This window comes from Neoarius graeffei, chromosome 25 (genome assembly GCF_027579695.1).
Source record: "Neoarius graeffei isolate fNeoGra1 chromosome 25, fNeoGra1.pri, whole genome shotgun sequence".
Taxonomy (NCBI): domain Eukaryota; kingdom Metazoa; phylum Chordata; class Actinopteri; order Siluriformes; family Ariidae; genus Neoarius; species Neoarius graeffei.
The window spans coordinates 22,381,035-22,453,123 of record NC_083593.1 but is presented as its reverse complement, the minus strand read 5'-3'; the positions used below and the strand labels follow the sequence as shown (position 1 = coordinate 22,453,123).

The 72,089-nt window shown below is 43.7% G+C and overlaps 1 protein-coding gene across 1 annotated transcript; it reads left to right on the top strand.

Annotated features, from left to right (window-relative positions):
- The first annotated feature begins 38,854 nt into the window (after nt 1-38,854).
- On the top strand, nt 38,855-70,385 carry pom121 (POM121 transmembrane nucleoporin). The gene is made up of 13 exons (XM_060909436.1): nt 38,855-39,447; nt 40,143-40,352; nt 45,369-45,548; nt 45,853-45,933; nt 47,420-47,594; nt 48,005-48,096; nt 57,326-57,405; nt 57,873-57,994; nt 58,158-58,257; nt 58,458-58,844; nt 64,048-65,619; nt 65,965-66,057; nt 67,744-70,385. The coding sequence occupies exons 1-13, from the start codon at nt 38,897-38,899 to the stop codon at nt 67,839-67,841; spliced, it is 3,741 nt and encodes a 1,246-aa protein (XP_060765419.1). The 5' UTR covers nt 38,855-38,896; the 3' UTR covers nt 67,842-70,385.
- Nucleotides 70,386-72,089: the final 1,704 nt, after the last annotated feature.

The window sequence follows — 72,089 nt, the reverse complement described above, 5'->3', positions numbered from 1 at the left end:
AGAGGGGTGGATTACAAGTCACACAAGAGATCTATTCCTGAAATTACGGGGTTTTTTAAAGATATTTTTGGGGGCTTTTTTCACCTTTATTGGATAGGACAGTGTGCAGACAGGAAATGAGCGGGAGAGAGAGAGATGGGGAAGGATTGGGAAATGACTTTGGGTTGGAATCAAACCCAGGTCCCCGGATTTATGGTATGGCACCTTATCCACCTGAGCCATGATGCCCCCTGAAATTACTTTTTTTTTAAAGATATTTTGGGGGGCTTTTTTCACCTTTATTGGCTAGGACAGTGTAGAGACAGGAAATTAGTGGGAGAAAGAGAGATGGGGAGGGATCGGGAAATGACCTCAGGCCAGAATCGAACCCGGGTCCCCGGATTTATGGTATGGCGCCTTATCCACCTGAGGGTAGATCTACTTTTAGGACTTGTGTGAAAATCTGATGATGTTTTAGGTCATATTTATGCAGAAACATAGAAAATTCTAAAGGGTTTACAAACTTTCCAGCACCACTGTACAACAAATGAATTTCTATCTTACCTGCATCAGCTGGATTGTTTCTGCATGGTCTTCCAAATTCCTTCTGTTGATGTATTGGTAATATCTTGCTCATGATGTTGGTTTAAAGATTGCAATCATCTTTAAAAGTTTATTTTGTAATTCACTAGAAAAGAAATTCTACTTATATAACACTAACTATGATAAACAGATCAAAATAATCACAAATTAACCATGAAAAAAAATATTATATATATATTTGTTTTTATTTACTTAACAAATAGGCGTTGAGGTGAAATTCCATATCGCGTACCACCCTCAATCCTCTGGTCAGGTTGAACGAGCCAATCAAACCATTGTGAGCATGCTGCGGAAGTATGTCACCCACCATGGTAAAGATTGGGATGTGAAACTTCCCTTGGTGCTAATGGCCATTAGGTCCACCCCTCATCGCACCACTGGAGTCACACCCTTTGAGATGATGACTGGGCGGGAGATGGTTCTCCCACTGCATCTCCTGTACAGACCAGAGGACATGAGCGTCACAGCTGCATACACCGCACATCAATATGTCGCCGACCTACAACGCCACCTACAGTCAACCTTTGCATGGGCCCAAAAGAATCTCGAAACGAACGTAAAAGGACAAAAGGCCTACTACGACCGAAAAGCCTCCCATCACGAATATCAAATAGGCGACAAAGTCCTATACTTCAACTTTACCGAGCCGGTAGGAGTCTCAAAGAAGTTCCTACCACACTGGTCGGGACCTTTTGAGATCGTGGGAAAACTGTCCCCCGTCGCGTATCGCATTAGGACATCCAGTCCTAATCAAACGCCCTCATATCGATGGGTCCATAGCAATCAAATCAAGCCTTTTGAACAGTCCTCACTCCAAAAGGAGGTGGACGATAGTTAGGCCCATCCTGTCCACCTAGCTTGTACGCCTCACTCACCCATAAGCATACACTAACATTCCCAGTCACATTTACCAACCCAATAAAGTAATAACCCTTCTGTATGTTACAGAATGGACTCCCTCAGGATCCTGTGCATCCTCCTCACCCTACAACTTAGTCAGTCTGAGTGCGGTGAAAAGAGAAGTTAGCATTCTGAAAGAGGAAATGCCAGAGATCTGAGAGAAACTGCTTTCTCAACAGGAGGAGCTGCAGGGCTTAGGCAAAACCCTGCAGGGAACTATACTAACCGTCAACATGCATTCTGCTCTAGTCAATAACACTGTGCATGCCATAGACAAGTTGGCCGAAATAATCAAGAGCGAGATCAAATACGTCCGGGTAGTAAGGGATTTGATGCAAGACCTGCTTAGGAACATTGGCAGCTCAATCAGTACCCTGAGTAGTGGTAAAATCCCACCGTATCTGATACCCCTTAGCATGGTAGATAAAATACTAAAATCCGCTACTACTACTAATGTGTATTCATCACAAATACACCTGGCCTATAGTCTTGGCAGTGCTATCCCCATTTTTGTGAATCCACAAGACTTAGAGATAGGATTCATGCTGAGCCTACCCATCATTGAGAAAAACAACATATATAGACTCAAGTCTGTCCTCAACATGGGTTTCTGGAAAAACAATGTCTGTATACGCATACAGACACCACCCATGGTAGCATTCCATGATGACAGCACCTCTGTCTACTTTATTCCCAACCTAGAGATGTGCACCTCCACTAAAGACATCCACTGGGTCTGCCCAAGCAACCCATTCATTAGAGACACTACAGATCGCCTGTGTGGTTTGAGGGCAAAAGCGCCCGAACAAAAGTGTGTAGGTCAAATGTCCGCAAAGGACGAGGATATGGAAACTAGAGTAGAGAGAGCTGGTAATCAGTGGGTTGTTAACACTCCAAAAACTGAAGTCTTTATGTCATACGATCAGCACGACACAGCCACCAGAATGAAAATCCCAAACCAAACGGTGTTCCTTAGTGTACCACAGAAGCCACCATTCACGTAGGTGATATCACCCTACACCAGGGGTCGGCAACCTTTTTGCCACGTAGTGCCAATTAGAAATTTTCTTGTTAGTTATTGTGCCATTCAAATAGGTGTTGTTAACTATGTGTAATTAGACACCACACATTTTAGATGGATATGGATATTTAATGCATTGAGCAAATGTAAAACACCATTGCACTTGTTTTATGCCATTAACCTCACACACAAGGTTTAAGAACCCCCCCCCCCCCCCCCCCCCCACACACACACACACACACACACACATTGGATAACAACATTGCAAGCAGCTTATACAAATTCACAAAATAACATCCAAAATCTTTCAGTAGGTAACAGGCCCAAGTTATTCATAATAAAGACGTAGCAGCCTAATGGAAATGGAACTGATGAATAATAAAACTACAGAAAAAAAATTAAATAATGAGTGTCAGAGAACATGGACAAGTAGCCTACATAAAGTGGCTTAACAATAAACTGCAAATTTGAAGTAGCCTTGTTACAAAATAAATGTTTTGCCTATCAGTCAGTGTGATCCCTGGCCCTGCTTCCCCTTACTTAGCTCCGAGATGTGGGGATGGTAATTGGTCACTTTGAGTTAGACGCATGCTTCCGAATGGCCCGTTGTCAGACGACTTCGGGAGGGGCAAAGTACATTCTTCATGTGCGAAAATATCTGTTCACACAGATATGTTGATCCGAACACTGACAATAAAGCCAGTGCGATATTGCGAAGACAGTTGAACTTTTCGGGTAAAGATGCCCAGCAGGGTTCATTGGCTTTAAACAGCAGAGCTCCTCTCTCACAGTCACATCACAATATCTTGCCATCACTGCCAAATGTGCCACATCATTCACATCTACGCTTTCGTCAAGCACAATGCTAAATACCGCTACATCTTTTATGCCAGTTGTTTGCTGCACCCTTACATTTTCTGCCATTTCACCAATTCGTCGCTCAACAGTTCTGACTGATACAGGCATGTCTTTTATTCTTGATTTTATTGTCTCTTTATTTGGCAGCCCCTCAAAAAGACTATCCGAGCCGGAGAGAAAAGCCTCCTTAATGTATTCACCGTCTGTGAATGGCTTTCCATGTTTAGCTATGCAGTGAGAAATTATATAGCTAGCTTCAGTGGCATTGTTTTTAGCTGAGGTAAAGACTTTTAAAGTGTGGGCTTGCTTCCCATATCCGCACACTGCGCGTGAGATTGATTCGTCCCTATCTGCCTGATCTTTGAAAGTCTTTTTGTGCTTTGCCTCGAAATGACGTTTAACACTGGATGTTCAACACACAACACTTTCAAAACACAACGTGCACACAGCACGGTCCCTCTGAGAAACGAACCCATAGTCTTTGGTCCACGAGGAGAGGAAAGCCCGAACTGTCAGCTTCTTTGCCATCTTAGCGCAACTGCTGCATCAAGTGGGCCCATCTCGTGAGAAATATGGGGAGGGGGCAGTGTTGCCAGATTGGGTGGTTTTAAGTGCATTTTAGCAGGTTTTGAACATACTTTGGGCTGGAAAACGTCAGCAGTATCTGGCAACACTGGGAGGGGGGCGCTATATTGTTGTGTAGTCATGCTAAAAGAGCAGGCTCACCATGCAACAGCCAGTGACAGTTCAAGATGACGTTTGAACATTTTTAATGTGTTGAATAATTAGGTTTGTGCATCATCGTCAGTGTGCCACTGGAAATTCCTCGGCGTGCCAGTTGTGGCACGCGTGCCTAGGGTTGCCGACCCCTGCCCTACACCATCTTAGTACTGACAGGTACAATTCTGAGATTGAAATGATAGACGCATTTCAAGGTTATGATCTTGAGATCAATGACACCCTCCAACAGCAACTACTGGTTGAAGGGACCAAAACAGTGAAATTTAATTTAGGCCAGACTGGAATTTCGACTATGGTCTCCCGCTACCAGGTCAGAGAGTCATCTGATCTAGGATCTACTATAAGTCTGATTGCTTTGGGACTTCTCCTCAGTGGCTGGGTCTTAACCGCTGGCATCGCATACATGCTACACAAATACATAAGAACACTACACGCCAAGCTGGATAAGATAGTCTGCGTCCCTGACAGCTTTAGCCGCAGTAGCGCACGCTTTCTGGCCAGACCACCCGCTGCTATTACCTTTCCAGAAGATTAGGCTTACTAACCCAAGCACTAATACTTCTTTTCTTTCCTTCATTCCTTCTCTTCTCTTGTTTTTATGCATAGGAAATGAAGTAACTATGTAGTGTTTAATGTTTTTTTTAATAGATGTGATTTTGACCTAGTTAGATAGACAGTGATTATATGCCCAAATGCTTACAGCCTGATCTTGGCCCAAATGCCTATGCCTCCAACTGTCTTACTAGGCCTCATGAGTTTACACAGGTTTCACAGGACACCATGGACTGTACAGAGGATGCTACCTCAAGGACTATGGACATGTGGACTGTACTGTACTGTGCTCTCAGTGCTACGACTCAGTCATACCCCTGAGACCAAAAGGGGGAATGTAGGGACAGCCACAGTCCCCGTCTAGAACTACAAATCCCATCAACTAACTCCCGCGATGACCTACGTCACGGCATCCATGATCACCTACGTCATGTCACCCCGACTCTATAAGTGACCCGGTCACCCTCAACTCTCTCTCTCACTCTGTTGATCTTCACGTCATACAGACATATAGAGATACCCCCGTTCATCGGACCATCCGAAATCACGACGTCTGCCTTGCAAGAAAGAAGACTCAATGCGCTTTCATATATACCACTGGCCACGGTAAAGAGTACCTAAGTTGCGTCGTCTCACTCAATTGATTTACAACCGGTTTATTTATTTATTATAAGTAATGTTACGACTGCAGCCCAAGCAGTTAATTAAAAGTTAGAAGCGACCGGATTCCTTCTGACTTAATCGCTGTGCACATTATCAGTCAGAGACTTTTCCTCACGAACGACGAAGCTTCAGATCAAGGACTTCTCTGCGCCTTCATAGAAGCAACCCACGAGCCTTCTGTGAACCTCCGCGAGCACCCGAAACTCCGCGAAACTTCGGGACATCTCTGAATTCCTGCATAGGAGTAAGATACTGGAAGTAAGGCTGGCATTTGGGCAAACTAGTCTTAGGAATTAGCTTTATGAAGTAGTGTGAATTTAAACTCAGAAACTGTTTAATTGTGCATACTGTAGACACTTAGAGTGTCGAGTTGATCATTGTTGTTCTACATTGTTCTCTCCGTTGTTTTAATAGATAGGTTGTTGCATGCCCTTCTCTATCCTCTCTAACACCCCTTAATTTCATTATTACACACACTTTGACCTCATCAAGATTTCAGTGGATTTGGTAATGTTATAAGGTAGTGGAATTAGCAACCACGACGAATTCCTTTGTCTCAAGAAAACCACGAGGTGATTTTCCCTTCCCCCCAACACCTTAGATAACATTCCAATCTCTGATTTATTTACCTTGCGCATCCTCACGCATACACACATTCTGTCCACGCACCTCCCGCGCGCATACTCAAACTCTCTCTCTCCTCCTCTCTGCCTTGCACTCCTCCCTTCTCACACTGCACAGCCGCGCACAGGACACGCCCTAAGAGCTCAGTCACTCGCTTGGCAGCAAGGAGACATCTCTCTCTCTCTCTCTATCTCTCCTCTCGCTCTCCCTCTCATACACACACACAGACACACACTCACACACACATACACACACGCTCATCGAGTACTACCTTACTGTTTGTGCCTTGTCTATATATTGCTGCTGACCATATTGAATGTATTCAACTGCTATTACCCATTTAGTATTGTTGTTATAATAAATTCAATTATTCTGCTAAACTGTGCTTGTCTATTTTTGCTGCTGTATCCTTGAAGTCACACAATCTCAAAGAACTCCAAATTGCCTTCACCCAAGTGTATATGAATGCTATTGGCTGTAGTGTCTATGTAATACTGTAAGTAATACATTATTGCTGCATCAGTAGTGATCATAATAATTTGGAATATACCATAATTTAGCTGTTTGGTAATTTATTATTAAACACCAAAATTAATGGTATTATTAATGAGACTGATTTAATGAGACTGATTTAATGAGACTGATCACTTAAGACCAATTGCACCCACATATTTATTGGTGCCCCGTGTGAGGAGATTGGTTTGTTGACTTCTTGAATATTGTTGCAACAACAGATAAATTATCAGTTTGATTAAGCAACTGCCAAGGTATATCCCCAGGTGTGTTAAACGGTTAACAGTAGCGTGATAACCATATCACAAAATACTAATAACCTATTGTAAACTTTATGGGTTCATCTACAGGTTGTTAGGTACACACAAGGAGCTGAGAACGAGACGGGTGCTCTTGAACAACTCAACTGTTTAATCAATACTTTCCCGCTTCCGTTTTCGTCATACATACATTCATCGGTCAGGTGAAACCCACATCCAATCATCAATCCCCGACATCAATAAAATCCTAACACACCCAAATATCTATGAACTGTTAATTTATAAAATCTAAGTAATATGTTTAGAATCTCCAAATATTAAATGCTGCAGTTTACATTTACTCCCCCTCCCCAAAAAGAAACGTCCACGTTTCAAAAGATGTTTTAACAAATGCAGCATATAAGTATGACTATCCAAACTGGAGATATGAACTGAACACTCCTGAGTGGTACAATAAAACAGAACAAGAAAACCAGAGGAAAAAAAAGAGAGAACTGTCCTACTCCTGTACATAGTCCGACAAATAGCTGGGGGGCCTCACCTGCCGTTGCGGCCGGTTCACAGTCGGGTTAGAGGTGAGGATGGGAAGAGGAGGAGGAGAAGCAGGGGGCTGAAGGGCCAGTTGTGGGCCAGTGGAAGCTTGGGACTGCAAGCAAGGAGGACGACCAGAGATCCCAGAGTGCTGTGCTACAGGTGACTGAAGCTGGGACACTGAAGCTGGAGTAGTAGTAGACCTGGAACACAAATCTTGACATTCTGATGCAGGAGCAGGCCTTGTGACTTGTGTCCATGTCTGCTGACGAAAAGGCAAGGCTCCTGAGAGTGCAGTGGAACAAGGGACTGGAGTCTGCAAAGACACATTATGCTCATGCTCAGGGGGTTTGTATGGCTGATTGGGTGGTGGTGAAGTATAAGGCCTAAGATGATTGTGATGGACAATTTGAGCTTCATCATCTCGGTCAAGTAAATAGTGTATTTTGTAAGTTACTCCCATATTTTCTTCATCAAGTCCTAAACACTCAACAATTTCAAAGGGGCCTTTCCAATGTGGTGCTAGCTTCTGTCTAGATGAGGTGGGGTCATTTAACCACACAAGGTCACCTGGGTTATACGGGATGTATCTGACATGCCTGTCATAATGAAGTTTCTGTGTTAAATGGGCTTGATCTCTATTTTGATTCGCTAGTGTAAAGGCCGACTGAAGTTTACTAGTTATCTGCATTGCATAAGCATCATATGAACCCTGAGTGGAATCTGATGGTGTGTTGTTTGGCAACAGCAAGTTAACTGGCATTTTGGCTTCTCTTCCATGTATGAGAAAGAATGGGGTGTAACCTGTTGCTGAATGAGGGCTGGTATTATAAGCTAATGCAACTTGGTTAAGGGACTCATCCCATTCTCCCGGCTGCTGAAGAAGGGTCTTGGCTAGCTGGTCAATGAGAGTTCGATTAAATCTCTCCACCATACCATCACTTTGTGGGTGGTATGGACTTGTGCGAGTTTTCTGCACACCAAGTAGCTTGCAAAGGTGGTGAATGAGATCAGACTCAAAATGGCATCCTTGGTCTGTGTGTAAGCTTTCGGGAATGCCATGCTCACAGATGTATTTGTCAAACAGACACTCTGCTACAGTTACAGCACGCTGGTCGGGCATAGCATACAGGTTGACATACTTGGAAAAGTAATCCTGCACCACTAATACATATCTGTTGCGTCGTTTAGTCGTGGGTAGTTCCAGTATATCAGCTGCTACTTTTTGCAGTGGCTCTGAAGCAGCAATGGTTCTCATTGGTGCTCTTAGGTGAGGTGTTGGACTGCATCAAGCATCACATGGAATACACCTCTGACACCACTCCCTGATATCACGGGCCATGAAAGGCCAGTAGCATATTTGCTGGGTGCGCTTCAAAACTTTCTCTGCAGACAGGTGACCAGCTAGAGTGTGTCCGTGAAGCATCCTAAGTACACTCTCTTGCAATGATGGGGGCACAATTATCTGGTGTAATACTGACTGGGACGATGGTTGGTAGATTTGACGACAAAGTACCTCATTGTGCAAGTTAAGCCTGTCAAAATCCTGCCAGTATGCTTTCTCTACAGGTGACCGCTTTTTCATACACCAGTATGGTGGCCTACGGCCTGCAGTTTTCCAGCTAATGACCTCGGACAGGACACTGTCTTTCTGTTGTTCATTTTTCAGGTCACGTTCAGACACAGGAAGGACAAATGTGGATAGAGTGAACTCAGCAGGACCCTGCAAATCAAGCTTGGACTGAGGGGCTGTTTCAGAAACAACTGGGGGGTTGACACATGTGCTGTGTGGGTGTCTAGGAGAATTCTCCTGAGAGGAAAGGCAACGTCCTTTCGAAGTTGGTTCAGGGACAATTGGACACCTAGGAGAGGGGCTCTGCTGGGACATGTCATCTGGGCGATGCGACAATGCATCTGCATTACTGTGGCTATGACCCTCCCTGTGCATCACTGTCCATTCAAAGGGGTCCAGCTCAAGCGCCCAGCGTGCACATCTTCCTCTTCTGTCATTGTCAGTGGGGATTTTGCGGAGTCCCACGAGAGGTTTATGGTCAGTAATGATTGTAAAGGGCTGTTTGTATAAGTAGTGCCTAAAATGTCTTACTGACCAGACAATTGCCCAGAGCTCTCTATCGTATGTTGACCACTTCCTCTCTGCTTTCATCAGAACATGACTAGCATATGCAACCACCGTCTCACACTGGCCATGCTTTTGGGCTAGCACAGCTCCGATTGCAGAGTATGAGGCATCAGTATACAGATAAAATGGCAATGCAAAATCCGGGAAGGCTACTACAGGTGAATTGGAGAGAGCCTCTTGCAGGTAAGTGAATGCATCCTGACAGTGAGATGTCCATTGGAAAGGAACATTCTTCTCTGTTAGTGCATGCAGAGGAGCAGTATGATGTGCAAAGCCCCTGATGAATTTCTGATAATAGGAGCAAAGACCCAGGAAAGCTCTGACCTCTGTTGGAGTGCGAGGAGTTGGCCAATTCCTAACACTTTCAACATTCTTAGGGTCTGGTTCAATGCCATGTTTGGAGACAATGTGACCTAAAAATCGAACATGATCTTTGGCAAGGCAGCATTTCGCAGGGTTCAATTTCAGATCACTTGCTTGAAATTGCATAAAGACTTCCTCCAGGTGCCTAAGATGCTCATCAAAGGAGCAACTGTATATAAGGACATCATCCAAATACACCAGACATTTTCTATGGCAACCCATGGAGAACCATCTCCATGAGTCGTTGAAATGTGGCTGGTGCATTGGTAAGTCCCATGGGCATAACCTTAAATTGATACAGCCCAGTGCCCATAGTAAAGGCTGTTTTTTCACGGTCCTGTTCCGCTAGTTCAACTTGCCAATAGCCATGCTGCAGGTCAATGGTAGAGAACCATGCAGCTCCCGCTAGGGCATCCAATGCATCATCAACCCTTGGCAACGGATGTGAATCTTTAACAGTAACAGCATTGAGCTTTCTGTAATCTAAGCAAAAACGCCAGGTGCCATCCTTTTTGCATACTAACACTACTGGGGCTGCCCATGGGCTGTAGCTTTCCTCAATAATGTCTGCTTTCAACAGTGAGTCAACCTGTGTTTGTATTTCAGCTCTTTGTTCTGGTGTTACTCGATATGCTCTTTGTTTGATTGGGGTAGCATCTCCTGTACGAATGCGGTGCTTAATAACTCCCATACGACCTCTATCCTGTGAATTTTTGCTAAACACTGAAGAGTATTTTTGCAATAACCCTTTCAAAGACTGGGCCTGAGAGCTGGACAAATTTGATTCGTCTATCTGTACTGGGGTTGTGTCTGTGTAAGTCATGGGAAAGGTGGCGCAACATGCCTCATCGATAAGTGTGGACTCACAGGGAGACAGAGATAAAAACTCACCCAAATGCTGGCCTGGGTGAAGTTTGATGTCATCATCGGTGGTATTCAGAACCCGGGCCACAATTAAGCCATTCTGGACTTCACTGACAGAGTGTGCCACCACAACATCACCAACAGGGTTTGGCACAAGCACCCCTACATAGTCGGATGGGACAGGCGCAGCAGCTGTCATTCCAGTGACGCATGCCGTGATTATTGATTCACTTGTGGCAGGAAGTTTAGTGGGTGTTAGCACAGTGACATTACAGCACGCTGTGTCATGTGAGTTGGGCAAGAGGGGAAGCTGTGTGGACCATAGCTGCAAGTTGTTTTCATGGAGGTCAAGTAGAGCATGGTGTTGTAAGAAGTCCCATCCAAGAATTACAGGGTGAAAGGCTCCTCGTACTACATTAAAGTCATGTTGCAATGACTCCTTTCCAACTCTCATCCCAAGTGTCAAATTGCCCAAAATATCCAAACATTGTCCATTAACTGAGCGAGCAAGCACAAAAGAGGCCTTCATGGGCCGTCTCTTCAAAGCTGGGTGGGAAACCCTGAATTCTTCACTCACACTGAGACCTGTGAAAAATTTCTTACGTTTTTCACTGATAAAATAGAGAACATCAGATCAGTGTTTACGCCCTCCTTATCAACTGCTCTACCTGTTCACTCTCGTGCACTAGCTATTTCTACTCTTAATCAATTTCAGCCCATCTCTCTCAGTGAATTGCGGGAACTAGTTTTACATATGAAACCCACTGGATCCCCCTATGATGCCATTCCTTCCTGTATCATAAAGGATGTTTTTGATGCTGTTGGGCCATCGATTCAAATAATTCTAAATTCATGTCTCACATCTGGTACTGTCCCTACCTTTTTTAAGCATGCAGTCATCCAACCCCTGCTTAAAAAACCCAACCTCGATGCCCAATGTTTGCAAAATTATCGCCCCATCTCCAAGCTCCCTTTTTTTTCAAAAGTTCTAGAAAAAGCTACAGTGGTGCTTGAAAGTTTGTGAACCCTTTAGAATTTTCTATATTTCTGCATAAATATGACCTAAAACATCATTAGATTTTCACACAAGTCCTAAAAGTAGATGATGAGAACCCAGTTAAACAAATGAGACAAAAATATTATACTTGGTCATTTACTTATTGAGGAAAATTATCCAATATTACATATCTGTGAGTGGCAAAAGTATGTGAACCTTTGCTTTCAGTATCTGGTGTGACCCCCTTGCGCAGCAATAACTGCAACTAAATGTTTGCGGTAACTGTTGATCAGTCCTGCACACCGGCTTGGAGGAATTTTAGCCCATTCCTCCATACAGAACAGCTTCAACTCTGGGATGTTGGTGGGTTTCCTCACATGAACTGCTCGCTTCAGGTCCTTCCACAACATTTTGATTGGATTAAGATCAGGACTTTGACTTGGCCATTCCAAAACATTAACTTTATTCTTCTTTAACCATTCTTTGGTAGAATGACTTGTGTGCTTAGGGTCATTGTCTTGCTGCATGACCCACCTTCTCTTGAGATTCAGTTCATGGACAGATGTCCTGACATTTTCCTTTAGAATTCGCTGGTATAATTCAGAATTCATTGTTCCATCAATGATGGCAAACTGTCCTGGCCCAGATGCAGCAAAACAGGCCCAAACCATGATACTACCACCACCATGTTTCACAGATGGGATAAGGTTCTTATGCTGGAATGCAGTGTTTTCCTTCCTCCAAACATAACGCTTCTCATTTAAACCAAAATTTCCATTTTGGTCTCATCTGTCCACAAAACATTTTTCCAATAGCCTTCTGGCTTGTCCATATGACCTTTAGCAAACTGCAGACGAGCAGCAATGTTCTTTTTGGAGAGCAGTAACGTTCTCCTTGCAACCCTGCCATGCACACCATTGTTGTTCAGTGTTCTCCTGATGGTGGACTCATGAACATTAACATTAGCCAATGTGAGAGAGGCCTTCAGTTGCTTAGAAGTTATCCTGGGGTCCTTTGTGACCTCCCTGACTATTACACGCCTTGCTCTTGGAGTGATCTTTGTTGGTCGACCACTCCTGGGGAGGGTAACAATGGTCTTGAATTTCCTCCATTTGTACACAATCTGTCTGACTGTGGATTGGTGGAGTCCAAACTCTTTAGAGATGGTTTTGTAACCTTTTCCAGCCTGATGAGCATCAACAATAATTTTTCTGAGGTCCTCAGAAATCTCCTTTGTTCGTGCCATGATACACTTCCACAAACATGTGTTGTGAAGATCAGACTTTGATAGATCCCTGTTCTTTAAATAAAACAGGGTGCCCACTCACACCTGATTCTCATCCCATTGATTGAAAACACCTGACTCTAATTTCACCTTCAAATTAACTGCTAATCCTAGAGGTTCACATACTTTTGCCACTCACAGATATGTAATATTGGATCATTTTCCTCAGTAAATAAATGACCAAGTATAATATTTTTGTCTCATTTGTTTAACTGGGTTCTCTTTATCTACTTTTAGGACTTGTATGAAAATCTAATGATGTTTTAGGTCATATTTATGCAGAAAAATAGAAAATTCTAAAGGGTTCACAAACTTTCAAGCACCACTGTATACTGTCACAGTTGATTCCTTTTCTGACCACCCGTAACATACTTGAACCTTTTCAGTCAGGATTCAGATCCCTTCACAGCACTGAAACAGCCCTGCTAAAAGTAACTAATGATCTGCTCCTCACTTTAGATTCTGGTGATAATGCCATTTTGGTTTTACTCGACCTTAGCGCTGCGTTTGACACTGTTGACCACAACATCCTCCTCAGCCGTCTAGACCAGCAGGTGGGCATCAGGGACACTGCTCTTCACTGGTTCAGGTCCTACCTTAAACATAGGACCTTCTCTGTTTCCATTGGCCATTTTTCCTCATCAACTGCCTCTGTCTCCTATGGGGTCCCCTAGGGGTCCATCTTGGGTCTCATGGTTTTCAGTCTCTACATGCTCCCACTTGGTGACATCATTAGAAAGCACAACATTTCCTTTCACCTTTATGCAGATGACTCTCAATTGTATTTGCCCTTAAAATCTAGGGACTCCATCCAATCTCTCCTTGTCTGTCTTGAAGACATCAGAAATTGGATGGCTAACAACTTCCTCCAGCTAAATGGTGACAAGACTGAAGTCATTATTTTTGGTCCCTCCAAGGCAAGATGCACTACAGTGAACGATTTAGGTCACCTCACTCCTCATGTCACACCCTCTGCTAAAAACCTGGGTGTCTTCCTTGACTCCGATCTCTGTTTTGACAAACAGATTAGCACTGTGGTCAAAAATAGTTTTTACCAACTCAGAGTGATTTCCCGCCTCAAATCCTTCCTATCTCATAACTATCTTGAAATAGTCATCCATGCTTTTATCACATCACGATTGGATTACTGCAATTCCCTTTATCTTGGCCTCCCTCAAACCTCACTTAGATGTTTACAGCTGGTCCAAAACGCAGCTGCACGTCTTTTAACTGGCACCAGGAGACGTGAGCACATCACTCCCATTCTGGCCTCCTTGCACTGGCTCCCAGTCTTTTTCAGAATACAATTTAAAGTCTTATTATTTGTTTTTAAAGCACTCAGTGGGCTGGCCCCAGCCTACATCAATGACCTTTTACAGCCTCACTCAGTCCGAAGGTCTCTAAGATCCTCTAACACAGGGCTTCTTCATGTACCTCACTCGCGGCTGAAGCAGAGAGGTGACAGAGCTTTTTCTGTTGCTGCTCCACGTCTCTGGAATCAGCTCCCACTGGACATCAGATCTGCTCCCTCCATCTCTGCCTTTAAATCTAGGCTAAAAACCCATCTCTACTCCTTGGCCTTTCTCTAACCATCAGCTTATTGTTATTGTTGTTATTATTATAGTTTTATTTTATTTATTTCTTTTTTATTTTCTTTTGATAATTTGTCTTTTAATACTGACTCTGTACAGCACTTTGGTCAGTGTATGCTGTGTTTAAATGTGCTATACAAATTAAACTTACTTACTTACTTACTTACTTACTTACTTACTTACTTACTTACAATGGATATGCTAGAGTCCGTGTCAAGCAACACAGGTACTTCGATGCCTTCAATGATTATTAGGACTTGTGCAGATGGGGGAGTGACTACATTGGTGTGGCAGGGTGAAGACGAAAGGGGCTTGGGAGTAGTAGCTGATGTTTGCCCCTCAACAGCAGCTAATTGTAGTTTCCCCGCCGATTCGATCCTGGGTAATGTTCAGGGGACTGGAATTGAACACTGCATCTGTAGTGTGGGCTTGTATCCCTGGCCTGCCGGGAAGAGGGACTGGGGCTGCGTCACCATCTGCCATCTGCTGAGTCTGAGCTTGGGCTATTTCTGACAGCCTGATGAGAGAAACGGTCTGGGGAGAAATGTCGGCCCCTGGTATAGTATGCTTCCTGTGCACCCCTTGCCTCAGGTGACACATATCGCTGTGATGCATAAGGTGAAGCACCACGGGCATATCGATCAGGTGAGCTTTGGTGCACAGAATGGCGCCGTGCATGGTAGGAGTGAGGTGAGGGGCTGCGTGTTCTGCGTGGTGGACCGTCATGGACCGCGGGCCTATCATGCCAGGAATCAAGGCGTTGAGTGAGGTATGTATTCTTCTCCTGTAGTTGTTGCACATCACCTTTCAGACTGGTCACTGTGAGGATGAGCTGTTCCACAGCTTTAAGCAGACGGTCCTTGATGGAGTGGGAACGAACCATGGCCACTTTATCTGTTGTTGTAGGTGGTGGAGGAGAAGTAGCACTCAACTTTAGTGCAGCGCGCGCTCTTTCACAGCAGCTGGCAAACTGAAGTGCTCCAGCCATGGTCTTTGCACCCATTTTGTGAATCTTAGTTTGTAGCTCTTGGTCCAGGCCAGCCACAAACCGGCGAAATTTCTCACCCTCAGTGGCATTGGTATCATAGTCAGGAAAAGCCTCCAGCACCAGCCGTGTGATGTCTGCACAGTACACATCTAAGGACTCGCCATGTCGGCATGGGCGGGCATTGACATATGTTTGAAAAAATGGGAGTGTGTGTTTAGGGCCAAAAACATCCAGAAGTTGTTTCCTCATCTCCGCATAGTTCGTCTGGATTGCGGGTGTTAAACTGTCCCAATACAAAAATGCAGTATCTGCCAGCCGAGTTGGTAAAACTGCTGCCAAAACATCATCAATTCTGGCATCAGCAGGGTTATGCATAGCCCGCACTGCCACTTCAAAACGGCGAGACCAATTTGTGAAAAACTCCGTGCCATCACCTTTAAAAACTGGCGGAAGCTCGATTTTCAAACTGTTTACAGTTCTGTTGGTATTGTCAGTACGTAACGTACGTTGGGCTGGAGCTGGGGCTATGGCTTGGGCTGAAGCCCCATCACGAGGAACATCTTGTTCTTGGGACATATTCAACGAAAGTGCACACAACTCACCAAAAACCGACCTCAGGGTATCACACTGCATACATTCCCTTTTGGCAAGGTGGTGGTGAGATGATTCAAGGGGGGAAGAGAAAAAAAAAACTCGTCCTGTCTCGAGCAATCGATGTGAAAGGTACAGGCGGCAACGCGTGGATCAACTTGCTGAATTCGAGGCAGTCTGATCCATGAAAAAAAAGATCCACCTATAGAGCGCCACCGCTGCCACCAAAATGTAAACTTTATGGGTTCGTCTACAGGTGGTTAGGTACACACAAGGAGCTGAGAACGAGACAGGTGCTCTTGAACAACTCAACTGTTTAATCAATACTTTCCCGCTTCCGTTTTCGTCATACATACATTCATCGGTCAGGTGATACCCACATCCAATCATCAATCCCCGACATCAATAAAATCCTAACACACCCAAATATCTATGAACTGTTAATTTATAAAATCTAAGTAATATATTTAGAATCTCCAAATATTAAATGCTGCAGTTTACACTATTAATAACTTAGGATAAGAGATAGCATTTCCAAACAAAAACAAACTTTATTAATTGATTAATTAATTATGTAGTTAATATTAATTAATAATAATTAATTGATAAATTAACTCATTGATGAATTAATTACCTAATATCCAACCTAAGTAAAATGGCATCCCCTCATGTCTCAGAGGCTGAAGACAACGCTCAAGACGTGTCTCTCTTTGATGTCATCGCAGACCTCATTCACTGCTCTGCCTCCGAAAAAGCAAACATTAGGAACATGAGTAAGGGTGAATGCCAAAATAACATAGATAACTCAATAAAACATATGAGAGACCCAAAAAGAACAACTATTAGTGTCCAAGAGGCACTAGGTAGGCTATTCCTGTTACACTTCCAAGATACTGATTTAGAAATCAGATACCTCCGTGGAGAGGTTGACAGGCTGACCACCAGCAACGCCGAGCTGGCAGCCGATAACAATGATTTATATAGGGAGCGTGAGCTTTTGAAAAACTCCCTTGATGATTGCGCCAAAAGGCTAGAGAAAGCCGAAAAGTCTGCCAAGAGGGCTGCCAAGGAGCAGACCCCCCAAGAAGGGCGCGAGGGGCATGAAAGACCCCCAGCAATGTGCTGAAGCTCAGAGCGGGAAGAGGCGTCTGAGCCGGACACCGTGGATTACCTGGTCGAGGACCAGACATCCCGCCAAACTCCATCAACTTGCTACACGACTCCTTCGTCGTTTAGCCAGGGTGGAGCCATACTGCGCTCATCCCGAGCCCAGGCCCATAGCACACCCAGGTCAGTGCGCTACAGTATCCCTGATCCATCCTCGGATGAATCAGACTACAAATCTAGTGCGAAACGGGAGCAATATCAGAGTAGCTCAGATAGTGAGTACTCAGGAGAGCCAAGGAGGCCACACAAGGACATGCACCAAGCCCTTCACATAAGGCAAATTGACCTACTTGCCAAAGATGTTGAGCGATTCGATCCTGACAATAAAAGAACAAATGTAAATGATTATTTGCGAGAAATTGATCGATGCCTGATGGCCCTGCCGAAAGCCACAACGCGAGAAAAACTTGAACTGATCTGGAAGACCTCCAGTATCAGCGTTCGTGCCTTTTTAGAGACGCTACCGCCAGACGTTCGCGATAGCTATTCGAAACTTCGCAATTACATGAGGGAAGAATATGCACCGTACACGGATGAAACCTCCGCGACATTGTGTGCAATACAAATTAAACAGAAATGGTCTGAGGCACCTCGTGAATATTATAGATGGCTACGTACTGCCTATTTCCAGGGTAGTAGCGCACCAGGCTTGGAAGAAGATAGAGGCTTCAAATCCCTCTTCTTACATAACCTCCACCCAAGCGTGCGGACTCAAGTCACACTGACGTGTCGACAAGGTTTCTACTCGATGAGGGAAATTAGGCAACTAGCCCAAATGACCTGGGAGACCATTGTCAAAACCACAGACAGAAACGATGATGAACCCAGGGTCCTTAGTCTCCAGGGTGCAGACAGGCCCCCGCTAGCCTTAGAAGAGGGGTGTCCAAACTGATCCATAAAGGGCCGTGTGGCTGCAGGTTTTCATTCCAGCCATGCAGCAGCACACCTGACTTGGCTCATTCAATCAACTGAACTGTCTTCACACAGTCAAATACTTGCAGCCACATCCACCCTTGATTAAAGGGTGGGTGTGTCAGTTGATTGAATAAGCCAAATCAGGTGTGTTGCTGCATGGCTGGAATGAAAACCTGCAGCCACACGGCCCTTTATGGATCAGTTTGGACACCCCTGCCTTAGAAGGAGGTGAAGCTCCACCAGGGGGACCCACCTGGAGAAATCCCGGTCCGAACCGCCCCTTGCCGAGCCATCACCAGGGTGAGTGGAAGAATCGGCAAGGTAAGGCCAGGAGAGACCGAGGGCAAGGCCACAGTGACCATGGCAACCGCTCATCATATGAAAAGGGTCATAAGGAACAAGGCGGTTGGCAGCAAGATCGTCATCCCCGCTCTGGCCAGAGACGGCAGGAGCACTCCGACCGTAGCTCTACATGTAGGGGTAGAGGTGACCGACACAGTGATTCAGACCAACCTGGTAAGTTCCGCTCAGAGCTGGATTCTTTGAAAGCCCAGTTGGCTGAGGTTAAAGGACTGTTACAGAAGAGGTCAGACCCCTCAACAGATAAAACAAAAGAGCCCAAGAAAGATGACAAAGGCAACCCGCAGGCATGACTAGGCCAGGAACCACGAGTATATCTCGTGAAATGGGGAGGAGATCCCTGTGAAACAGCAGGTGATGGTCAGGATGTAGGGCCCCCCCTGGTGGCGAAGGCAAACACACAAAACGCACCTCTGATGCAGTTCTTAGGCGATCTAGTTAGAAGGGGCAATGCTAAGTGCATTTACACCCCCGTGGTGGTCGAGGGTACAATCACCCTCCAAGCCCTTCTAGATACTGGATCGGAGATCACGCTCATGTGCGCTAAAGTCTTCGCCACCATCTCTCAGACATGGCTCTCACAAGGTGACCCAATCCCAACCAAGCCCTGCAACATAAACTTGGTCAGCTTCACTCAAAACAAAGCCCCAGTAACACAAATGGCATGGTTGGAACTCACATTCCAAGGCATGTCAATCATACATCCCACTTACATCTGCTCTGTGGGTACGGAAAAACTACTGATTGGCCAAGACCTACTCGACAGGTTGGTGCCACTCATTGATTGTTGTTGCAGTCAATTGTGGGCCCAAATCACGACCCCACAGCCGTTGGATCCCACAAAACATGCACAAGCCTGTTGCGATGAGATTAGTGCAGACACTGACCAACCAAGCGCCACAGGAGACCTAATTTCCAATGAACTTCAGTTCATGTCTTTGTACACCAAGTCTGGTATTGAAACACCCAACATCGCGAGTCCCCCTAGTGGCCACAATTCTTTGGAAAACCACGCCTCTTTCCTTTGTTCCTTGAGTAACTCAACTTCAGCTATGTACTGCCCTATCCTATCAGGTGATGTGCAAGTCAATGGGACCACGGTCCTCAATGCAGCTATGACGCTTTGGTCTGAGAAGTCAGCCATCAGCCAGACTTTGTTTGACACGCTGTGTCAAAGCCATTCCTGCCCTGTATTCATGCAGAAAAGCCACCGACTTGTCTCTGCCGAACAACCCCAAACCCCTGTTAAGGCTGTTGGCGTCTGTGCCGTGACCATGACAATCGGAACAAGAGAGTTCCTCCATTTCTTGAGCATGGTCCCTCAACTCTCCAATTCACTCTTCATTGGGGCAGACATTCTGGTCAGGCTAGGAGCCCAGATAGACATGGTAAACCAGGTAATCTGGACTCAAGCCAACGTCAAAAACCACCCACTCCTCGCTGACCCCGAACGCATGCGCTCTGGACAAACCATCCCTCAGGCATGCCAGGTAGCTAGTGAGTTTGACATTGTTATTCCTGCTAGGACGGCCGGTTTTCCCCTTAAGTTGGTCATTCTGAGAGGTCAAGAGCTTCCAACTTCAGAGGCTTTCTTCCAACCTCTGCCTCTATTTCAGGAACTTAACCTAACAGTTTGTGGCACTCCTCTGCTTGAACTGAACCATCGTTCATCTTACATTCTGGTGCAAAACTTGACCAACACTCCTCTCACCGTGCCTGCTCACCGCCCCCTAGGTCTGCTGATAGACAGATCATTCCATGACTTTGAATTAACAATTCCAGTCATAGGCGAACTGCCTCTTTCTTTGGTCAGACTAGAAGACAGTAGAAACACTTTCTTCACCATCCCCAATAACATGATTCGTATCGAGCCACGCGACATGCTGCGCGATGACCAAGTCTTCATGTCCAAAGCTGACACTGCAGAGGACATGATGGTATATGCCCTTTCCTCTCAGCCAGGTGAAAACACCCCTGCGTCAGATGCTGTAGATTCTCCATTAGGCGAACCATACCCAGGTTTCGAACTGGAGGTCCAACAACAGCTTACTAAGGCTGATAGCCTAACCTTGGACGCTCAGAAACAACAACTCTGCCAATTGTTTTATGATTTCAAAGACATTTGGTCACGGGATTCTAATGACTGCGGAGTCACAGACCTCCACACCGTACAAATCCCCACTGACCCGGATGCACCACCAACGTTTGTGCGCCAGTACAAAATCCCTTTAGCAGCTTATGACTCTATCCAAGAGATCATAGACACTTTGCTGGAGAAGCAGATCATTTGAGAATATAATTCCACATACAATTCTCCCTTGTGGCCCGTGCTGAAGCCTAATGTCAAATGGCGCCTCACCATTGACTACAGGCAGCTGAATAAGCAAGTCCCCTTGTCAAGATGGCCAATGATCCATTTAGACCAGGAACTCGCCAAGGTGAGAGATGCTAAGTTTTTCTCCACCACTGACGTGGCCAGTGGATTCTGGATGATGAAAGTCGATCCTAAAGACCAGTATAAACTAGCGTTCTCCTTTGCAAATCGGCAATTTACCTGGAACCGGTGCCCTTTTGGGTACTCCAACTCACCAACTGAATTCAACATATTCTTACACAAGGCCAAGAATGATGCTGCTGCTCGTGGAAACTTGATTTATGTTGACGGCATCCTGATCAGATCGCAAATGTTCGAAGCTCATTTAATCGAAATTCGGCATGTCCTTACTCAGCTTGCTAATGCTGGAGCCAAGCTCTCCATTACCAAGGGCCAGTGGTGTCACACAAAAGTTGAATACGTTGGCCTGCTCGTGGGGCCTGATGGTATCAAACCCCAGTCAGGGAGAGTCCAAGCCATCCAAGACATTAAAGCCCCCACCAATGTGTCAGAGCTTAGGAGCTTTCTAGGCATCTGCAATTACTCGAGGCAGTTTATTGAGGACTACGCAGAAATTTCGAGACCACTCACAGAGCTTCTCCAAAAGGATAAGGAATTTCAGTGGGACAGTCCTCAAGAACATGCTTTCAGAGAAATGAAGCAGAAATTGTGCTCCGCCCCCTGTCTCGCTTATCCAGACAAGGACAAAGCATTTTACCTTGAGGTCAGCTTCTCCACTCACTGCTTAAGTGCTGCCTTATCACAGCAGTATGACAAAGACAGGCGAGTCATCGCATACGCTAGCCATTCACTTAGTAGTGTGGAGCTTAAATTCTCAAACTGCGAGAAAGCCCTGCTAACTACTGTTTGGGCCGTTGAACATTTCCGCAGCTACCTTGGTGGTCAGAAAGTTGTGATAGAGACATGTCACCAACCTGTCTCTTTCTTAAACAGTCAGAGGCTAAGAGAAGGAAGGGTGTCCAATAGTCGCATCGCGGCATGGATGATGGCATTACAGGGCTACGACATTGAGGTGAAGTACGCCCAGAACCATAAAATGGCATTGGGACAAGGCTTAGCCGACTGCCAGCATTGCGATTGCGAGCAGGAGGCAGGAGAGAATCCTGCCCTCGTAACTACACCTTCCCTTCCGTCAGACCACCACTATTATGATGATAACTCTTGTAAAGACCTTCCCATGGTCTACGTAGATGGTTGTTCCTTCCATCATGAGAATGAACTGCGAGCCGGCATTGGTATTGTTTGGACAACAGGCCCTCTGAAAGGACAATGCCAGTACCAAATCGGAGCCAGGACAAGCCAATACGCAGAGATAGCAGCAGTGCTCATCGCTTTACAACAAGCTAGCAAAGTGAGCATTGAGCAGCTAGTCATCTGCTCTGACTCCAATTATGCCCGTCACAGCTTCATTTCTCACTTCCCCACATGGAAAATGAATGACATGAAAAATGCTAGAGGAAAAGTAGTCAAACACTCTGAACTTTTCCTGGCATGTGACAAACTGGTGGCAGGCCAGGGAATGACCGTGTACTGGAAGAAGGTGAAAGGGCACTCCCAAGTCACTGGACCTGATAAGGTTGGTAACGATGAGGCTGACTGCCTCGCCAAGACAGGAGCTGTGGACGGCCCCCCTGGGAGTTCCAAGAGGGATGGCTCCCTGAGAAACCGTGTCATGTGGTGAATGCCATTACCCGCCGACAGGCTAGAGAAGGGCGCGAAGACCCTGAACCCCAGTCGTTGACCGTCCATTTAGGTAGACAACCAGACGACACAGATCTGGTAACTATGCAGGATAGGGACCCAACTATCAGCCAGATTCGCAACATTGTCACAGACCCAAGGGCATCCCCTATATCAGAAGTGGCACTACAACAATCAAAGGACCTAAAACACCTCCATAACCTCCAGCACTGCCTGAAGCTTGAGAAAGGGCTCCTGGTGTATGTGCCTCGTGGCCAAGGACCACCCCGCTGGGTTGTTCCTATGGACCATAGGGGAGTTATGCTGCAGTATGCTCATGACAGTCCATGTGGAGGCCATAGAAGTGCTAGGGCCACCTATAAGACCCTTCAGCCGATAGTCTATTGGCCTTTCATGATCAAAGACATAACCGAGTATGTCAAGGGATGCCTGGTTTGTTGTCAATTTCGCCCATCCAAACTGCTAAATAGAGCTCCACTGCAAAGTCGAGGAATTACCTTCCCCTGGTCCAACCTCCAAATGGACTGGATCGGTCCGGTCCCAAAATCTTCCCGGGGTAACAAATACCTCCTTACCGTCACATGCGCTTTCACAAAATGGATAGAATGTCTACCAGCTCCCAACGATACCGCAGAGACCACTACTCTCCTTCTCATGAACCATGTGTTTAGCCGCTGAGGCCTCCCTCTATCCATCGACTCAGACAAAGGCACCCATTTCACTGCTGGTGTAATGGCTGCGCTGTGGAACATGTTAGGCGTTGAGGCGAAATTCCATATTGCGTACCACCCTCAATCCTCTGGTCAGGTTGAACGAGCCAATCAAACCATTGTGAGCATGCTGCGGAAGTATGTCACCCACCATGGTAAAGATTGGGATGTGAAACTTCCCTTGGTGCTAATGGCCATTAGGTCCACCCCTCATCGCACCACTGGAGTCACACCCTTTGAGATGATGACTGGGCGGGAGATGGTTCTCCCACTGCATCTCCTGTACAGACCAGAGGACATGAGCATCACAACTGCATACACCGCACATCAATATGTCGCCGACCTACAACGCCACCTACAGTCAACCTTTGCATGGGCCCAAAAGAATCTCGAAACGAACGTAAAAGGACAAAAGGCCTACTACGACCGAAAAGCCTCCCATCACGAATATCAAATAGGCGACAAAGTCCTATACTTCAACTTTACCAAGCCAGTAGGAGTCTCAAAGAAGTTCCTACCACACTGGTCGGGACCTTTTGAGATCGTGGGAAAACTGTCCCCCGTCGCGTATCGCATTAGGACATCCAGGCCTAATCAAACGCCCTCATATCGATGGGTCCATAGCAATCAAATCAAGCCTCTTGAACAGTCCTCACTCCAAAAGGGGGTGGACGATAGTTAGGCCCATCCTGTCCACCTAGCTTGTACGCCTCACTCACCCATAAGCGTACACTAACATTCCCAGTCACATTTACCAACCCATTAAAGTAATAACCCTTCTGTATGTTACAGAATGGACTCCCTCGGGATCCTGTGCATCCTCCTCACCCTACAACTTAGTCAGTCTGAGTGCGGTGAAAAGAGAAGTTAGCATTCTGAAAGAGGAAATGCCAGAGATCCGAGAGAAACTGCTTTCTCAACAGGAGGAGCTGCAGGGCTTAGGCAAAACCCTGCAGGGAACTATACTAACCGTCAACATGCATTCTGCTCTAGTCAATAACACTGTGCATGCCGTAGACAAGTTGGCCGAAATAATCAAGAGCGAGATCAAATATGTCCGGGTAGTAAGGGATTTGATGCAAGACCTGCTTAGGGAAATTGGCAGCTCAATCAGTACCCTGAGTAGTGGTAAAATCCCACCGTATCTGATACCCCTTAGTATGGTAGATAAAATACTAAAATCCGCTACTAATACTAATGTGTATTCATCACAAATACACCTGGCCTATAGTCTTGGCAGTGCTATCCCCATTTTTGTGAATCCACAAGACTTAGAGATAGGATTCATGCTGAACCTACCCATCATTGAGAAAAACAACATATATAGACTCAAGTCTGTCCTCAACATGGGTTTCTGGAAAAACAATGTCCGTATATGCATACAGACACCACCCATGGTAGCATTCCATGATGACAGCACCTCTGTCTACTTTATTCCCAACCTGGAGATGTGCACCTCCACTAAAGACATCCACTGGGTCTGCCCAAGCAACCCATTCATTAGAGACACTACAAATCACCTGTGTGGTTTGAGGACAAAAGCGCCCGAACAAAAGTGTGTAGGTCAAATGTCCGCAAAGGACGAGGATATGGAAACTAGAGTAGAGAGAGCTGGTAATCGGTGGGTTGTTAACACTCCAAAAACTGAAGTCTTGATATCACATGATCAGCATGACATAGCCACCAGAATGAAAATCCCAAACCAAACGGTGTTCCTTAGTGTACCACAGGGAGCCACCATTCACGTAGGTGATATCACCCTACACCATCTTAGTACTGACAGGTACAATTCTGAGATTGAAATGATAGACGCATTTCAAGGTTATGATCTTGAGATCAATGACACCCTCCAACAGCAACTACTGGTTGAAGGGACCAAAACGGTGAAATTTAGTTTAGGCCAGACTGGAATTTCGACGATGGTCTCCCGCTACCAGGTCAGAGAGTCATCTGATCTAGGATCTACTATAAGTCTGATTGCTTTGGGATTTCTCCTCAGTGGCTGGGTCTTAACCGCTGGCATCGCATACATGCTACACAAATACATAAGAACACTACACGCCAAGCTGGATAAGATAGTCTGCGTCCCTGACAGCTTTAGCAGCAGTAGCGCACGCTTTCTGGCCAGACCACCCGCTGCTATTACCTTTCCAGAAGATTAGGCTTACTAACCCAAGCACTAATACTTCTTTTCTTTCCTTCATTCCTTCTCTTCTCTTGTTTTTATGCATAGGAAATGAAGTAACTATGTAGTGTTTAATGTTTTTTTTTATAGATGTGATTTTGACCTAGTTAGATAGACAGTGATTATATGCCCAAATGCTTACAGCCTGATCTTGGCCCAAATGCCTATGCCTCCAACTGTCTTACTAGGACTCATGAGTTTACACAGGTTTCACAGGACACCATGGACTGTACAGAGGATGCTACCTCAAGGACTATGGACATGTGGACTGTACTGTACTGTGCTCTCAGTGCTACGACTCAGTCATACCCCTGAGACCAAAAGGGGGAATGTAGGGACAGCCACAGTCCCCGTCTAGAACTACAAATCCCATCAACTAACTCCCGCGATGACCTATGTCACGGCGTCCATGATCACCTACGTCACGTCACCCCGACTCTATAAGTGACCCGGTCACCCTCAACTTTCTCTCTCACTCTGTTGATCTTCACGTCATACAGACATATAGAGATACCCCCATTCATCAGACCATCCGAAATCACGACGTCTGCCTTGCAAGAAAGAAGACTCAACGCACTTTTGTATATACCACTGGCCATGGTAAAGAGTACCTAAGTTGCGTCGTCTCACTCAATTACTTACAACTTACAACCGGTTTATTTATTTATTATAAGTAACGTTACGACTGCAGCCCAAGCAGTTAATTAAAAGTTAGAAGCGACCAGATTCCTTCTGACTTAATCGCTGTGCACATTATTGGTCAGAGACTTTTCCTCACGAACGATGAAGCTTCAGATCAAGGACTTCTCTGCGCCTTCATAGAAGCAACCCACGAGCCTTCTGTGAACCTCTGCGAGCACCCGAAACTCCGCAAAACTTCAGGACATCTCTGCATTCCTGCATAGGAGCAAGATACTGGAAGTAAGGCTGGCATTTGGGCAAACTAGTCTTAGGAATTAGCTTTATGAAGTAGTGTGAATTTAAACTCAGAAACTGTTTAATTGTGAATACTGTAGACACTTAGAGTGTCGAGTTGATCATTGTTGTTCTACATTGTTCTCTCCGTTGTTTTAATAGATAGGTTGTTGCATGCTCTTCTCTATCCTCTCTAACACCCCTTAATTTCATTATTACACACACTTTGACCTCATCAAGATTTCAGTGGATTTGATGTTCTAAGGTAGTGGAATTAGCAACCACGACGAATTCCTTTGTCTTAAGAAAACCACGAGGTGATTTTCCCTTCCCCCCAACACCTTAGATAACATTCCAATCTCTGATTTATTTACCTTGCGCATCCTCATGCATACACACATTCTGTCCGCGCACCTACCACGCGCATACTCAAACTCTCTCTCTCCTCCTCTCTGCCCCGCACTCTTCCCTTCTCACACTGCGCAGCCGCGCACAGGACACGCCCTAAGAGCTCAGTCGCTCGCTTGGCAGCAAGGAGACAACATCTCTCTCTCTCTCTCTCTCTCTCTCTCTATCTCTCCTCTCGCTCTCCCTCTCATACACACACACACACACACACACACACACAGACACACACTCACACACACATACACACACGCTCATCAAGTACTACCTTACTGTTTGTGCCTTGTCTATATATTGCTGCTGACCATATTGAATGTATTCAACTGCTATTACCCATTTAGTATCATTGTTATAATAAATTCAATTATTCTGCTAAACTGTGCTTGTCTGTTTTTGCTGCTGTATCCTTGAAGTCACACAATCTCAAAGAACTCCAAATTGCCTTCACCCAAGTGTATATGAATGCTATTGGCTGTAGTGTCTATGTAATACGGTAAGTAATACATTACTGCTGCATCAGTAGTGATCATAATAATTTGGAATATACCATAATTTAGCTGTTTGGTAATTTATTATTAAACACCAAAATTAATGGTATTATTAATGAGACTAATTTAATGAGACTGATTTAATGAGACTGATCACTTAAGACCAATTGCACCCACACTGGATCAGGCCATCAAGCTGGTGGAGGACCATTTGGCGGCTGTTCCGATGTCAGGACAGCAGACCTCCTCTTCTCCCCTCTCCTCTCTCTCTCTCCCTCCCTTTCTGTGCCTCGTCCTCGCCCTGTTCCCCCATCGCAGAGGCAGGGGCCGGCTCCACCCCAGCCGGCCCGCCACACCCGCGGTGCCCTCCCATTTCCCACTTTCGTGTCTGTCTCTTCCCCCCCTCAGGTGAGTGAGCCCCAGAGTGCTGGTGCAGAGAGAAAGCCCGGGCCGGTTTGCTGGCGCTGCGGGGAGCCGGGCCACCTCCAGCAGCAGTGCTCGGCAATTGAGGTGGGTGCGGTGGTCCGGATCCCCGACGCACCAGGAACCGCCCTCGATCGGGCTGGAGCATATCGCATACTGGTGAGTGTCCAAGGGGATACGTATCAGGCTCTGGTGGACTCTGGCTGTAATCAGACCTCAATCCATCAAAGCCCGGTGCAAGATGAGGCATTGGGGGGAGCACAATTGGTGAAGGTGTTGTGTGTGCACGGGGATGTTCACAACTATCCTTTAGTGTCAGTCCACATTCTTTTTCGAGGGGAAAAATTTAATGTAAAGGTGGCGGTTAATCCTCGCCTTACCCACTCGCTAATTTTGGGGACTGATTGGCCGGGTTTTCAGGAATTAATGACTCATTTAGTGAAGAGTGGGTCCTGCCGTAGTTCAGCAGGGGGAGGTCCCGGTGTGTCATTGGCGGGAGTAGCTGTCACAGAGCTGTCTATGTCATCACCGCGTCAGAGCGAGGAGCCACAAGCTCCTCCTCCCTCTCTTGGGGAATCCCTCGCGGATTTCCCATTAGAACAGTCGCGGGACGAGACTCTGCGGCATGCGTTTGACCAAGTGAGAGTAATCGATGGTCAAACGCTCCAGCCAAACGCCACCCCGTCCTTCCTCTATTTCTCCATTATGAGGGATAGGTTATACTGAGTGACGCAGGACACTCAGACTAAGGAGCCAATTACACAACTTTTGATTCCAAAGAGCCACCGGGAATTGGTATTCCAGGCAGCTCACTTTAATCCCATGTCTAGACACTTGGGGCAGGATAAGACACTAGTCCGATTAATGGCCCGGTTCTATTGGCCATGGATTCGCGGCGATGTCCGTAGGTGGTGTACGGCATGCCACGAATGCCAGTTAGTAAATCCAGCGGCCATTTCAAAAGCACCTTTGCGCCCTCTACCATTAATCGAGACCCCGTTCGAAAGAATTGGGATGGATCTCATTGGGCCATTAGATCGGTCAACACGAGGGTATCGCTTTATTTTAGTTCTGGTGGACTATGCAACACGATACCCAGAAGCAGTGCCTCTTCACAATATCTCAGCACGCAGTATTGCGGAAGCGCTCTTCCGTGTCATCTCCCGAGTCGGAATCCCCAAAGAGATTCTGACTGATCAAGGCACCTCGTTTATGTCACGCACACTGAGCGAACTGTATGGGTTATTGGGAATTAAGCCGATCCGCACCAGCATTTATCACCCACAAATGGACGGTTAGTCGAACGGTTCAATTGTACACTCAAGAATATAATTAAAAAGTTTGTTCACGAGGACGCACGCAATTGGCATAAATGGCTCAAACCCCTGTTATTTGCAGTGCAAGAGGTCCCACAAGCCTCCACGGGGTTCTCCCTGTTTGAATTATTATATGGGCGTAAGCCGCGCGGCATCCTAGATGTACTGCGGGAAAATTGGGAGGAGGGACCTTCACCGAGCAAAAATGAAATCCAATATGTTATTGACCTGCGCGCAAAACTCCAGACACTCACACACCTAACCCAGGAGAATTTGCGGCAGGCCCAAGAACGGGAAACCCGCCTGTACGACAGGGGTACGCGCCTTCGGGAGTTCGCACCAGGAGATAAAGTACTCGTACTGTTGCCCACGTCGAGCTCCAAATTGGTTGCCAAGTGGCAAGGACACTTTGAGGTCATACAGCGAGTCGGGGACGTTGACTATGAGGTGAGGCGAACAGACAGGGGTGGGGCGCTAAAGATTTACCACCTCAATCTGCTCAAACTCTGGAAGGAGGAGGTCCCCGTGGCGTTGGTGTCGTTGGTTCCGGAGAAGGCAGAGCTGGGGCTGGAGGTTCAAAAAGGGACATTGATATCGCTTACCTCTCCGGTCCCCTGTGGAGACCACCTCTCCCTGACCCAACTCATGGAGGTTGCCCATTTGCAGACCAAATTTTTGGACGTGTTCTCACCCCTGCCTGGCCGCACCCGCCTCATAGAACACCACATTGAGATGCCCCCGGGGGTGGTAGTGCGCAGCCGCCCTTACAGGCTACCTGAACACAAGAAAAAAGTGGTTCGGGAAGAACTTGAGGCCATGCTCGAAACAGGTATCGTCGAGGAGTCCCACAGTGACTGGAGCAGCCCGGTGGTCTTGGTTCCCAAGGCCGACGGGTCGGTCCGGTTCTGTGTGGACTATAGAAAAGTCAACGTGGTGTCTAAATTCGATGCGTACCCAATGCCTCGTATTGACGAGTTGCTGGATCGACTAGGCATGGTTCGCTTTTATTCGACACTGGATTTAACAAAGGGATATTGGCAGATCCCCTTGACTCCACTATCCCGGGAAAAAAACGACCTTTTCCACACTGTTTGGCTTACACCAGTTTGTCACACTTCCTTTTGGGCTGTTTGGGGTGCCCGCTACATTCCAACGGCTTATGGACAGGGTCCTCCGCCCCCACGCCACCTATGCGGCCGCATACTTAGACGATATTATAATCTATAGTAACGACTGGCCGCGGAATCTACATCTGAGGGCCGTCCTTGGGTCGCTGAGGCGAGCGGGTCTCACGGCCAACCCGAAGAAGTGTGCGATTGGGCGGGTGGAAGTATGGTATCTGGGCTTCCACTTGAGCAATGGGCAGGTGCGTCCCCAAATTAATAAGACAGCAGCGATTGCAGCCTGCCCGAGGCCCAAGACCAAAAAGGAGGTGAGACAGTTCCTGGGGCTGGCTGGCTACTATCATAGGTTCATACCTAATTATTCGGACGTCACCAGCCCGCTGACTGATCTCACTAAAAAGGGGGCACCAGATCCGGTCCAGTGGATGGAGCAATGCCAGCTTTCTCTGAGGTGAAGGCTGCACTGTGTGGGGGGCCACTGTTACACTCCCCTGACTTTTCTCTCCCCTTTATGTTGCAGACGGATGCGTCGGACAGAGGGCTGGGGGCTGTTCTGTCCCAGGAGGTGGAGGGGGAGGATCGCCCCGTGCTGTACATCAGCAGAAAGCTGTCGGTACGTGAGGGGCGCTACAGCACAATAGAGAAGGAGTGCTTGACCATCAAGTGGGCGGTCCTCGCCCTCCGCTACTACCTGCTGGGACGCCCTTTCACCCTCTGTTTGGACCACGTGCCCCTCCAGTGGCTCCACCACATGAAGGATGCCAATGCGCGGATCACCCGTTGGTATCTGGCACTCCAGCCCTGTAACTTCAAGGTGATCCACAGTTCTGGGGCGCAGATGGTCGTGGCGGACTTCCTCTCCCGTCGGGGGGGGTCGGCTGCAGGCCGGACGGCTAACCAGCCTGAGTCGGGCGGTGGGGGTATGTGGCAGCGGGGGCGTGGTCAAGCATCGGTCTGTGACCGGAGGGTGGAGTCAGGGAAGGCAAGTGGCAGAATCACTACACCTGATGTCAGTTAACGTGTGTTTGTGTGTCTTCCCCAGTGACCGCGCCCTATATAAGGAGAGAGAGAGCAGAGGAAGAGAGCTCTCTCCCCAACCAAACGACCTGTGTGTGTGCGTGCATGTGTGGCTGGGAGAGTGTAAAAATCACTGAAAAGTGCCAACAAAGAGGTTTTTTTGAACTCAGTTCTGGCCTGCCGTCCTTCTGTGCTCCACCCACCCATCTGAATTTCTACAGAGTCATTCTCCATCATAGATGACAGCTTAGCCATCATCCTCCTCCCACCCACTATCTCCACTGGCTGACCTGAGTCTCCGCAGTAGATACAGCCTGCTCTGACCTTTCCTGTACAGTGCTGTGGTGTTATCAGTCCAGTCCAGTTTGTTGTTCAAGTGAACACCCAGGTACTTATGTCACCAGCTCAGTGTCCCTCCCCTGGATGCTCACTGGTGTTGGGGGGAGTAAGAGCGCCTGCGAAAATCCACCACCAGCTCCTTAGTTTTCCTCGCATTGATCTGGAGGTGGTTTCACTGGCACCAGTCCACAAAGTCCTGCAACAGTCCTCTGTACTCCCTGTCGTCCCCATCTTTGATGAGGCCAATGATAGCAGAGTCGTCAGAGAACTTCTGCGGGTGACAGGTGAGTGAATTATAGGAGAAGTCTGCAGTGTAGAGGGTGAACAGGAATGGGGCCAGAACCGTTCCCTGTGGGGCCCCCATGCTGCAGGCAACCATGTCTGACACACAGTACTGTGTCCTCACATACTGTGGACGGTGAGTAAGGTAGTCCACAATCCATGATGTGAGGTGGTGGTCTACTCCTGCGTGCTCCAGTTTGTCCCCCAAAAGTGCGGGCTGGATGGTGTTGAAAGCACTGGAGAAATCAAAAAATGTTATTCTCGCAGAACTTCCAGGCTTCTCCAGGTGAGACAGAGCTTGGTGAAGGAGGAAGATGATGGCATCATCCACCCCGATCCCTGGGTGGTAGGCAAACTGCAGCGGGTCCATGGACGGGCTCACCACGGGGTGCAGATGGACCAGGACCAGCTGCTCCAGGGTCTTCATCAGATGTGATGTTGGTGCCACTGGCCTGTAGCTGTTGAGGTCCTTGGGGTGCAGAGTCTTGGGCACAGGTGCCACACAGGATGTCTTCCATAGCCATGGTACTCTCCCCAGCTTCAAGCTCAGGTTGAACAGATGTCCAACTATCCCGCACAGCTCGTCTGCGCAGGACCTGAGGAGCCTGGAGCTGATGCCATCTGGACCCGCAGCCTTCCTTGCCTTCATCTTCCTCAGCTGGTTCCTCACCTGGAGTGTTGTGAGGGACAGGTTTGAGTAGGGGGTCTGTGTGTTGTGTGTTGTTCGTGGTTGTCTGAATTTGGGGTGATGTGTAAAACAGTGGGGTGTGTGTTGTGTGATGTATATTGTCTGTGGTGGTTTGAATTTGGGGTGATGTATGAATCCGTGGGTGGTGAGTGGGGGTGGGAGTTAGTTGGTGTGCAAACAACAAAATTTTGAATTACCATAAAGATTTTTGTGGTCGTCCAATAACTCTAGATGAAGTCCTATTTGCCATCAATTGTGTTAAACTCAACAAATCTGCAGGCATTGATGGCCTAACCTCTGAATTTTAAATTGCCTTCATAGAACAGCTAGCCCCTTTCCTACATGGTGTGTACACTAAAGAAATCATCGTCGACTTCAGGAAGAACAGAGCTGACCTCACCCCTCTCTATATCAATGGTGACTATGTAGAGAGGGTCCACACCTTTAGATATCTTGGCACCCTCATCTCTGCTGACCTCTCCTGGTCTGTAAACACCATGGCAGTCATCAAGAAGGCCCAGCAGCGACTATATTTCCTGAGGGTGCTCAGGAAGAACAACCTGGATAGTAAGTTGCTGGAGACCTTCTACAGATCCTGCATCAAGAGCCTGCTGACATTCTGCATCTCTGTGTGGTATGCCAGCTGCACTGAAGCAGACAGAAAGAGGCTGCAGAGAGTGGTTAAGACAGCACAGAAAATCATTGGCCACCCTCTCTCCACCTTGGATGACATCTACAACTTGCACTGCCTCACCAGAGCGAGAAACATTTGTCAAGGACAGTTCTCACCTGAGCCACCATCTGTTTGACTTGTTGCCCTCTGGGAGGTGCTGCAGGTGCATCAAGTCCAGGACTAGCAGACTTAAGAACAGTTTCATTCCTAGAGCCATAACCTTGCTGAATGCAAATATGCACTAACCCCATCTTTGTTGACTGTGCAATATTTAGTATTTTCTATTACTAGTTTATCCACCTCAACAGTGCAATAATACAAATGCAATACGCACTTATATAATTTTTTTAATGTATGGTGTGTGTGTCGTACTTTGTTCTGGTGTCTGTTTTATTTTATGTGGTCCTTACACTTTAAGGCTAAAGCTTTTAATTTAGTTGTACTCCGTACAATGACAATAAATTTGATTCTGATTCTGATTCTGACACTGTCACACCTGTGCACCTTGGCGCGTGCAACAGACTGACTCTTGGGCGCGCTCTGGATAACGCACACTCCAAATGGACTCTATCTTGCGCGCCATTAACGACTCACACCTGCACGAGATTAAGGTGCAATCAGCGCACCTATATAAGGACTGTGAAAGCACACTCAGTTTGCGAAGTATTGCGTTGTTAGACACTTTACCGAGACTTGTTTCCTGATCCATGGTTTCCTGTTCCTCGTATCTGATCCTGCTTTGTCTATGATAATCTGTTTGTGCCTCGCTCGACCTATTGCCTGTTTCACCGTTCTTGATTTATGCTCACCGATTTGGATTGTTTGTCATTTTCTCAATAAAACTCTTCTGCACATACATCCGTCTCCAACCTTCCCTGGTTGAATACTTCGCCCAGCTGACATATACAGAACACATTAAAAAACAAACCCTCCCACTTTATCCCTCGGACTACTATTACCTCTAATTCCAAAGCCTAAGAAAGACCCACTTTACATTGATAATTGGTGGCCAATTTGTCTCCTTAACAATGATTATAAAATTATAGCTCAGATCTTTGCCAAAAGAATAAAAATGGTCTTTGATCAAGTTATTGATGAAACCCAAACTGGTTTCAGGAGGAACAGACACATGTCTAACAATGTCAGACTGGTACTGGACCTCACTGACTATGATGACCTTTGCAATGACGAAGCCTATATTTTATTCTTGGATTTCTGTAAGGCCTTTGACACAGTTGAGCACATGTTTATTTTTCAGGCTTTAGAGAAATTTGGTTTTGGTCCATACTTTTGTCCTTCTGTTAAAGCCACGTATAATAATGTGAATTGCTCAATTAAATTATATATAGGGACCTCTCCTAGATTTGACTTAAACCACGGAGTCAGACAGGGTTGTCCTATCTCCCCATACTTGTTCCTGATCTGTGCTCAATTACTCTCTGATTTCATTAAGCTTAGTCTCTTAAACGGTATTACAATAGCTGGAAAGAAATCATCATCAGTCAACTTGCAGATGATACCACTCTGTTTTTAAAGGATGCCTCACAGGTTCCTGTACCTTTTTTAATACAATTAAATCATTCTCTCATGCCTTGGGACTATATTTAAACATCAATAAATGTGAGCTGCTCCCCCTTAAATCCTGTAATGTTCCCTCTATTTCTGACATTCCTGTGAAAGACTCTGTCACCTACCTTGGATTAACTATTAACAGAAACCAAGACACCAGATGCTCTTTGAATTTCAACCCTATTATAGAAAAAGTACAAAAAAGATTTAACTTAAGGCTTCAAAGAGACCTATCCCTCAAAGGGAGGATCTTGTTAGGGTATATCATGCCTCACATATGCAGCCCTTTCTCTTGCTGTTAACAAACAAACCTCGATGTCCATTGACAGAATTCTTTATAACTTTGTGTGGAGAAACAAAACACATTATATGAGAAAATCAGTTTTGATGAACTCTTACATACACGGTGGCCTAAACTTTCTTGATTTTTCTACCCCCAACAATACTTTTAAAATAAATTGGATTAAACAATTTATTTAAAACCCTAACTCTATATGGAACTTTATTCCAAACTTCTTGTTCTTGAAACTTGGTGGCTTTGATTTTGTCCTACTTTGTAACTATAATGTTGAAAAAAAATACTCTTTAACCTGTCTCATTTTCACAAGCAGATGCTTCTTACCTGGTCTTTGATCTATGAACACAACGTTTCCCCCATAGATATTATATCTGGAACAACAGAGACATTGAACACAGAACACTATTTTTGGAAAACTGGTTTGGTCATGGTATTTACCTGGTTAATCAGCTCCTTAACTCTAGTGGAGATTTAATGTTACCTTTAAATCCTACTGTTACTGAGATTGGCCAGATCTGTTTTTCTTCTTATAAGAAGAATAACAACCCTGATAGGTAGCACGGTGATGTAGTGGTTAGCACTGTCGCCTCACAGCAGGAAGGTTCTGGGTTCAAGCCCAGTGGCCGACAGGGGCCTTTCTGTGTGGAGTTTGCATGTTCTCCCTGTGTCTATGTGGGTTTCCTCCAAAGACATGCAGGTTAGGCTCATGACCCTAACTCATGACTACATCATCACTTGTTTACCACAATACATTATGGGTGATACCCAGGGTCAGCTCTGCCGTATTGTTTACTTTCGCCTTTGTTAAACACTGCATTGTTCTGTCTAACCGATTTTAACCATGCCTAAAGTGAATTGCTGTGTGCCTAACTGTGTCTCCACAATAAAGAGAACACCTAATTTGAGCTTTTATCAGCTGCCAGTCAAGGAGAAGAGAAGAAAGAAATGGATAAGTTTAATCCATAATGAAAACTTCCAAACTGAATTGAAATGGACAATTGTTTGTAGCTTACATTTCTCTGGTGGGAAAAAGACGTACTTAAACTGTGAGCCAGCAATATTTCCATGGTCTGCGGAATGGCCTTCGCTTATAAATGATTATAACAATCGACACTGTTCATTGTCTGAAACTAGCGATATTCCAAAGCCTGTAAAACAAAGAAGAATTCTTCGGCCTTTGCCTCTCAACATCCTGAAGCACTCAACAGCCGAATGAGCCTGTCAGACTGATAAAACTCCCAAACTACGAAGGGTTCTCTTTCAGGTATGTATAATGTTCAGTGTACCTCACTAGCAGCATTTATTGAAGTAAATAAATTTATATCAAGTTTTATTTAACTAATCACTCATGTATAAATGTTTTGATAAGACATTCTGAGAGTTGTTGTTGTTGTACAGTGTGGTAGACTCGGTCAATTTCTAAGTTGTACGAATTCTTGTCACTTATGTTTTACCTTCTCACCAAACTTGATTTGGGTTCAGATTTTCCTGCTGTAAACCCTCGACATGTTATCCACCTCTTTAAATCATCAATTTCATTGTCTTCCACGACAAAGCACAGCAAAATTGCTCCTCTCGCATCACTCTCACGGAGAATTAATCTAACATCCACTATATTGCACAACTACTGACCCCAGCTATCCCCCATAATGCATTGCGATAAACAGTTGATAACGTAGTTATGCTTGGGAGCTATTGGTGGCTCTAAATTGACCATAGGTGTGAATGTGAGTGTGAATGGTTGTTTGTCTCTATGTGTCAGCCCTGCGATGATCTGGTTACTTGTCCAGGGTCCAGTGACTTGTCCCTGCCTCTCGCCCATAGTCAGCTGGGATAGGCTCCAGCTTGTCTGCGACCCTGTACAGGATAAGCAGCTACAGATAATGGATGGATGTTTGGCTTTTTCTCATACTCTGTGTCCAAATCCAACCAATTCTACATTATCAACTTCATCTTAATACTCGCTAAAGCACGCATTCACAAGTAAACATTTTCAAAACTGAAACCCTTTTTTATTGTGTTTGAAAGAGAAGCCAAGTAATACATTAAAAACATTATTTTCTCTAAAAATTGCTAAGCCCTCAAAATCCTGGATTTATGTGTACTCTTTAACATATTTCTTTCCTAATGCAGTGGTGGCGGCGGGGGGGATACCCCCAAAAAAAATTATGTTGGGGGGCTGCCCCCCCAAGTTACGATGGGAGTCCTTTGACTATTTACAAGGAAGAAAAGGAGATAGTAGTGTGAATAAACAGCCCGCTGTGCGCCTTTGTTTTCCCTTATTAAATCCCGCTGCGTCCCTTCATCCCAGCAACATCCCTTTGTTCTGTAGGTTGGTAGCACCCATTTGCACCAAAACCGATGCAAATTAGCCTGGCCCTGACATCACCGATTGCCTCCGCTTTCCGAGATTTTACTTATTTGGCTTACGCAGAACTGCAAAACCCATCACTTTTAGTAGACAAGCTGATTTATGAATATTCTGTGGACTAATTAATCCATTCCTGTGGCAACTGTCTAGACATGTCTGTCTCCTTGGGTACTCATGCCAAAGTGGGGACCCTGTGACAGCAAGGCTATGACAGTGTCGCTACATTTGTATTTGACTGATACCTTGTGTCCTGTCCAGATGGCTAGATAGCATTCACGAGGTGTACAAGCAGTTTTGGACGCCCAAAAACTTGATGTTGCTCTAGATCTACTTGAATTCGCTTGCTGTCCTGACCACTCACTGAAAATCAGTATGAAGAGGAGTTTCAGATAAATATCCATTGCAAACTTTTTGGGCTCGATAAAGGCACCCAAGTTGCTTGATGATAACAAGGTAAGTTTTCAGTATAAATTGTTTTAACATCCCAAGTCAAATTTTGCAAACCAAGAAATAAATGACTGTTTACTCGCACTGAAGACTAAAGGAAAGACAGTTATTCATGCTCTTGCTTTATACCACATAGCTGAGCAGGTATATAAATCTATTAGCTCTTTAATTCAACAAGGACATTGAGGACAAATTTTCTCACTTTGTGTTTGTGTGTGTGGGGGGGGATCCATGAGAAAACTAAGGGAATGTAGTTTTTCTAATTTACCGATACAGCCCCATATGTCATTCATACATGCTTCAATACACCAATATCACACGGTTTTGATTTGAAAAATATGCAACAAACAGAAAAAGAATTCATTCGCACCCGATCTGGGGTCACGACCAGTTGGATTTCCAGGGAGCTGACAGCTGTCCTTGAAGGATTGGGAATATTACTTTCACGGGCTTATTCCTTGGTCAAAACAGGATTGCCGATGGGATCGGTTTTTAGGTATTATTATCACTGATTCTGTTTTATATAGAAAAAAATACATGGACGAAATATACTCTAATAGAGACATTAAACTTGGCTTTCCTTCACCTCTCAAAATGCGGGAAAATGCGTTTTAGAGGGTTAAAAATTCCAAAATTTCCTGGGGGGCATGCCCCCGGACCACCCTAGATTTAGTGCGCCTTCGCCGCACGACACGTTGTGCCCCCCCCCCAAAAAAAAAAAACTTTCTGCCGCTGCCTCTCTAATGTATTTCTGTGATTTCTGCATGTATAGAACCCCTTGGCATTGTCTCTCGTGTTTTCCTGTCGTATTACCTTGCTATTGATTTAAAAACAAAAACAAAAAAAAACCCTCTGTAACCTTGTAAAGGTAAATAAGACCAACAGATGGCAGTAATGCAACTTGTATGGCTACCAGCTGCCGTGAAAACCCAAAGAAGAAGCGGAAGCAGAACTACGTTTCCCACAATCCACCCCAGGCTGTTAACAGCGTCCGCTACAGAAGGGAATTATGGGATATTGTCCCTCGGCGGCGCGGTGCCGCCATGTCTCCTGTAGATAAACGGCGGCTAGCTTTTATCTCTCTCCTCGCTATTGTCTTGTTCTTCCTCGTGTTGACTTGTATACCAACGTATTTGTACATACTTTTCTTTTTTGTCCTAATTTGTGTCGTTTGTTATTATAAAGCAGAGGAGTTTCAGCTTTTCGAGAGGTTTGGCCTGAATCCCCACCGTGGGCTGACGGTTCCTCCCGCGCTGCGGCGCTGGTTACCGGGCAGGACTTTCACAGGTGTCCCGGCGACCCGGCGGAACAAGACTCGTACCGATAAAGGCGATGTTAGAAATTCTTTCGCGTCTCCCAACGACAGGAGTTTTGTCGGTTCCGTTTATAAGCGAGACGCAACGTTCAGCGACTCTGTCTTCAGTCCTCGGAACATCCTCATGGGGAGTTACCTCGGTAAGGCAGAAAGTCCCTCCGGCACAGGGCGGCCCGCGGGAGGCTCGGGCTTCGGCCGCAACCCCAGAGAACAGCTCCGGGAGAGACTGGTCCGACCTAATCATGGAGTCTCCACTCCAAACAGAAGATTGTCTTTTGGGTAACGAAAGCTCCAACTAACTTCCCAGATCGTCTTATTGCTTGGTGTTGTATTTGTGTGTTCATTCAGTGTTCCTGATTCTTAAGTGCATGAGAATGTAACCACCAGGCAAACCGCAGGCTCACTGCATTGATCTGCATGCAGCACTGCTCCATGATTTTTTCCCTCCAAGATTTGAAAATGTGGGAGTTCCTTCTGGCACATGGAGCACTGTGACAGCGTTAGCACAGCTTCCTCCTCAAACACTAACGTTAGCTCGAGCATTATTGCTTTTAGAAAGAATACTGATTGTAGAAAGTATTACTAACAGTAACCATATTCAGCATAATTCCTAATGACACACTGTCAAGATGTTCTAGACACAACACGTTCAGGCTCTAAATCTGTTACCTGAGGACATGTTAACTATTCTAACTATCATGTGAAACTGTTTGCATCAAATGATTACATTTACATAAAAACAGGCTCTATTATTTTAAAAATAAATCAGGGTACAACATCCTGACTCGTGTTCAGTACGTTCACTGAACCAGATATCTTTGCATTACTACTACTACTACCAGGTACAGTTATAACAGACATGAACTGTCTTCAATTTGTGTGATTTAGCATAAGCCTCCTCTTGTATATCCTCCTATGTATATGGTGTGTTATCATATATCTCTCTCTCTCTCTCTCATATTGTATGGCACCAGTGATCCGGTGGGTACTGCAGGGAGGTTCACCATCACCCCTCAGAGACATTACCCCCTGCAGCAGTTAGGATCCTCTCCGGTGGGCGTATTTCCCCCAGCTCAGTGGGACAGCTTCCGCAAGAAGAACATTCTCACGCAGCGAAATACACCCATCCACAGTCCAGTTACAGTGAAGATCGCAAGACCGGACAACACAACACGCTTATCGTTGTGAGTTATATTGTCATAACATTGATTGATTAAATATTTTATTATAATTATGCTCTGTGCTGCAAACACTTATTCCTAAGTAGCGATGGCCAACTGAATCTTCATGAAATACTGAAACTTTCTACTCAATTGTGCTGAAGTGGTTAATTTCTCCAGGATTGATTTGCTCAACAGACATGCCTGCTGGTCAAACAAACAATTGTACAGACAAAATATAGGCGGGTGCACAGCAGTTCATCACACCAGTATTATATAAAGATAATTTTGTAAATATATTCTGAGTAAAACTTCCTCTTTGATGGAAGAACAACTGTAGGAATTGTCACACCACAAGACTTGAGTTTTTGACTTTCCTGCAACTTCGTTGCCTCTTTTGGTTCCTTGCTGATCCTGTATGCTTTTATGCATGTTTCTGCAGAGAGCTGTGTCCACTTTGGCATGTTTTGGATCAGCATGGAAGTGCATCTGCACTGATGTTGTTTTCCTGCTTAACAGTTCGTGCTTAACTGTTTGCACAGTACTGTATGTCTGTTTTCATGCTGGCTGAAGAATCCTCTAGAATGTCCCTTCACCCATGGAAGCATGACAAAAGAGCTTTCACCATCTTTGATAACAAAGGATATCTTCTACACTTCCCAACTTTTGCCCACCAGCGATCCACCTCTTCATCTTGGCATGTTGGTGGTCCTGGAAGATAGCCATCTATGGTGTAAGCTCTCACTTCCAGATCGTAGGCATCAATGTCATCACTGTCGATTACATTCTTGGCCGGAAGTGGCGGTTTGTTGGGGTAGAACTGGGTGGATTCATGTTGCTTCAGTACTGGATCCAGTGTTGACATGCTCTTCAACAAGATGTTGATGGGCATTTTGGATAACAATGCCATGCTGCACTCAATATGTCCTTACTTGCTTTTAGCCAAGAATTCCTTGCCTGTTGTGGTCTCTCTTAGTTTGTCCAACACGCTCTTGGTCTGGCTTCCAATGAAGATACTCCTAGCTGGCAGGTGGTTGTCTGTCTCTGAAACAGGGAAGTTTACCAACTTCTTTGCTGTCAGATCTTTTAATGCTTCTGACTTGAACTTGCTAAGGACGCTTGTTGCAAGATCCTTCTGCTCATCATGCAACTTGTCCACTTTGGTCCCCTTGGTTTAGAACATCACAACGTACTACTTCAAGTGATGGAGGACTGCTGTATAAAGCTGAAAAGGAAACGATGCATCCCTTAAGTTAGTGGAATAAAGGCTTCACTGATTTTTACACTTTTAATCTCATCAGTCAACAGAAAATGCATACATTTTCAAAACATTAAACATTTAATCCTTGAAAGGACAAACTTCTGTACAGATGGAAACTGAAATATCAGGTGGGTACTAACATTAACCTAACTGCTTCTGAACTAGTAAGTAATATCAGTGTTACCTGCATGATCAAGCATGTCTTGATTTTCTTGTGGAAGATCTCCACAATTCTGCTCTTTCTTTCCCTTCCTTAGTAGAGGTTGTCTTGAGAATCGGCTGGAGCATGTTCTTCACAGCTTATTGATTTTTTTTTTTCCTTTTTTTTTTTTTCCTTTGAGACACTGGGCTTAGTATAGATTTCCTCAAGGATGTCCCTAAGTTTCAACACTTGAAGAGTTGAGGAAAGCAGCATAAAAGATTGTTTGATGCATACATGATGTCCGCATATCCACACATGCATCATAAACAGACAGCCATGTATGGGAGACATATCACTGAGGCACAGTGTACTTTACCCCAATGATGGCACAAACTGTTTAATATTTCTCGCTGGTCAACAGACAACTTGTGAACGGAGTGTATGTCCCACATCAGGCCTTCAACATGAAAGTCAAAAGGCTTGCAGAACTTTTGAGCAGCAATTTGGGCAGAAGTATCACAGTCAGTGTCCAGCAAATGCTCAGCCCTCAATTTCCTTATTTTAGTTTCTACACCTGACTTTGAGCATCTCATAACAGCCCAGCTATCCATCAAGATTGACATGAGGTTGCTCCATGGAATATTGTTCTTGCTGAAAAGTTTATTAGTTGCGTTAAAGAGCACTTCACTGTCAACTTTAATGACACTTGTACATCACTCATGCATCACTTATCAAAGGGATGCATGACCACTTTCTGTTGTTCAGGGCAAAAGTAAGAAACAATGATAGCAAGTACTCGCTGATTATTCAAACTTGTTGCTTCGTCAATATTCAAGGAGAATTTGTTCTGCTGCATGACGGTTACTAATCTATCCTTGTAAGTCTTTGCAAGTCCGTGTGTCATTTTGTATGATGCTGCTGTTCTGTCCATGGAGAGCTGATCAAGTGCACGCTTGTTATGAGCCAAAGCTTTTGCAAGTTCATTTAACTTGGGTACTTGTGAAAATGATACCGAGTGTTCAGCAGCATACGACAAGACCATGGCCTCTGCATTATGAACTCTATCCGAAAGTGGTGTAAATGACTCAGCTGGACTTTTTTTTTTTCTCCTCTGTAGACTGGATGTTTGAAGACTGCTTGAATAAACTGAATAGTTTTTGATGGCCGGGGGGGATCACTATTCTAACTTATCCAAAAATTTAATTTTGTGAATCTTAATAAATAGTCTAAAAATAGTAATGTTATAAAATGTATATTTTATTCAAGTGTACCAAAACTTGAAAGAAAGCAAAATAATAATTTTGTCAAGATCTAAGGAATTTTTTAAATATTGGTATTATTGAGTAAGATGTCAGTAGGTAATACCCTCATCCCATTAAAATGAAGATGATATAAAGCAGATCTACCATAGTATAAAATGTAAGACCATCACCAAAATAAATGTAAAAGTCTGAAGCAGATCTAATAGTAAAAGCAGTACTAGTTCATCTCATTATCTCTAGCCACTTTATCCTGTTCTACAGGGTCGCAGGCAAGCTGGAGCCTATCCCAGCTGACTACGGGCGAAAGGCGGGGTACACCCTGGACAAGTCGCCAGATCATCACAGGGCTGACACATAGACACAGACAACCATTCACACTTACGGTCAATTTAGAGTCACCAGTTAACCTAACCTGCATGTCCTTGGATTGTGGGGGAAACCGGAGCACCTGGAGGAAACCCACGCGGACATGGGGAGAACATGCAAACTCCGCACAGAAAGGCCGTCGTCAGCCACGGGGCTCGAACCCGGACCTTCTTGCTGTGAGGCGACCGCGCTAACCACTACGCCACCGTGCCGCCTGCAGTACTAGTTGATAGAATTAAATGTATACATACCTGGCAATGCATAGTTAGTCTTTTGAATACAAACAAGTTCTTTGTATTTTGCAGCCTTCGCGTGATCTCCCAAAGCAACATGCCCTTGATTTGCGTAGTTTATTTCCTTGTTGCAAGATCTTGTGATATCCAAAACCAGATTGAGATCTTCTCAACTGCGATACCTAATTGAATCCCATCAACTTCTTTTTCTAGCCATGACCAATTCCACTGATTTTTAAATTCCTACGTCAATTTTTTTCACATTGGTTTTCCGCTCAACAACATCCTTCCTGTTGTAGCCCGCCATTGTTCTGTTGTGATCATGTGACGTGGGCCAGCCAGAAGTGTTTATTGGTCTTAAAAGCTGGATAGTTCCACAGCAAACCACGACTGCATTCGTGTCGTGGTATTTTGCTTAGTTTTTCCACTTAATTTTTTTTTTAAATAATTCAATATTTTATGCGGAATTAATTTTTTTTTAACGCGAAATAGTGTTTAAAACCACAATTTTTTTTCTGCATTTCCGAGGAAATTTCTCACCCCTAAAAAAATTAAAGATACATTCTTACCATCATATACTTTCTATATTTTGTTGCTTTTTTTGTGTGTGTGTTTTTTTTTGGGGGGGGGGGGGGTATTTCGTCCTTGGTTGGTTCAGCAAAACGTGCCACCATTTTGTTTTTCTCTGCTTACAGTATATGAACTGATATCCTAGTAGAGTAGCCAGTCATAGCGCGTGATTGCTCATATCCAGTGAATGTGGATATAATAAACTTTGAAAAATATGAAATGTACCAATTCCATATATTAAAATGTTTTATATTAAGGAATTGAGCAATGTAATAGATCAATAATAATGGTATTACTACAACTACAGTTGTACTTGGTGAGTAGTAGGAAGCAGTGTGTTTGTGGGACTGACGTGTTTGAGGCTTGTGGGATTGGACTGAAAAATTATATTGATGTTTGTTTATTAAGGAATAAAAGTTGTTCTACACTGTTGGGGCCAAGATGATTTTACTGCAAACGGTCCCCTGTTCTAGAAATATAAACTACAGTAAATATTGAATGCGTAATGGGATTGAAGGTTACATGTAATAATCAATCAGAATAATAAACGTGTTACATTTTACCTTATTAAAGAACTGTAAAATGTTGCCATACAGGTGAATATCTTTTTGCTGCTGGCTCCATCTTGAGGCCATCACAAGTAACATTTACTCTCGTATTACAATGCATTTAAATGCATAAATGAGCAACAATACCGGTGAAAAACACCCATAAAACAGATTGTACAGCAATAGTTATACTTTTATATAAAGAAATGAGACCAACGTGCCATTTAAATAGTTTTATTATATTAATTTTATCTTGCATCCAATTTTTAGTTGTAGAATAAAAAAATATCGGCGTCTCACCTTATAACCTTATCACCTACACGTTAACAACCCCCAAATCGTGGTGCTTCACTTCCGTATATCTCGTACTCAACACCTTAGACAAACCGATAGCATCATTCTTGTTCCACGAGGCCTCATTGGTCATGTGGTTTTATGCAACTTGATACACCCCTCGAAGCAGGGTTTCATTTGGTACGCCCTCTAATACTTGACATGTGCTTCGAAGCCTTGGGTTCATCTGGCCATCACTACTCCTAAGTTAAGTCCAGGAATAATGTTAATCTTTGTAATACTGCATTTAAACTGGACTAAACCTGGTATCTCATGCAGCACTGAATGTTTTATATCGCTCCTTGTGTAATGTGTTTCCCCACAGTTTTGATCAGTTGAACACTGCTGGAGCAGTCACATCCCCTGGATTTGAAGCCCAAGCTGATCCCTGTTCCAGAGAGACTGTACTGAGTGTTCTCAGAGCAAGCCGTAAACGCAATGTTGATGCTGATGATAATGAAGATGATGAGAGAGCCCAGGAAGCTGGGCAAAAGAGCAAAAGGAGGTATCAATTAGGAGCTTTGGTTATATGCACTGGGATGATTAACTGCTTCTCTCTGACTGACACTCAGGCAATATTAAGTGTGTTTTGATTTTTGGAACTCATTTGTAACAGCTCTATATAGCTTTGAGCTGTGCTGACCCAGTCAGTAATGTAATCCATAATGGCACATGTTCACACTAAAATGTGTGTTTGTTTCCCTTCCTCGTTTATGTTGTGGGGTTGTAGCATTCTTTCCTTTGTGTCTTGTTGATACAAAGGAGAATGGCATTGAAAGTGACAGAAATCTCGTCCTTTTTCTCCTTAGGCGGAATGACAGCAATGGAAGTTCCCAGTCGGTTTTCGAGCCACTGCTTGCGAACGGTGCTCCATCCCAGCTTGTACCAAAGTAGGTTTTGCTTCACTGTTTCATTGTAGATTAATATTTGACTTAATCACCTGGTTAGACATGCACTCCCTGACCAAAAACAAAGTCATAAACACTAATATTTTGCTAGCCCACCTTTAGCTTTGATTATAGCATGTATTCACCATGGCATTGTTCCGACAACTTTATGCAATGTCACAGCATTTATTTCCATCCAGAGTTGCAATAATTTTCCTTGGGATCTTGTATTGATGACGGAAGAGTTGGACCACTCCACAAAGTCTTCTCTAGCACATCTCAAATACTTTCAGTGGGGTTAAGGTCAGGACTCTGGTAGCCAATTCATGTGTGAAAAGCATTCCTCATACTCCTTTCACAATTTGAGTCTGATGAATCCTGGCATTATCCTGGAATATGTCTTTGCCATCAGGGAATCCACTGGTGGTATAATCTGGTCATTTGGTACATTCATGTAGTCAGCTGACTTAATTTTTATTGCTACATATTACTGAGTTTAGACCTGACCAACTGAAGCAACCCCAAATCATAACACTGCACTGTGCATGATGGGTGCGTCACTTCATGCACTTCCCTTCTTACCCTGATGCACCCAATCACTTTGGAATAGGGTAATTCCTATTCCAAAGCGAATAGGAAAAGGTCATCAGACATGACCTTTTCCATTGCTCCTGAATCAAATCTTTATGCTCCCTAGCAAATTGAAGGCTTTTCTTCTGATTACCCAAGTGGTTTTCTTATTGCCACACAACTGTTTAGTCCTAATTCTGTGAATTCTCCTTACATCGTCTGTGTGGAAATGCTCTTACGTGCACAGTTAAACTTGGCTGTGAGTTCTACTGCTGGTTTTTTTGTTTTGTTTTGTTTTTTTGGGGGGGGGGTTACATATTATATTTATAAAATATGAGATTCGACTTCAAGCTTTTAAGTGTTCTCTGATCATGGTCAGACGGTCAGGATCTTTTTCCACGAAGTTGACGGTTCACCACTATCCTTCCTGGTTTTAATAATGCGTTGGACAGTTTTTAACCCAATTCCAGTCATTTCAGCAATCTTCTTAGTTGTATTCTTTGCTTGATGAAGGCCACTAAGTTAACCTTTCTGAAACATAGGAACATCTTTTCCATGCCCATGTGATGCATTGTCCAGCATGGTTGTTTAAGAAATGAGAAGCTACTCACTGCATCAGTTAAAAATATTGTTGCCGGCTGAAACATAACACATCACTGCAGTAATTATCCAATCAAAGACTCTTAAGTGTTTGCTTATTTAAATCCAAACGGCGAGTTTTTTTGGCAGGCAGTGTATATAAAAGGTTTTGTAGAAGGTTATGTTAGTTATGGGTTAAGCTACTGCAAAGCCAACCAAAGGAAATTCATTGCAGAACATCTATCGCAAAAGGGACATGCATTAACATGAGACTTCTTTTTGACCCTAATGCATAACACACAACTGCTCTCAGCATAATGCTGCTTTTCCCTTTCACTAGACCTGGAAGTTTGAAGAGAGGAATGAATGCCTCCGTGTTGGAGGAGTCCATGGTAAAGAGATCTCGGACCTCTTCCATTAGTTCAGTTACCGGATGTCCTGTTTCCTGTGGTGTGCCTGGATCAGCCCGCAACCCTATTCGTAGCTCTTACAGTTCTTCACAGGGCTACCCTCAGGTATCTTACATCCCTATGTATTTACACAAACTTTCTCTCAGTATTTTCTTTTTAAGTGCTTTCTGAAATTCTGGTATAACAGGTTTGTTGGTCTAAAGTAACTTTAGTCATATCAGTGTTTGCTATTTCATTCAATTTATTTTCCTGTTTATCATGAAAATTTACCATATGTTTAATACCAGGATATAAGGCATTCGTACTAGCTTTGAAGAAAGATGTCAGGAATAAATGTCCTTCACTCACTTTTTTTTTTTTTTTTTTTTCTTTTACTAACTGAAATCCAAGGACCGAGTCTAGCTGTAAGGAAGTTGATTCATTTGGTCTTTGTTTTTGAATTTTTTTTTTTTTTTTATTAAGTTAACCTCTTTTATCTGTTGTTTTGCAAGTAAATTCTGTTTTTGTATCTACAGAAAAGATTAGCATCAAATCTGAGTTCCTCTCCTCTTGTGAGCCCTGGATCATCAAAATCTCAGACTCCTGAGAAGGTGGCCAAAAAGCCCAGGTATGAATTGCACCATTCAAGCAAACCATGCCCGAATGAATAAGAACTAAACACACTACTGTTTTAAATTAGGAGCTGCTACTTCTGCTGTACAGGTGAATAACTTGGTTGGTTTGGTACAGTACCTGGTATGGTAGAACGGTAATGGTACCAATGCAAATAAAATATTCACTAAAACGGATGAAATTAATAAATATCAAACATTGTATTGTTTAAACACTGCATTAAGTGAATGAAAACATTTGACTTCCTACTTCTGTCTGTCTGTGGGTGACAGGTGTAGGAAGAAGGATTTATAAGTGTGGTGATGTTAAAGATCTGATGAAGGTTATTTCTATAACTTCATAAATGAAAGTGTAAGGGAGTAGACTGCTAAATAGGCGAAGAAGACAAACTGCAGCCTTGGCACCATCATGGTGGATGGCTGCCACCTAGCCCCATGTTACTTTAGGTCAGCTAATCTAATGTTACAAGTGGGCTAGTCTGTTAGCTCGACTCAGGATGGGGAAAGGTTATGAATAAGCTAACCATGGAAAAAGTTTGCTATCTATCATATAGGTAGCCTTATTACCTCTGCCAACTTTATTGGAGGAGGTGATGTTTTCGCCTCCATTCATTTGTCTTCCCAGCATGACTCAAAAAATAGAATGGATTTTGATGAAATTTTGAGGAAAGGAAGGAACAATTTTGATGCAAATTCAGATATGCGTGCAGATTCATGGCTGGGTGGGTCTGTCTTCTCTTCTCCCCCGCTCCTCTCTTTTCTTTTAACCCCAAAAGATAGTGAATGCAATTTGATCTACAGCTTTAGTGTTGTCCTAGGTTCGAGTGATTTTGACGTTGTGGTTTGACAGAGGTATGCACTCCACCGAGTGTCCTAGCTTTCAATGCATTTGATCATGCACACGTTCCGTTCCTGGAATTATTTTTGTACAAATCGGTATGTACATGCATCAAATGTTTCATCAGGTTAGACTTATTGTCTCCTCCCGCCACACATGATTTTGAAGCACCATTTGTGCAAAGGTTTCAAAGGGGACTCCACCTCTCCACTATCACTTTCCCTAAAAACAAAGCCATTGCATCTTCCCAAATTTAGCGAGATAACTTGAGGTGGTGTGGTATAGTCACTGGTCAGAGGGAGAGCTCTTCCATTGTTACTGTTAGACTTGCGTTATGCCCATGAGCTGCTGGCTTGAGGCTGGTTTATAGTTGTAGGTAGGCCCTACACAAATGGCCTACACCATTGTGAACGTTTATACTTGTACCCTGGGGTTAGGGCTGCTCGATATTGGAAAAAATCAATATCACGATTTTTTCAGTAAATATCGATATCGCGATTTTTAAAACGATATTTATACACCTTTTTTTAAAGCCCTGATCATCAACACCTGAGGCACCGGGCCACATTTTTATAGTACAGGCCTCATAGGCTACCTGTCAACCCTTCCCGTTGTACCCTGAAACGCCTTTTACTTAAACTATTTACTGTGCAAGCGCGTACTTTGCATAGGTCCTATAGCCTGCACAAGGCTCACGTTCTCCTCACTCAACATTTCCGATCACAGAGGATGGAGCCAGCGCTGGTATTACCAGTGATTACTGCGTAACGTCCACACTGGCTCGTAGCCAGCCAAGGATAAAATCTCTCTCTCACACACACACACACACACTACAACGTAAGCTTGTGTGTTGTTAAGACACCAACATTAAACACGCACACACACGGACTGGCCATTGGGAGTAGCGGGAGTTTTCCCGGTGGGCCGGTGGTTCAGTGTGGGCCGGCGGTTCAGTGTGGGCCGGCGGAGGAAAAAAAAAACCAGTTGCGCGCTGGCCTTTAATATGATAAGCAATGTTAACAGTTTCTTAAAGAAACTGTTAACATTGCTTATCATATTAAAGGCCAGCTCGCAACTTTTTTTTTTTTTTCTCCGCCGGCCCACACTGAACCACCGGCACACCGGGAAAACTCCCGCTACTCCCGATGGCCAGTCCGTGTGTGAACACGCACAATATAGAGACAAGTCCTTAAGAATTAACATACATGAAAATAGCTCAGTGGCATGTAAACATTCCCTGAAAGTGTAGGTGGCACTGCGGCTAGATGCTACGTGAAATGGCACAAGGCAAACACCATGAGTCGCTCAGTCAACAGACAAAATCCACGAACCCAGTAGTCCTCCTACTACTGTGGGTTAGTGTTCTGTGGCCAAAAACGCCCTATGCACAGTCATTCCAAACAGGCTTTTAGGCAGGATTTTTTTTTAGGGAGTCTAACTTTTTTGCAGGTGTCACTGTATGTGGCGAGGTGTAGCGGCGCGTTGAGCGCCGCTGGCACGAGTGTTTTAGGGGGTTCCGGGGGTACAACAGATTGGTAATACAATATCAACTTTGGGAACACCAAAACAAAATACACTGCAAACTGCGTATATTTTTAATGAATATTATTATTAAAATGGGTATATTTCTGGGATTTTTTGAGCTGGAGTTGCATATTAAGCATGACAAATTAGCTATAAAGCTTTCTGATCGCAGAATACTACATAAATAAAGCTTGTTGTAGCTGTGTTTGTCTCAGTCAGTAGTGCACCTATTGCAATTGCATTACATGTGACAACCAACCCCGAACACAGTGTGACAACCAACCCCGGCTGACCAGTTTTGCTTTCAAAGCCGCTAGCGTCCAAAGATTTAGTATAACCTACTATTTAGTATAGCCTACTAGAAATACTACCCGCCGGCTCGACTACCACACTCTCCACTACGTAGCCTGTAATGTTGGGAAAATCTGCATGAAAATGTGTTATTTACTGTTAAAAGGATTTATTCGGGATAAATAACATGTCAGGTAAGGCCGGTTTTCTATAGACTACATTCCACATTTAGCTGCGGCAATATAGTCTACGGCTATATTGTCTGGATATTTATGCCAGTGTCTCCTAGGCATACATCTTTTCCCCCTCTGCTCTGGGAACGCATATTACAAGTGCTTTGTACACCAAATTTATTTAATAACCCATTTATTTATAACGAGGGCTCTCACAACTTTGAAATTAGTGCAGCCATAGAAACGCGTGTTTCTGTAGCTCTGCGGCGGGTGCCTATATTTTGTACTCTGGGCTCGTGCTGTTGCTATGGTAACCCTGGGCGTCTTCGGGAAAGACAGCTGTCAAAGCGAGACTTCTGAAATTTCCAAAATGGCGGTGTCAACAAAGCTTGTAGATCCTCGGAAAGCTCAGACTCGGCGATTTTTTAACATATTCAGCTAAGTTACCGGACATAACACGGGCGGAAATATTAGGGCGTCTTTAGGGCGTCGTACTAAAAAGTAGGGCGTCCAATTTCTTGTTTTTTTCAGTACAGGGCGTCGAAAAGACGCCCAGACGCCCCTCTATCTAAAAGCCTGATTCCAAAACATCCCCACTAGTTGCAGGTTATGTCTCAAATACAGATATGCGTTGTGGATTAAGCGATCTATTTTCAAGCATCAGGCTTCTCTTCCTTCATCTTCCAAATGTGGACTCCGCTATCTTTTTGGCATGTCAGCATTGAAATACCATTTGCAGAGATATTTCATTCACCATTAAGAAAAATAAAAGCAACACATGATTAGGGCTACATGATTAGAAGGGGGACACTGTTTTAAGCGCACGGAATTTTAAAAACAATGTAATTACATCTGAGTCCGTCTACATCGCGCAATAAACCTGTCCTTAGCAGAACCTACTTCAAAGCATGATGCTAGCTGCAGATGCACAAGTCAAAATCAAATGAACCCAAGTAAACATGCCGCGGCGGGCAACATTAATAACCAAATTGCCTTACCTTAAAACGCTGCCTTGACCACAGGACGACTCGCAATTATTCCACTTAAATCCACACGGTTTAACACATCTAACACAGCTAGCAAGCTGGATATGTGCTAATATTGTTAATCCCGCCGACAGTAGTCGGAGGGGTTATTATTTTCACCTGCGTCAGTCTGTGTGTGTGTGTATCTGTCTGTCTGCGTGTCTGCAAGATATCTCAAGAACCAATGGATCGATTTGGACCAAATTTTGTACATGTGTTGCCAATCACCCAGGAAGGAAACCATTAAATTTTGGAGGTCAAAGGTCAAGGTCATGGCAGAACTTCGAAATTTTCGCCCAATGTATTTTAATAGGGAAAAGACGGGGTTTGCACTCGTTAGAGTGTCCCTGTCTAGTTGTGCTTGTTTTCTTCCGTAGATGCCGTTTTTACATTACCCAGTCCCACATCCAAAAATATGACGTAAATATATGTTAATTGTATTATTATAACTATTAGCAAGCAAATCAAACAACATATTAAGAAATCAATATATCAAATCACCCGACACGTATGAAAACAGAAGAACTGATTTTTTACTGTTGCGGAGATATCGCGGGAGTAGAATGGATGACGTATGCAAGGCTACGGTGTGCCTTAGGGGACAGAAGGGTTCGTTTTACCTTACTGTCACGTCAATGTTATTGTTGTTTTATTGCCATTGTAGAAATATTGTGCACGTCCCTTTCAACAAATGACAAAAAATCGTTTCATATCGATATTATGAATTTTGATATCGTTTGACACCAATATCGATATCGTGATAAACATACGATATATTGCACAGCTCTACCTGGGGTGTCTGCATCGCTCTGCAATTACACCGCCAAAATGCTAGTTGAGGGTGGGATTTCTATGCCACTGTGTTCTTTGTGTTTCTTTCTTCATGAACTTCAAACAATGTCGACTGAATGAGCGGATCATGATGGCGCTAATAAATTTAGAACCTGTATAAATGTAAAACTTAATATCAAACATCCAAACTGATGTTTGTGGAAATCTCTTTCCATGAATTTACTACCATCTGGCAATCTTTGTAATGTGGTAAAGTGTATGCATGTATACATACAAACGTACACATTTATGGACTTTCTCGGTTAACCTCTTCTCGATTTGGTCCATGTTCATTCATCTCATGTTGAGCAGCTTGAAATGCATAGGAAGAAGTGCAATGCGACCAAGCTGACCAGTCATAGGTCTGCATCACATTACACTTCTGATGGAGGTGCGTGTCAGGCTACGGTGTAGCGTACATGGCTACACAAATTCTTCATCTTCAAAATCATCACAGACACCATACATAAACACCTGGAATTCCCAAACACTTCAGCCAGACTTTTTGTTTGCTGATTTCTCCTCTGCATTTAAAGTGCATATCACAGGTAAATTCAGGAGCAAGGTCAATGTAATTCTCTTATTTTATATTAAACTTTGGTCAAATATCTGTAACATTCTGCATTCTCTGCAATTTTTTTTAACATTGAGCAATACCAGAAAAATTCAGTTGAAATCAAGCCATTTGAGGCGAATTGGTCCGCCTCTGAAAAAACTTTGCATTTGGATTTCCCGGCGAACATTGATTTTCGTGACATCATCTGCAGGACGCCTCCCTCTGAATCCTATGTCAGTGCTGGTTTGTTTATGAGAAAACTACCTGGTGGTTTTCTCCAAATTTCTTCAACGTTGTCACGTAATTATTAAAATGGTCAAGATGTATCGTAGGAGGGTGTAGCAACACCAATCTTGATGGGATTAATACTCATCGTTTCCCAAAAGACCGGACCATGAGAGAGAAATGGGAGCGCTTGGTCTACACAGGCTGTGCACTGAAACTGCGCAAGCTCGCGCAGCCTGCTGGCGCTTCCGCAGATAACATCACGATTCTGGCTCCAGACTCCCTTGGGATTTTTCCAGACGCGTTTTATTTTTTTCTGCTTTAGACAGATGGCCTTGTGCAAAATTACCCTTTTGGATGAGTGTGTAAAGGGACATACTTTCATATTTTAAAAAAAATAAATTAGTCCAGAATATACCCTTTAACACCCTGCAGCCTCACATTCTCGCAGAGAAACTCCGTGCTCATTTTGGACTAAATGACCAGCTAATCCTATGGATAAGACTTTCTCACAAACAGGTCACAGAGAGTGCTGGTCAATAACGCCACCTCAGACCTCCTTCACACCTCCACTGGCTCCCCACAGGGATGCGTCCTCTCACCTCTGCTCTTCATCCTGTACACTGACAACTGAGGTCCACTCAGCCAAACTGTCACCTGGTTAAGTATGCAGATGACACAGTGCTCTTGTCTCTGCTCTCTGGCCCCTCACAGCACCACAGCTCAGCTCTGCAGGACTTTGTGGAGTGGTGTGACAACTCCTGCCTGGAACTGAACTCCAGCAAGACTAAAGACATGGTGACGTTTAATAACAAGCAGTGCGCTGCTGCAGTCATCACCACCATTTATGGAAAGCCGGTGGAGATTGTTGAGGAGTACAAGTACTTGGGCACAATCCTTGACGACAAACTCAGATTTGCCTCCAACACAGAGGAGATCCTTAGGAAATGCCATCAGCGACAGTACCTCCTGAGGAAGCTTAAGTCCTTTGGGGTCAGCAAGGATATTCTTACTACTTTCTACTACTCCTTCATTGAGAATATAATGACGTTTTCCATAACCTGCTGGTTCCACTCCCTTAGCCTCCAGAATAAAAACTGCCTGCAGAGCACAGTCAAGGTGTGCTCTAAAATTATTGGACTCCCTCTTGGGTCACTCTCAACTCTCTGAGCAGCAGACAGTAAACTCAGTGGGCAGGATTTTTCAGGACCCTTCACATGTCCTGTTCCCTGCATTTGAGTGGCTCCCCTTTGGATGCCAGCTCTGTTGCCCGAGCTGCCGAACACAGAGGAGAAGAGCGACCTTTGTCCCCAGAGCTGTTCAGCTCCTCAACTCTGCCATCCTTGTCCCTTTACTCACCCCACCAGCCCCTTCCCCCTTCTCCACATGCACTCTAACCTGTCTGGTGCACTAACCACCCCCTCTGTACATACAGTGGTGCTTGAAAGTTTGTGAACCCTTTAGAATTTTCTACATTTCTGCATAAATATGACCTAAAACATCATCAGATTTTCACACAAAAACTAAAAGTAGATAAAGAGAACCCAGTTAAGCAAATGAGACAAAAATATTATACTTGGTCATTTATTTATTGAGGGAAATTATCCAAAATTACATATCTGTGAGTGGCAAAAGTATGTGAACCTCTAGGATTAGCAGTTAATTTGAAGGTGAAATTAGAGTCAGGTGTTTTAAAATCAGTGGGATAACAATCGGGTGTGAGTGGGCACCCTGTTTTATTTAAAGAACAGGGATCTATCAAAGTCTGATCTTCACAACACGCGTTTGTGGAAGTGTATCATGGCACGAACAAAGGAGATTTCTGGGGAACTCAGAAAAAGCATTGTTGATGCTCATCAGGCTGGAAAAGGTTACAAAACCATCTCTAAAGAGCTTGGACTCCACCAATCCACAGTTAGACAGATTGTGCACAAATGGAGGGAATTCAAGATCATTGTTACCCTCCCCGAGAGTGGTTGACCAACAAAGATCACTCCAAGAGCAAGGTGTGTAATAGTTGGCGAGGTCACAAAGGACCCCAGGGTAACTTCTAAGCAACTGAAGGCCTCTCTCACATTGGCTAATGTTAATGTTCATGAGTCCACCATCAGGAGAACACTGAACAACAATGGTGTGCATGGCAGGGTTGCAAGGAGAAAGCCACTGCTCTCCAAAAAGAACATTGCTGCTCCTCTGCAGTTTACTAAAGATCACATGGACAAGCCAGAAGGCTATTAGAAAAATATTTTGTGGTTGGATGCAGAGGTGGAAAAACCCGGGTGCAGAAAGTAAAAGCCCTGCCACATTTTTGCTCCAGCCAATTCAATGAACCAGCTGATCCTAATTACCACATCCCCTAAGCCAGGTTGATGAGCTAATTGGTGAAATCACCTGTGTTGAGAGCACAGGCAGAAGGAAAACCTAAGCAGGACTTTTACTTTGTCAATCCAGTTTTTCCACCTCTGGTTGGATGAAACCAAAATAGAACTTTTTGGTTTAAATGAGACGCATTATGTCTGGAGAAAGGAAAACACTGCATTCCAGCATAAGAACCTTATCCCATCTGTGGAATATAGTGGTGGTAGTATCATGGTTTGGGCCTGTTTTGCTGCATCTGGGCCAGGACGGCTTGCCGTCATTGATGGAACAATGAATTCTGAATTATACCAGTGAATTATAAAGGAAAATGTCAGGACATCTGTCCATGAACTGAATCTCAAGAGAAGGTGGGTCATGCAGCAAGACAACAACCCTCAGCACACAAGTTGTTCTACCAAAGAATGGTTAAAGAAGAATAAAGTTAATGTTTTGGAATGGCCAAGTCAAAGTCCTGACCTTAATCCAATCGAAATGTTGTGGAAGGACCTGAAGTGGGCAGTTCATGTGAGGAAACCCACCAACATCCCAGAGTTGAAGCTGTTCTGTACAGAGGAATGGGCTAAAATTCCTCCAAGCTGATGTGCAGGACTGATCAACAGTTACCGGAAATGTTAAGTTGCAGTTATTGCTGCACAAGGGGGGTCACACCAGATACTGAAAGCAAAGGTTCATATACTTTTGCCACTCACAGATATGTAATATTGGATCATTTTCGTCAATAAATAAATGACCAAGTATAATATTTTTGTCTCATTTGTTTAACTGGGTTCTCTTTATCTACTTTTAGGACTTGTGTGAAAATCTGATGATGTTTTAGGTCATAATTATGCAGAAATATAGAAAATTCTAAAAGGTTCACAAACTTTTTCAAGCACCACTGTATACCACTTTTAAATATAGACTCTGCTGCTATTGATCCTTCTACCTCATAAGCAAATTGCAACACACTGTATTTTTGTATATACTGCTTCTTTATCTTTATTTTTTTAATCATATTTATACCTATTGTACCACCGTACAGTTATTTATCCACATACTGCCACCTTGCACATGGTCATATGTTTTTTTTTGTTTGTTTGTTTGTTTGTTTTTTTTGTGTTTAACTGTACTTCTCTGCATGCCTTTTAAATTGCCCCAGGGGACAAATAGTGTATTGAATTGAATTCTAGGTTCTATACAGAAGTATAAACCGGCCTTTAGTCTTAAAGGGCAGGCATGAACAAACTCTCTTAAAAGTGCAATTTAAAGCGAAATGCAGTACTAACTACTGCAGTATTAACTACCAAAATTTTTTAAAATGCCATTTTAAATGTCAAATTTACTGGTAACGGTAAATTACGGGTAATGGGAGCAGCCCTAATAATTATGTGTTTGATTTTGTAGGGAAGAAAATGCCACTTCACCGAATTCTGATTCAACTGTTAACTCTGATAAGCCGGCCACTGAGACTGCCCCTGGCTCTGGTAAGGCCACGTTCTTTGGTTGAATCACTAGCATTTTTACAAGTGTGAATGATGCAAGCAACAAAATACCCAGTCTTTGGCATCACTGTATTGTGTTTGAGTCTATCTAATGATGCATAGCAGGCCTAGTTGTCTAATAGGCTTCAAAAGTGTGGTGACACTGAAGTTTAAATGCTACATGAGTATGCTAGTATTTTGCATGCTGACTGTAGATATGTGCATGTATTAGTGTTTGTAGTTGAATATTCTTTCACATTCTCCAAGTTGTCAGGCTGAACATTATCATACTCAAATAATGCTAGTACAAGTCCTGTCACTTTTTTTGGTTATTTGAAATTGTTAGCTGGAATTATTATTATTATTTTTTTTTTATTGAGTCTATTAACTAATTGCATTGACAGACTGTATGAAATGTGTTCAGTAGTAGTGTTGAGATTGGCAAACAAAACTATGTGTTTGTTGTCCAGGTAAATGTACTCCTATGCCTGATCCCCCTGTTACATCACAGTCGGACTCGGGAGGAAACAGTGGCAATCGTAAACGTAAAATCCAGCTGGTGTCCATGTGCAGAGGCGACCAGATATCTTTGGTGTGTGATGAGAATTAGTTTCTTGAAGCACCAATTTTGTTCCAATACAGTATCCACTTGACTACAGCTGTGATTGTTGCTTAATGAAAATACACAAGTGACACACTAAATGAGTCATGTTTCACGCGACAGTATAGTTAAAGTGGCTATTTCCTTCTTTTAGCCCCCACCCCCTGAACTGGGCTACACAATCACTGTGAAGGACCTGGATATGGAGAAAAAAGCAGCTCTTACCCAAATCCAGAAAGGCCTTGAGGAGCCTGGTGAGTTCATTTTCTCTTGTGGACTGATTTTACTCGTGCACATTTATGTATTTATACTGAGCATACAGATGCTCAGTGTTTCATTAGCATAAGCTATGTCGCTCCCATTCAGTTTCTAGGAATTGCCAACAAGTATATTCCTTCTGCGTACTAATGATTAATTGTTCTGATTATTAATTTTCTTGAACTCATTTCTCTAGAGCCAGAGAAGCCAGTCCATGCCCCCTTTTCATCTACTCCTGCTGCTCCCTCTATAGGCATGTTTTCCCAGGTAGCTTCATTTTCCTCAGCTTCAGCTGCCCTTGTAGGGAGTGCTACTTCACTGGCTTCTCTGTCCACCCCAACCACTGGTCTTCCACCTGCTTCCACTGCAGTTTCTACTCTAGCTCCAGTACCAACTATTGACCTCACAGCTACTCCATCCAGCACGGTCAGTGCTGCACCAATCCAGACGACAGTGCTGCCTACACCTGCCATCAGCACCACTGTAACTACAACAGTGGCTAATCCATTACTGGAGTCTCTTAAGAGCATGAAAAGCAGCTCTCTACTCAGTGTTCCCTCTCCTGTAGCTGCTACCTCTTCAGGTATGCTGTTTTATAAATGGTCACTTTCTAAAGGAAGTATGTTGATCTCACTCATGTAGGATTTGAATTACATTTTACAGTTTGAAGATTTCTATTAAAGGTTACCATTTAGTTGATGGTTATTTGTATGTGATGCATCTTGATATAGTGTTGAGGTCTATCGGTTTAAAGGTCTAAATGGCATACACTACAAAGGCAATTAATGAATTTGCTACGTTTCCCACAGATCTGAAATACTTCGGTGGTAATAGAAATAACAAAAACTAATACTTTCATTTATGGTTAGAATGCTGGACGTAATAAGGCTGGTACAGAATACTTCAATCAATGATCAATCTCACAATGGTTGTGTATAAGGGTAGACATAACGGGCTTCAAGAATGAAGCCCATGATAATGAATGGGAAACATTTAAGTTCCATCTCCACAAATTATTTTTAGAAATTGTTCCATCATTTTTAAAAGTTCAGCTGACCATGATCTAACCCTCAATGATAACCCTCTTTTTTTTTGTGATAAATGTGTTTTATAGGAGTTATGTGGTGATTGACAGTTTTGGACATGACCTCCAATGCTCATGAATGTGCATGCGCTTTCCAGCATGCTCCAAAAGCTCTTGCCTGTTATGTAGCAAAGCCATGTGTCAGTTGTTAGGCGGTCATCAGTGGGGAGTTTATCCATATTGCTCATTTTGATGTCGAAGCTAGCTGCTTGGATTGATATTAAAATTTGCAAACCAAAAGAAGTGAAGGCATAAACCAAGGCTGCTAACACTAAACAATTTATTGACTGTATGACTAGCCAACACTCAAGGTAGCTTGCCAAGTTTAGCCAGTTCACACTTTTTAAACGAGCTCCAACAGAATGAGTGGAGTATTAAACAGCTCATTTCTCCATGCATAACTTACTGCAGGTGATGGCACTATATGCAAATCATGGAGAGCAACAAACTTTCTTCAAAAATCGGTTAAAGGTTCTGCCTGCAAAGTTGAATTCTGGGCAAAATGTTCTATTTCTATTGCTCATGGAGTTTTGAGATGTTTTGGTGCTGCACACCGTGTATCCTGTGTGTAAATGTTGTGGTGAGATAAAATGCGTCCCATGTTTTACGATTCCGGAGATTGCCAAGGCAAGTGAGCTGTGGGTGGTAGAAATGGGCAACTGGACTTGCTTGAAGATTCTTGAAAACGTTTCACCTCTCGTCCAAAAGGCTTCCTCAGTTCTGTCTGACTAATAGGGAGTATCAGATATTTAGGCCAAGTTTACATTAGACCGTATCTGTCTCGTTTTCTTCGCGGATGCACTGTCTGTTTACATTAAACCGCCTGGAAACGCCGGGAAACGGGAATCCGCCAGGGTCCACGTACTCAATCCAGATCGTGTGTGGTCCGGTGCTGTGTAAACATTGAGAATACGCGGATACGCTGTGCTGAGCTCTAGCTGGCGTCGTCATTGGACAACGTCACTGTGACATCCACCTTCCTGATTCGCTGGCGTTGGTCATGTGACGCGACTGCTGAAAATCGGCGCGGAATTCCGCCTTGTATCACCTTTCATTAAAGAGTATAAAAGTATGAAAGTACTGCAAATACTGATGCAAATACTGCCCATTGTGTAGTTATGATTGTCTTTAGGCTTGCCATCCTTCCACTTGCAAGTGGTAAGTGATATGCGCTGGGATCACACACACAGCGGCTCAGTCCCGAATCACTGCTCGTGCGCTATACTCGCGCGCTCTGTGAGCTGCGCAGGGCTGGAGTGCGCACCCTCCAGAGGGCACTCGCTGTTCAGGGCGGAGTGATTTGGAGCGCAGGATGCCTGCGGAGCCGAGCGTATCCGTGTATTGGTGTTGCTGTGTGCACGCGAATCGTGTATTGGTGTTGCTGTGTGCACACTAATCGTTTTAAAAACGTTAATCTGATGATCCGCTGATACGGTCTAATGTAAACCCCACCATATCCTCTCCTGGCTCAGAATCAGAATTCTGATGACCAGCTCATCTAAGGCCAAGTTTACATTAGACCGTATCTGTCTCGTTTTCTTCGCGGATGCACTGTCCGTTTACATTAAACCGCCTGGAAACGCCGGGAAACGGGAATCTGCCAGGGTCCACGTATTCAATCCAGATCGTGTCAGCTCCGGTGCTGTGTAAACATTGAGAATACGCGGATACGCTGTGCTGAGCTCTAGCTGGCGTCGTCATTGGACAACGTCACTGTGACATCCACCTTCCTGATTCGCTGGCGTTGGTCATGTGACACGACTGCTGAAAAACGGCGCGGACTTCCGCCTTGTATCACCTTTCATTAAAGAGTATAAAAGTATGAAAATACTGCAAATACTGATGCAAATACTGCCCATTGTGTAGTTATGATTGTCTTTAGGCTTGCCATCCTTCCACTTGCAAGTGGTAAGTGATATGCGCTGGGATCACACACACAGCGGCTCAGTCCCGAATCACAGCTTGTGCACTACACTCGCGTGCTCTGTGAGCTGCGCAAGGCCGGAGTGCGCACCCTCCAGAGGGCACTCGCTGTTCAGGGCGGAGTGATTTGGAGCGCAGGATGCCTGCGGAGCCGAGTGTATCCGTGTATTGGTGTTGCTGTTTGCACGCGAATCGTGTATTGGTGTTGCTGTGTGCACACTAATCGTTTTAAAAACGTTAATCTGATGATCCGCTGATACGGTCTAATGTAAACATGGGCTAAGGTGTCACTGACTACGTTTACATGCACGTCCAAATCGAGCTGCTGTTGGTAATCGAGCAAAGGGTCCCAGCAGGGGTGCCAGAGAAATCCAATCCTACATGCACAAGTGAAATCGGGCTATTGTGCAAGGTGCATTGTGCACCCAAGCCACACGTGGCGCTACACGCCCCATCGTGTTGGTACACTTCCGGTTGTCGTCATGAAGAAGAGCATAGTGTTGCCAGATACTGCTGACGTATCCCAGCCCAAAACATGTTCAAATCTGCTAAAATGCACTTAAAACACCCAATCTGGCAACACTAGCAGTTCCGTGTTCAAGCTGTTAGGCTTGCTTTAACAGACTATGGCTACAAACTGTCCGGCGCAGACCACTGTTTTGTAAGACAACTTATTTTGCACAATAATATTTTTCTAAAGTCCATTTTTTGCTTACAAAAAATATTTTTTTTTTGCTTACAATTTAACTCATGTCTTAATAAACACCACAAAAAGTTCAGTTGTTTTTGTTTTTATTGACATTCTTCAGATGTTGGATATATATATATATATATTTTACACACACACACACACACACACAAATACAATGACTTGTTTATGTACACAATTCACAGCTATGCAACAGCTGTACTTGGTGATACAGTAACTGTATTTGGTGATACAGTAAGTGAGCTAAATTTTAACAGTGCAAACAATGCCACAAAAAGAAAAGATTCATGCCGTTGTCATGATTTGTTGTCATGCCGACCGAGGCTGTTGTGTTTCCCGCTTGTGGTCTCGTCACTCGTCACTTCCGGAAGTAGCTCGACAACTAGCTCGATAGGGTATACATGCGCAAAATAGCTCGGCAGAAATCGCATAAACTAGGTCGTGTAGCTCGATTCCGAGAAATCAAGTTCGGTTCAATTTCAGCCGAATTAAGGTGTATACATGGCATTTTGAACTTCGATTTCAGTCGAGCAACGGCAGAAATTCGATTCTCTCTATGTGCATGTAAACGTAGTGACTGAGGCATCATGTTGGTGTGGGTCGCTGGAGGCTGGGTGTGAATGGCGAGTCATTAGGGTGATCAAAGGACTGCCCGTTAGGGTGATCAATGGCAATCTGACTCTCTCTGTCCTCCTGTGAGTCCCCGAAAAGGCAAGTGAGCGACAATATTGCGTGATGACTGTGGGGCGTTTGACCACCTTTTAACCAAAACAAGTCAGCATGGGCAAACATGGCAGACTCTGCTCTCCCACCAACTAAAAGCCAGCAGAAACGAAAAGGAAAGCCTGCCTAGTGAGTGCAACTGCAAGATGGAGCAAGGTTAGATGATGTCATTTTTCTGGACAGATAAAATTATTCTAGCTAGTGCTTAGCTATCTTTAGCCTTAGAATTCATGGGCTCGACTCCACGATAGCGAGTATGGAGTTATACACCAATGTTTTGATCTTACAGAGAAAGAAACAATAACACAAAAGCAGTAACAGAGGAAAGATATATTCATCTTTTGTTTCATGGATCTATTCACGAATGTCAACCACAAATTACATACCTGCAACTCAAAACTGTCCGAGGTTGATGCAGTGTCACTATATTTTCCATGCATCGCCATCTTGGTGTGACGCAGTTCCATAGTTAGGCTAATTAGTTAAAGCTCCTCACGTTTGGCTATTTCCATAGGCTCATACTGTTTTTACCTCAAGAAGTAGGATATTCAGTCCCAAAATGGAGAAAAGCGACCCTCAGCACATCAAAATGATCACATCTTGTCCACGATATTGTTCTTGTGAGGCATAGGAAAATGCACAGTAAAAAAGTAATTAAATTTCAGTTAATTTTGCAGTCAGCACCTTTTAAGTGTAAATGTTGACTGCTGTTAACCAGTATATTTTCTTTTGGAATCTTACATTAGTTACTTTATTCTTACATTACTTTGATACAAATTAAGGATGTCTGCTAGCTGTCCAAGTAGTGTCCATCACCAATATGGGTGGACAAGAGGTGGGCCCACTCTCCTACCAGCTGCATATACAGTACATTCTCTGGCTCCAAGGTCTCTACTGTGCAGACTCCAATTTTTACAAGTTGGCAACTCACATTTCACCCAGAAAAAGACTTCAAAAAACTAGAGAACACTGGTTTGCTTTAAACCTTACCTGTGGGAAAAGTGGTTTATAGGGCTCTGGGGGTTTGCTTCTGCTCTCCGGTTACTTTGGGTTTGTTTCTGCTCTGTTGTGATTTATAAATGGTCTACAAGCTTATGTTATGTTCTGGGAGAAGATTGAAAAGTCAGGGAGTTGGATTGGTCTGAAGCTAGTTTTAGTTGTTGTTTGAAATTTTGTTTCAACAGTGCTTGGGCTAGAGCATGTTCATCCTTTACAATGTTCACATTAAATATCCTTTTTCCTGTTTGACTGTATGTGTGCACTGTGTTTGTCCAAGTTAGTGAAGCATTGTCTATTTGGCCCATTGTATACATGACAATACTGAAATAATTGTTATCCCATTCACAGCTCCAGCAACATCTGTGGTAGCCCAGGCTCCCTCTTCCATTACCTCCACTGCTTCAATCTTTGGGGCTGTGAAATCTGAGGTCTCCATTGCCAATCCGCAGCCCACAGTTTCAACTGCACCTTCCTCAGTGTCCTCTGCCTTTGCCCAGATTCTGGCTCAGCCTCTGCCATGTGCATCCACCACACTCAGCCTTGGAAAAGGCAGCCTCTTTGGCCTCCCTACTTCTGCACCCATAACCTGTGCACCAACTGCTCCTACAGTTTCTGCACAGCCTGCTAGCAGTACAGCCAATCCAACACCATCAGGATTCAAGACTATTTTGGGACCATGCTTTACAACGCCAGCCTCAGCTGCAGAGGTCAAACCTACTCAACCCAATTTCAAGCCCATTTTTGGCAGTGTGTTTAATCAGCCGGCTTCTTCAACATCCTCTGTACCAACAACTCAGAGCAGCACGTCTCTGTTTGGCAGTGTCACTAACACTCAGTCGGTGTCTTCCTCTCTACCCTCTTCAGTCCCCAATACACAGAATCCCAGTCAATCTTTGTTTGGCAGTCAGACTAACAGCCAGTCAGTGGCTGCTCCAGTCTCCACCACCAGTATCCAGAAACCTATTCCAGCTTTGTTTGGTGAACTGACTAACAGTCAAACAATGGCTGCTTCAGTTTCATCCTCCTCTAATACCCAGAATTCTACTCCACCTCTGTTTGGTGGACTGTCAAATAGTCAGCCAGTGGCTGCTTCAATCTCATCATCATCATCATCCTCCAATACACAGAATCCTGCTCCATCTCTGTTTTGTGGACTGACCAGCAGCCAGCCTATGGCTCCTTCAATCTCATCATCCACCAGTACCCAGAATTCTACTCCATCTCTGTTTGGTAGTTGGAGTGCTGCAAAGGGCACCTTTCAGTTTGGAGGATCTTCATCTACAGCCACTTCCTCTAGAATTAGCACTAGTACCACAACAACCAACAGCACCAATACTATACAGTTTGGTGCTTTAAAACCAGCACCAACTGCTCCTCCTGCCACTCCTCAGAACACATTCACCTTTGGCCAAAGCCCAGCCACCACCTCCTTTACAGGGTTTATGGCCAACAATACTACCCCCATGACATCAAATACCCCAGCGACCCAGGCCACATTTAGTAGCTCGGTGTTCAGCGCCTCTAAGTGTTTTGCAACCCCTCAAGCTCCAACTTCAGTCAAGCCTTTTACGTTTGGTGCCAGTGTTGGAGGAGCAACTGCAGTCACACCACTCACATTCGGCACACCCGCTAGCACAGCTGCACCAACGTTTGGAAATTCTACACAGTCTGCTTTTGGTGGAGCCTCCACTGGTTTTGCCTTTGGGAACACGGGTGCTTTGCCAGTGAGCGCAGCGTCTATGCCAGCTCCTACTTTCACATTTGGAGCAGCACCAGTTACACCTCAAAACTCTGCAGCATCTGGAGGTTTCAATTTCACGGCAACGCTTTCTGGAGCACAGTTTGGAACATCTACACCAGCAGGGCAGAGTCAGGGGTTCCCGTTTGGAGCGGGTAACACAGATAATAAACCTGCTTTTGGTGAGCATGTTTTAAATAATTTTTCTTTGTAAAATGTATTGACCTGATTCTGCATGTGTGATGCATTTTAAAGTGCTCCTGTGCTTAAAAACATGACTGAGTCCTGTTGATGCTTCTATATCTGAGCTGAATTTATGATGTCCCATATGGGCCCATGGGTTCTAACTTGTCTAATTTGCATATCATGCATATTCAAAGTTCTTTTTTTATTTTATTATTATTTTTTTTAATTGAAATATTGTGAATTCTATTTACAAATAAATATTTTTAAAAATAATAGTACTGTAAAGTAAAATACTGACCTGCTTTGGTGGCACATGATTAACACACCATGTTTGTGTACAGGAACCTCCACCCCTGCATTTGGCATTGCAAGTGGCCCCATCCCATTTGGCAGCCCTGGGACTCCTGTAGGGGGATTCGGGGCCTCAGCCTTTAGTAAGTATCACTTGTCTGTTTTTTTTTTTGTTGTTGTTTTTTTGTTAAATATCCCCCCGGCATATAATGTGTGGGGGGGGGGGGGGGATATAGCCATCACTCTGCCCATCTGTCTATTAAGAATTTTTTCATGAAACCTGACTGGTGACTAGAGGAGTTGTGACCTTGATATTTTGGGTTTTCTGTGATTTCACCGGTGAACCGGCGACAGGATCATGGGTGTTGAAGGCTCAATGATTTTCATGGGGCACAAAGGCTAGTCCATATGGCCCAATCCCATAGAAGAACTACTGTAGCACAAACTGCTGAAAAAGTTATTGCTGGCTAAAACAGAAAGGTGTCCTGCCAATTTTTCCTGCTTCCAACACATCACCTTTGAGAACTGACTGTTCTTTTGCTGCTTAATATATACCATCACTGGTCAGTGGTTTAATGTTATGGCTGATCAGTATATATCAAATGGATGTTTACACTCTCTTCTGTAGAGTGCGCTGTTATCACGTTTTTCCAAAGTCTCTCATAAGTGGTCAGTTGGGTTAAGATTTGTTGACTGTGACAATTTTTACTCAAGTGAGCCCTCATACTGTGGATTTGGGGCATTGTCATGAAAGATGCCACTCACAGGATGGAAACGTTCCATGACAGAATAAAGGATGTGTGGACAAGAGAATCCAAAACATGCCATAATATTTCTAAATGCAAGATCTAATGTTTGAGCTTATGAACTTTTCATGATGCAAGTCCAGCTTTGAAGAACAGAAAAATCCAGCATCATGCCAAGTCAATAATCCAATCCAGCTAACTTTCTAATCTACAGATGAAGAGTATAGCACCATGTTAATAGTTGTTTACAGTATCCTGTAAACAAACTGAAATCTGCTCTTATCTGAGGCTATTTTTGTCTAGATGTCGACCTTAAAGGAGAACTGAAGTCATTTTTAAACTTGCTTTATTTCTTAACTGGTTATTCAGTTACGTTTTTGGTTTGAGTAACCTTATCGTGACTCGTTTTGGCAACTAATTGCAATTAAATATTATACTTATCAGCCCATTTGGTTTTTAGCCATGTTGAATTTTGTTTGTTTAGTCCACGGCAGGTGTCGCTTATCCATGCGATCTTTACGAGACTTGAGAGACTTCGAAACGTGAAGTGTCAGCCAGGTGTCAGTGCCACCATTTTGAAAACTGTTTTCCAAACGAAATATTGCACAGAAATGAGTTTGAATGACGATTACTGCTTACTTTTTTCAAACTTTCCTAATTGCTATCAAAACAAACAAAACTTCCGGCTTGATTACATCAGCATTCGAAAGAGGGCACGTGCGTCTTTTGACAACGTTGGCAGATGTTGATCACTTTGATTTCCGCTGTATGTTTTGCTTCCATCCTACGACGTCTCGCACAGGTCTCAACGAATCTTGTTTACAGCCATTGCTTTGACATATGGACTGATATATTACAGAGCATATTTCAGACTCTCATAACGTGCTATAGCAGTGACAAAATAGCTATCAAAAATGCATTCCTATGTTTAATAAAATGAGAAATAGAATTTTGATTATAAATTTGTCTTCAGTTCTCTTTTAATGAGGACCTGAAGATTGTTGGTAGTTTTTTTTTTTAATGACCTGATGTGTCCAACCATTACATTTAAATTGTCCATAACTGCATTTGTTTCCCCTTCAGGCACTCCTTCTGCCACTTTTTCAATTGGTGCTGGCTCAAAGCCCAGCAGTTCACGACAAAGACTACAGGCTCGCAGGCAGCACACAAGGAAGAAGTAATGCTGACCATAAGGACTTTATTTGGACACATGCAACACCCTTTCTGACTGTTGAAGCTGCTGCTAACAGGACTTCATCAGGATTCCAGTAGGACCTGGACACAACTGATGTTTGGGTTGAAGTATAATTGGGTACCACATCCCTTTTTTAGATCAGGAGCTCTTGGCATACCAACATCTCCGTGTGGAATCAAACTGACGACAAAGTATATGGACGGACAGAACTACATGGCAGATTAAAATATGATGACAGTTGAAAACCTGGACATGTGAAGTTCAGGCTAAAAGAAGCTGAATTTAGGTTTGAGTCTGATCTTTGCTTTTCAGGATATTGTGGGCTGGCATCTGTGGCTTTTTTTTTTTTTTAAATAGCTGTTACCTGTTTTTATGTGATCATTCCCATTACATTCAACTTCAGTAATCAGTGTTTTTTATTTTTTTCAGATGAAATACTTTCAACAAAACATACTTTTGTGTCTCTGCTCCTTGACTGAACTGCTTACTAGGGTTGCCTGATTCAACTAGGTCTTCAGAAAATGTGTTTTAATTGAAATATGTCCCTCATTCAAATACGTTGAACAGCAAAATAAAGTTTAGTATTTTTCATTGCTTTTATGGCCTATCCCTTTAAAACATTTGCTTGGCTCATGTTTTTAAGAGCAAATCATATTGGAGTTGGGATGTTTTCAAACCAAAGCAGATGATTCAATATAAGCTGTTCTTGGTTTACAACCATCTGTGTGATATTGGCTATTGGACTACCTCGTCTGTTTACTCCAGTAAATGTTATTTACCAATCCTTTAATTCTCAATGTCCTTTTTTTTTTTGGTAAATGTCCCATAAGTGTTAGAATTGTTTCAGTGACTATAATTAAGCATGACCTTTTGATTTTCTGGAAAACTCGACTTTGTCCCATTATCCCAATTGCTTCTATGTCCTTTTTAGACCACTCTTGTCCTTGTATTTTGTCTTTTTCCTTCAGAGCTAATATGTCTGTGAAGATTCTCAGTCATCCAGGTCGTAGTAAACTGTGGGTGGTAAAAGAGAGCAACTGGACTTGCTTGAAGTCTTCAAGCAAGTCCAGTTGCTCTCTTTTACCACCCACAGTTCTGAGCTAATACCTCACTAATAGTCTATTCATGGCTGTATGGTCATTGTCGGTGGGCTGGGGGTGATCATCTTCAAGTCTGCCATTTTATTTGTATTTCAGAGCTTTTTACATGTTCCAAAAATCCCTGTCTTGTTCTTTTAACAGGTTTGAATATTGGACATTGCTTCACTTCTGAATTATTTTACAATTTTTTTTTGTGTGCGCGCCTTAGTGTGTCTGACTGCAGGTAATGTGTTATGAATGATGTCAGACTTGTGTGAAGGCTGTGAAAGCAATAGAAAGCAACTGATTGGCTTTATATGTAACATTTTAGGATTTTTGTGAACACTTAATTAGTTACTAATCTCAGGGTTTTGGGCTGTTTTTAAAGTTGGTCTCTGAATTCCTTCAAAGCTCAGTTCTTTAGTATGTTTGGAAAAATGTGTGATGCAAGTGACGAGTATGTGAAAGCATTCAAATGAATGCTGTAATTTATTTTAAATACAGATTTAATTTCAGACATGTGTGCATCCTTTTTAATGCATGCACCTTGTTCCAGCTATGTCAGTATGCTATAGCTTGTGCATGTTTTGTGAAATATTACCTTTTTATGATTGTTAGGCTTGTGAGTACTACTGCCATTGCTACAGGATGGCAGAAAGCTGAAGGCAGAAGGTTCAATTAAAAGCATTTTAAGTTTTTTTATTGCAAATGTCCATTGCTATGAACATAGTCAATAGAGCCAATCATCTGACCCATCAGACTTGTTTTAAGAAAATCTCAGGTGTGTATTTTCAGGCATTTAATTAGATTATTCTACATGCTTTTCAAAGGCATTTGTTTTGTTTATGCCCTGAGCACATCTCAGGATACACAATTGGACGCACGTTTTTCCCTTCTCTTGTTCATACTTGGTAGTAACACAGGTGGTTTTTGTTTTGTTTTTTTAGCATACAGTTGCATGGTCACATCACATTAGTCTTTGGTATGGTATTCTTTCTGTAAGACTGTAAATAATTAAAAGGTATTTAGTGGGAAAACAGCAGGGGACCAGGCTTTACATTGTTAAGGAGCCCTATCAAACAAACTGAACATGGCACATGAGCAGACTGTTGAGCAAATGAATATACTGAGAGCTGGATTTCTCACTATGTATATATGTGATTTGTGTGTTTTCAAACTGTTGCGTGTGGGGGTATGTAAAGTTAATGCCTGTAAAAGTGTGCGTGAAGGTGTGCAACTGACTTTGAGCAGCATTTTAAAATAAATCTGTCTGTTCTGGTGGTATATGCTGGTTTTCAATAAAAAGGTAACGAGGATGCAGTATTGACTTGGCCCATTTGCCCAAGGCCCATGAGGCAGACTCCTTAGCTTATGTATGAAATGAGGGTTTTTGTTTTTTTTTAATAAAGACTCAAGATTTGGAATAAAGTTTTTGGTTTGATAACGATCAAGATGTGCTTAAAGATGTCATATCTGAACTAAGATGAAGTTTCTCAGTTGTAATTATTTGAAGAACTGATGGTAGGTTATACTATATTTTTCAGCTATTTCTTCAAGTGACAACAGGATTTTCATTGATAGGACTGTATAATTCTATTTTTAGTCCCTTTGCAGCCCAAGTTTTAAAGCCCCCATCATATGTTCCTGGGGGGATAGTTCTTTAAACTGGACTAAAGAGTGAAAAAGAGGCAATTTCCCCCAGCTGTGTTTTAATTTTTTTTTTTTATTTGGTGTCATACACCATCTTTCTAACCAAGTGATTTTTCATGTTCATTTTAGCCATGGACAGGTAAATTGGAAGATAGAAACTCAACAGGTGGCCTTCCATCTCTATAAAGAGGAATCCTCTGTAAAATAGAACAGTGTTCTCAGTTGTGCTGCCCAATAATACCAAAGCAGATTGGGACATCTGAGCTCCCCCTCCATCACAGTGCAAGTACAACAGTGACGGCTGCAACCTGGGATGTCTGTTGTTCCATAAAATATCTGATAAAGTCTCTTCAGCTAAGAGAAATTACTCAATGGCGGGAATGGTAAAGTTTGAAACAAATACAACAGCTTAGGGACTGTGTTCATTTTGAGAATATTTATATTTCCTATTGTTATAGCTGTCTATCTAACTACTGAATTTGAAATTTCATGCGCAACTGGCTGCGATAACCTGGCAACTTGTCCAGGGTGTACCCTGCCTCTCACCCATAGTCAACTGGGATAGGCTCCAGCTTGCCCGCGACCCTGTAGAACTGAATTTGAGATTTCATGCGCAACTAGCTGCGATAACCTGGTGACTTGTCCAGGGTGTACCCTGCCTCTCGCCCATAGTCAGCTGGGATAGGCTCCAGCTTGCCCACGACCCTGTAGAACAGCAGATGATGGATGGCTGTGCAACTGGTCTGTAGTTAGTTTCTACAATATTCTCAAGACATGGTAAAATTTGAGTGCCCATGTATGTGAAACAAAGAACAACTTTGAATTGAGCAGATTCTTCAGGTGGTTTATTCCTTTCTGCATGGTGTCATAGCATCATTGAGGTTTTAGATTTATCTTATAGCCTGAGATCTTTCCAAATGTCTTAATCTGACCAACAGGGCAGGAACAGATTTTCCCATACCTTGGAGAAAAATAATGACATCATCCATACAGAAAGCCAGACAGTGTTCTTGCTGTCCTATGGTTATTCCTGAAATGTTATTGGTTCTTATTTCAATTGATAATGGTTTAATTGCTATGATAAATAGAAATGAGGACAGAGGATCCACTTGCCTACATCCTTGTTTTACCTTGATAGTTTTTGAGATGTTACCATGAATGAGTATTTCTGCATATGGTTCTGGATGGAGCAATCTTATTAATTTACAAAATAAATCCCTACTAGACTAAAACACACAATAATTTCAAATAGGTAGGGCCATTCAACTGAGGCTTTTTCAACAAGACAATAAAGCGGTATCTGGTGCCCCTTTTTGGTTATGGGCTATATTCAAAAAGCCTTCTGATATTATAGAAGCCTTATCTGCCATTAATAAAACCAGTATGAACTTTTCCAATTATGTTGGTATTTATTCACTCAACCTTTTGACTAAAATCTTACACAGCACTTTTACATCTGCATTTAGAAGACTAACTGATCTCAGGTTTTTCTCATTTATTATTTA

Coding starts and splice junctions, on each gene's coding strand:
- pom121 (XM_060909436.1), top strand. CDS start 38,897: ATGTCTCCTGTAGATAAACGGCGGCTAGCTTTTATCTCTCTCCTCGCT. Junction 57,406..57,872: donor TGAGACTGCCCCTGGCTCTG/GTAAGGCCACGT, acceptor TTTGTTGTCCAG/GTAAATGTACTCCTATGCCT. Junction 57,995..58,157: donor GAGGCGACCAGATATCTTTG/GTGTGTGATGAG, acceptor TCCTTCTTTTAG/CCCCCACCCCCTGAACTGGG.